The following is a 60,948-nucleotide window of genomic DNA, read 5'->3' on the forward strand; positions in this document are numbered from 1 at the left end:
CTGAACGATAATTCATCAAAATTAAACTTTTCCACTCCTCTTTCAACATTATCAAACATGATACCCATAATTTCATTAAATTCATCAAAAATAAATACTTCCACATTTCGTATTGAACCAACAATTTGTTATCTCATAACTTTATCTACGATTTCAACTACAAATTTCCATCTCCATGTTTCACACATTTCATGCAATACATCATTTCTATTGTGACATAACAACAAATTGATTAATTTTATCGACCCTCAACTCATTTCAAAAACAAAATCCATAAATTTGGGTTTTTGGCTAAGATTAGGTATCTTCTCACCTTTTTAAAAGAACACACACACCAAACATCATTTCTCACACAATGAGAGTGAAAACCTCAAGGATTAACTTAGAAAGATTTGAGATTTTGAAACCCACTTTTGAAAATCTCTACATTTTTTAGCCAAAAATCAAAACCTACATAATGACTTCAAGAAAACCCCGAAATCAACACCAACCTTGCAAAACATGTATATATAACTCAAAGAAGTCCCTACCTCAAGTTTTGAAAAAGAAAAAGAGATGAAACCCTTGAAATCAATGGTGCCAAAACCCAATCTCCACCGTACACAATGTAACTCTAGAGGAGCTCTTCAACTTTGATGAAGAAACTATGGGCAAATTTCTAATGGATGTAAAAAAATCAAGGATTTGATCTTGTTTTGATGTAGAAAATGTAGAGAGAAGTGGGAGAAAAGAGTTTTTAGAGAAAGAGGTACAACAAAAGTGATATACAAACAGCCCAAAGAAGAAGAAAAAGCAGATTTTCGAACTGCCCAGAGGCCTGCACGTGCGGCGCCCTCTCCCGTACGTGCGGATCATTTTCTCGCACGTGCAGCCTTCACCCCCGCACGTGCAGTGGTCCCCTCCCGCACCTCACTCCACTACTGCATATAATGCAATGTGCAAGTTGAAAAACCTTACTTCCCTGCACGTACGGCTTCATCTCCTGCACGTGCAGCCCTGGTCTTCCATCCCAGAATTTTTTCGATTCGATTCCAGACACTGCGGACTCGACCGTGTACCCTACCCTCCAAAACAAGTGACACACAAACCCGAAATAAACAAGGACAGGAGTTTGAGAAAAAAAATTTCCGAACACAACAAACCCAATGAAGACAATAAGTGAAATGATGTATAATGAAGCCGGTCATCACAACTCAATCAAATATAAATACATATTTTTTTCTTCAAAATATTAAAAATAAAAAAAAATGATATATAAGTCCACTTTCTAAACCTATTTTCTAAATCCAATGATATGTAAGTGATATGATTGATTGATAATTATAGAAAATATAAGAAAATATTGTTTTTAATATCCTAATTGATTTCCACATCACTGAATTTAAAAATTGGATAAATTACAAACACACCTCCTAAGGTTTACTTAAATTACAAATTACTCCTTATGGTTCTAGAAATTACGTTATGCTCCCAAGGTTTCTAATTTTATAACAAATAGGTCCTTTTATTAATAAATCATCAAGTTAATTAACAGTTTTTAATAATATTAAAATTTTGTTTCAATTAATGATTCAGATAATTTTATTATTGTATAGGTGAACAGTTAGAAATTTCACTTTTTCAATTAATTCTGTTAAATAAAAAATTCTGACAGGGAGGTATTTGTAATTTTCCAAACCACAAAGAACAATTCATATTTTAAGCAAATCTCAAGAGATGTATCTATAATTTATCCTTAAAAATTAGATTTAATTCTTAATCTTGAATAACAATACTCTTAAAAATATTGGGCCTTGATTGAACGGATGATGTGGAATTGGGCTTTAGCTATGCAGCGGAACCTCTTTGATTTTTCACAAATCTCAAGTCCAAGCCCAGCCTTTTTTGTTGAACAAATCTATAAGTCGAGCCCATCTTTGAAAATCAATCTAACAAAAAATAGAGATAATTTTTGCTAATGGGTAAGAAACTGATTTTATAAATATGAGAAGGATTACATCAAGTCCATAAATTGTAAAATTGAAGATAAAAATAAAAATAATTTATGCTAGGAGTTTGAAGAGAAACATAACTCAGAAAGGCCCGACATTTGTTAGCCCTAGTTACATGATAATCAATTAGTATATAAGCTAGTGAAAGATGCAAGTGTATGACCAAGAAACATGGACTAAAATCACATTATAAATGATGCCAAATCATTCAAAAAGTCCAAGCAATGCATGCTAGTGGACTTGGTGCACAAAGCTAACAAGCGAGATTGAACCATGGCTATACAAAGCATGGCATACATGGCCAAAACAACCAAAATCAGAGCTAGAGTATGCTAAAACATGGACAAAAGCTTCTTGAAGTTAAGCCAAAAGCATGCTAGAATAACATGTTAAAGCATGAGACACACTAGGCTAATTCATGGGATTACACTACAAGTGTATGGAGCATGCAAGGGGCCATCAAACCCACTTTAGACAGAGTCATTGTATGCTAAAACAACACCAAAAACCTACTAAAATGGAGAAAACAAGCTAGAATGACATGCTACTTCATGAAGCATACAAAACTAGTTTGTGTAATTTACACTACAAGTGTATTATGCATGCATGGACCAACCAAACCAACCCAAAACAGTGGTATGACGCAGCAAAATAACCACAAATACATGCTAAGATATGGCCAACATAAACTTAACAAACATGCTCACACATGAGGCATTCAAAGCAAGTAAACGCAGCACAAGGAGAGGCGATGACCCTCTCCTATTTAAGACCCCAAAACCACCTTTCCACCACTGAAAATCCTCTGGATTTCAGTGGTAGAAAGTTCATGCAAAGGTTACAACAAGAGCCTAAAGGGGATGGCTCAAAACAAGACCTAACAAGGCCTAAGATGGGGTAGATCACCCTAAACGAAAAAGTGACCCTAAACAAACTTTTTAAGCATGCAAAAACAGAACTTTTTTCAGTTAAAAGTTAAGCTTAAAACAATATGCAAGAAGGGCTAAAAGCTTAAGCAAAAATGGGGGATTTAAGGGATAGAAACTCACCCTTCAAGACCACCTTTACAACTGCAATTCCAGCAAGTTTTTCAAGTTCAAACTAACCCAAGAACACCAAAACCAACTCCTAAGCACCTCAGTAGCCAAAGGATGGTGTTTGAGTGTGTGTTTGTGTGTTAAAGTAAGACAAAACTACACTTTAAGGGCACACAACAAGAACAAAAGAGAGGTATAGATACAAAACTATATGTATATCTTAAACCTCAAATTTATGAACCTCTCAAATGGAGGAGGAGCCTCTCCTTATATAGAAGAGAGGCAAAGCAAAGCTTGTTAAGCAAGCTTGAAAAGGGCTTCATCCCTCCATACACGTGTATGGAGGAGGGATGAGTGAAAACCTGCTGGCTCAAAAGATCTAGAGTGAAATCTGCTGAGATAAAGGGTTCTGCCGGCCATTAGTTGTGGCCGGTAGTGCCTCATTGATGGCCGGCAGGCTTCATCAATAGTAGGCAGGGACAAAACCAAGGCCGGCAGGGCCAAAAGGTGGTCGGCATTGCCTCACAAGAAGCAAGCAGAAAAGACCAACACATGGTCCAAAAATGGGGCAGAAAGGATATAAGGTTCGGAAAGCTCAAACCTGTGACGTTTTGCCGCGAAAGTTGAGCACTCGACGAGCAATCGAACTTGTGGCTAGATGTACCGGCAAGCACAACCAAGTCTTGAGGACGGTCAAAAATGGGGTGTCTACAGGCGTCAACACCTCGAATTCAAATTTTTTAATGAACTAGTTTGCCTAGATCGAAATCCAGCTCTGACTCCCAAACCGGGAACCCGATTAGAGTCTCGTCTTTTCCCAGAGGTCTCTCGTGCCTAGGCAGTCGTGTGTACCAAGTTTCGTGCTAATCCGACCCTGTTTGGTGATTTTGGGGCGTCAACACCTCGAATTTAAGTTTCTTAAAGAATTAGTTTGCCTAGAGTGAAATCTGGCTCTAACTCCCAAACTGGGAACCCGATTCGAGCCCCGTCTTCTCCCAAAAGTCTCTCGTGCCTAGGCAGTCGTGTGTACCAACTTTCGTACTAATCTAACCCCGTTTGGTGATTTTGCGGCGTCAACACCTCAAATTCAAATTTCTTAATGAACTAGTTTGCCTAGACCAAAATCCGACTCTAACTCCCAAACCGGGAACCCGATTGGAGTCCCTTCTTCTCCCACAAGTCTCTCGTGCCTAGGCGGTCGTGTGTGCCAAGTTTCGTGCTAAACCGACGCCGTTTGGTGATTTAGGGGCGTCAACACCTCAAATTCAAGTTTCTTAAGGAACTAGTTTGCCTAGAGTAGAATCCGGCTCTAACTCCCAAACCGAGAATCCAATTCGAGCCCCGTCTTCTCGCACAAGTCAATTGTGCCTAGGCAGTCATGTGTGCCAAGTTTCATGCTAATCCGACCCCGTTTGGTGATTTTGGGCCATCAACACCTCGAATTCAAATTTCCTAATGAACTAGTTTCCCTAGAGTGAAATCCAGCTCTAACTCCCAAACCGGGAACCCGATTGCAGTCCCGTCTTCTCTCACAATTCTCTCATGCCTAGGTGGTCGTGTGTGCCAAGTTTCATGCTAATCCGACCCCGTTTGGTGATTTTGGGGCGTCAACACCTCGAATTCAAGTTTCTTAAGCAACTAGTGTGCCTAAAGTGAAATCCGGCTCTAGCTCCCAAACCGGGAACCCGATTTGAGTCCCCTCTTCTCCCACATATCACTCGTGCCTAGGCAGTCATGTGTGTCAAGTTTCATGCTAATCTGACCCCGTTTAGTGATTTTGGGGCGTTAACAACTCGAATTCATGTTTCTTAAGGAACTAGTTTGCCTAGAGTGAAATCCGGCTCTAACTTCCAAACCGGGAACCTGATTCGAGCCCCGTCTTCTCCCACAAGTCTCTCGTTCCTAAGCGGTCGTGTGTGCCATGTTTCATGCTAATCCGACCCCGTTTGTTGATTTTGGGGTGATAACACCTCGAATTAAAGTTTCTTAGTGAATTAGTTTGCCTAGAGTGAAATCCAACTCTAACTCCCAAATCGGGAACCCGATTCGAGCCCTGTGTTCTCCCACAAGTCTCTCACGCCTAGGTGGTTGTGTGTGCCAAGTTTCGTACTAATCTGACCCCGTTTGGTGATTTTGGGGCGTCAACACCTCGAATTCAAATTTCTTAATGAACTAATTTGCCTAGACCAAAATCTGGCTCTAACTCCCAAACTGGGAACCTAATTGGAGTCTCGTCTTCTCCCAGAAGTCTCTCGTGCCTAGGTGGTCTTGTGTACCAAGTTTCGTGATAATCCGACCCCATTTGGTGATTTTGGGACATCAACACCTCGAATTCAAGTTTCTTAAGGAACTAGTTTGCCTAGAGTGAAATCCGGCTCTAACTCCTAAACCGGGAACCCGATTCGAGCCCCGTCTTCTCCCACAAGTCTCTCGTGCCTAGGTTGTTGTGTGTGCCAAGTTTCGTTCTAATCCGACCCCGTTTGGTGATTTTGGGGCGTCAACACCTCGAATTCAAATTTTTTAATGAACTAGCTTGCCTAGACCGAAATCCGGCTCTAACTCTCAAACCAAGAACCCGATTGTAGTCCCGTCTTCTCCCATAAGTCTCTCGTGCCTAGGTGGTCGTGTGTGCTAAGTTTCATGCTAAACTGACACCGTTTGGTGATTTTGGGGCGTTAACACCTAGAATTCAAGTTTCTTAAGGAACTAGTTTGCCTAGAGTGAAATCCGGCTCTAACTCCCAAACCGGGAACCCGATTCAAGCACGTCTTCTCGCACAAGTCTCTCGTGCCTAGGCGGTCGTGTGTGCCAAGTTATGTGCTCATCTGACCCCGTTTAGTGTTTTTGTGGCGTCAACACCTCGAATTAAAATTTCTTAATGAACTAGTTTACCTAGACCGAAATTCAGCTCTAACTCCCAAACCGGGAATCAAAACGGGAATTCGATTCGAGTGCTGTCTTCTCCAACAAGTCCCTTGTGCCTAGGTGGTCGTCTGTGCCTAGTTTCATGCTAATCCGTTCTCGTTTGGTAATTTTGGGGTGTTAACACCTCGAATTCGTGTTTCTTAAGGAACTAGTTTCCCTAGAGTGAAATCCAACTCTAACTCCCAAATCGGGAAACCGATTGGAGTCCCATCTTCTCCCACAAGTTTCTCGTGCCTAGGCGGTCGTGTGTGCCAAGTTTCATGCTAATCCGACGCCGTTTGGTGATTTTGGCGCATCAACACCTTGAATTCAAGTTTCTTAAGGAACTAGTTTGCCTAGAGTGAAATCCAGCTCTAACTCCCAAACCGGGAACCCGATTCGAGCCCCGTCTTCTCCCACAAGTCTCTCATGCCTAGACGGTCGTGTGTACAAAGTTTTGTGCTAATCCAACCCCGTTTGGTGATTTTGGGGCGTCAACACCTTGAATTCAAGTTTCGTAAGGAAGTAGTTTTCGTAGAGTGAAATTCGGCTTTAACTCCCAAATCGGGAACTCGATTTGAGCCCCGTCTTTTCCCACGAGTCTCTCGTGCCTAGGCGGTCGTGTGTGCCAAGTTTCGTGCTAATCTGACCCCATTTGGTGATTTTAGGGCGTCAACACCTCGAATTTAAGTTTCTTAAAGAACTAGTTTACCTAGAGTGAAATCCGGCTCTAACTCCCAAATCGAGTACCCGATTCGAGTCTCGTCTTCTCCCACAAGTCTCTTATGCCTAGGCGGTCGTGTGTGCGAAGTTTCGTGCTAATCCGACCCCATTTGGTAATTTTGGGGCGTCAACACCTCAAATTCAAGTTTTTTAAGGAACTAGTTTGCCTAGAGTGAAATCGGGCTCTAACTCCCAAACCGAGAACCCAATTCGAGCCCTGTCTTCCCCCACAAGTCTCTCATGCCTATGCGGTCGTGTGTGACAAGTTTCATGTTAATCCGACCCCGTTTGGTGATTTTTGGGCATCAATACCTCGAATTCAAGTTTATTAAGGAACTAGTTTGCCTAGAGTGAAATCCAGCTCTAACTCCCAAATCGGGAACCCGATTCGAGCCCCACCTTCTCTCACAAGTCTCTCGTGCCTAGGTGGTCGTGTGTATCGAGTTTCGTGCTAATCCGATCCCGTTTGGTGATTTTGGGGTGTCAACACCTCGAATTCAAGTTTCTTAAGGAACTAGTTTGCCTATAGTGAAATCCGGCTCCAACTCCCAAACCGAGAACCCGATTCAATCCCCGTCTTCTCCCACAAGTCTCTCGTGCCTAGGCGGTCGTGTGTGCCAAGTTTCGTGCTAATCTTTTGGTGATTTTGGGGCGTCAACACCTCGAATTCAAGTTTCTTAAAGAACTAGTTTGCCTAGACTAAAATTCGGCTCTAACTCTAAAACCGGGAACCCGATTCAAGCGTCCGTCTTCTCCCACAAGTCTCTCGTGCCTAGGCGGTCGTGTGTGCCATGTTTAGTGCTAATCTGACCCCATTTGGTGATTTTGGGACGTCAACACCTCGAATTCAAGTTTCTTCATGAACTAGTTTGCCTAGAGTGAAATTCAGCTCTAACTCCCAAACCAGGAACGCGATTGGAGTCTTGTCTTCTCCCACAAGTCTCTCGTGCCTAGGCGGTCGTGTGTGCCAAGTTTCGTGCTAAACCGACACTGTTTGGTGATAAACCAACACTGTTTGGTGATTTTGGGGTGTTAACACCTCAAATTCAAGTTTCGCGTACCTAGCCTCTATTCTTTTAGGCTGTGTACAGTTAATTTATTGTTATTCTTAGCTTAGAATGCAAAGATACATTTTATACTTAATCTTCTGGTGGTGGTGTATATGGATTCTCATCTCCTGTAGATTCCCTAAATGCTCGGTGGCCAGTCGATGCATCAGGAACCTATGATAGTCAATACATAATGTGTTAATCATATTCAATTTTATTATATATATGTACATATATGTTGTGTGAAAATTTAACTATCAAACAATTTAATTTATATCGAACCTATCTGTTGGGATCCACACTCGCCCCTTGTGACACAAAGGCCATCATCTCAGCTCTCATCTGCTGTAAATGTGTAGAGAACTCTGCTCGTATCTCCTCCCTCAGCTCCTCCCTCAACTCATCCCTTAGCTCTACATGAACCTGCTGGCTGATCTGAACAATAGTCGATGGCTGGGGTGTTGATTGTGATGGTCCAGCCCCATCTTTATACACCGCTCTCTGAGGCACAGGTCTCCCATATGTACGACAATATCCATGTCCGTCATGACTTATCAACTCATGGAAAATGGCATTCCTAGCCTCCAAAGTCCGACAATCCTCAGGTAGCGTGGAGAGTTGACGATTAAACTCATCCTTTATTGAATAAGACATACAAGTATATGTCAAATTAAGATGGTTGACACACAAAAAATAAAAAATAAACTTTAAATACAATGTTAGGTGTTTGGAAACTACCAAGGTCTGGATAACCTTAGGGTCATCTGCTCTACATGTCATAAGCCAAACATTCATCTTATCAGTAGACTCCCCCTTATTGGTCATCTAGATTTTTTTAGAAATATGAAAATTAGAATCCAAATAACTTGCAAATATACAATTTTTATTTATATACAAAAATACAACAATAAAATATAAACCTCATGCTGTATCTGAGCGAAAGTAGTACGCCCCGTGGTATGAGCTATGTCATGAGCTCGCTGATTTTTAGCTTTCCTAGTTGCAATTTTCTATAACAGATTCGACAAATGTAAGTATATAAATATGATTTGTATGTTTACATATTATACATATGACTTATTTGTATACCTCAGCATCGGAAGTACACCAATACTCTAAAAGTTCTTCCCACTGGCTTGGCACAATGTACAAAGGAACATCATCCTTCAGATTAGGATCAGAACTTCTAGGCTTGAAATACTTAGTCTTAATCTTATTCTTGTGATCCTTCCATATGTTGTTGTAGGTTTTCATGCAGATTGGCTTATACTCCTCTGAACATATATTCAAATTGTCCTACAAAACACAATTTCAAAGTTTAAATAATAATAACACAATTTTGGAATTTGAATTTTTGGACAAAAATATACTTTTACCCTCACATCCTTCCAGATAGCATCAAGAATATCATCAGACACAGTGTTCCAGTCAAGAAAAGTAAGAGGAACAATGTTACCATTCCGTACAATAATGCCAAGTTGAGTAGTTAACTTAGACACATTATCCCCTATTGGACAATAATTTTCATCAAATTGTATGTCCAACTTTTTTCCAGTACCCCACTCCCTAATGCCCTTGGCACATCCTCTACCATGCCTAGTCGAGGTTGATGAAGAACTAACATGACCTGTGAGATATAATAAGAATAAACCATATGCAATGATAATAAACAAATGCAAATTAAAATAATGTCAATACAAATCAAATTCTTATACTTGAGGTGGGCTGTGAAAAAGTGGAAGGGTCTGGAAAATACAATGAGAATAAACAAGTTATATATAATGAGAATAAATAAATGCATATTTAAATAATTTTCATACAAATCAAAGCAAATTTATATACCTGCGGATGGCTCATAAGATAATGACTCTAGTCGGGATGATAGCTGTTATGGTGACACTGATAGTGGACGCACCGATGGTAGGCATGGAGACTGAGTAGATGATAGCTGCTGTGGTGCCACTGATGGTGGTCGATGCAATGGCACTAATGGCCCCTCTGATGGTGCTCGCTATGATGTCTCCTCTAATGGTGGTGCCACTAATGGTCGTCGCTGCAGTGGCTAGTCAAATAGTGGTGGCACTAATGGCCCCTCTGATGGTGGTCAATGTAATGCCTCCTATGATGGTGGTGCCACTGATGTCCTCTTACGTATCACATCGGACATCATGCATAGGGGATGATCAGGCTTCCACTTCCTTGCCATAATAATCTGCAAGTGCCGTGACATTAATTGACATTAGAAACGTAGAGAATGGTTTTGAATCAACTATAATATGACATTAATTGAACTAATACAATTATAAAGACAAAATAAATTAAGAAACTGATGATTACCTATAACCTTGGCCTTAATTCAATTACTGATATTTATTAAATATCAGTCTATTTCCATATCAAGTGTTTCTCCTTCTACAGCTTCCCTCACCCAACCAACTTCTTCATCACGGAGCATTATGTTTTCTTCTAATTGTTGGCTCATATATGGCTCGATTTCTAGATCAGTCAAATTCATATCAAATAAACCTCTTTGAGACATCTTCACCACTACTTGCCAGTCTGGTTCTAACGGGTCTGCAACATCCCAAACTTGCTCTGCTTGGGATGCCAAGATGAAAGGTTCATTGTTAATTCGATCATCTCGGCATAACAAATGATTGAAGTTGACTAACGTGAAATTGAAGACATCGTGTATCTTCCCGTGACTGTTGTCAATCCAATCACACTTAAACAACAAATTCTTTTTCTCATTGGAATATTGAATCTCAACAATATCTGTCAATTGTCCATAATAGTACACAGACCCCACACGAGGATTCTTGTCTTTCTGACTAGCATAACTTATGGTATCTGCCTTCAAAGCTACAGCACAATTTTATGTGGCTCGACGGTCATCCATGGCCTTTACTCGATACCGAAACCCATTCATTATATACCCGTTGAACCTCCTTTCCAGGTTATAAGGACCATTTGCCAATACAATAATCTCTTCAGAAAATGTGACATCACTAGTCCTTCACAAAGTTTGAACCTATTTTTAAAAAAAAAAAAATTGTAAAATTTAAAATGTAGTTCGACTTAGGTAAATAGAATCTGTAGATTTAAATACATACATGTTCCTTGAACCAAATGTGAAAAGTTTCAAAATGTTCATGCTGAAGCTGATGATCGTCAACACGAGGCATTTTGACCTTAAGTACTTCAAGGTATTTGCTGTGTATATCGAAAATTTATCAATAAAAAAATTTTGGTTCAAAATTCAATGAAACATAATAAAATATTGAGTGAGTGACATAACTTACTTTATGAATGGTTGAACCGCGCTTGTATTGAATAAGACATACCGATGAGCTTGTACCCAAGAAGTATTATCAAGACAAAAGATTGTGCTTTCACCAACAACACGACCCAGATTATCATCACCATTGTAGTTCCTCACGGGTCGACTAGATTTGGTTTCCACATCATTGAGATATTGTGCACAAAAATTCATGCATTATTCCATAAGATATCCTTTAGCAATTGAACCTTCTAGATGAGCTCTATTACGCACATATTGCTTCAAAGTAAGAAGATACCTCGCAATTGGATACATCCATCGAACCTGAATTGCTCCACCCAATAATGCTTCGTCAGCTAGATGTATAGGCAAGTGCTCCATTATATTAAAAAAAGTCGGAGGAAATATTTTCTCTAGATGACAAAGTGTTATGGCGATATGATCTTGAATATATTGCAAATCCGTCGCATGATGCACTTTGGAACACAATTGTCTAAAGAAATTGCTCAATTCAATCAAATGTTCAATTACATTATTTGGTAACGATCTTCAAATGGCCAATGGAATTAGTTGTTGCATCAGAATATGACTATCATGGCTCTTAAGGCCCCCAATACTTCTATCATGTAAGCGCACGTGACGTGATATATTGGATGAATACCCGTCGGGAACTCTAACTTCCTCCAATACTTTCAAGAACAAATCTTTCTCATCCTTGGTCATCGCGAATTGTGCTGGTGGTAAATAAGCTTTATTCGACCCTCTTAACTGTAAATGTAGGGGTTTTCTAATATTCATTTCTTGTAAATCACGCCGAGCATTAACACCATCCTTCGATTTTCCTGCAACCCCTAATATTGTCCACAACACATTGTCACAAACATTCTTCTCTATATGCATCATATTGAGGTTGTGTCTTATTAGATTGTGCTCCCAATATGGCAGTTCATAAAAGATACTCTTTTTCTTCCAGCTATGGGTGCGATGTCCAGTTTTCTCCTTCTCAACTTGTCTCCTATGCCTCTCCTTAAGGTCATCCCTCTTGTATTGGGTTAAAATACCGTCACATTCTAATTGTAGCAACATCTCAGTTCCAAACAATAATTTTGGTTTGAGTCTAAATTCTCGACTACCATCAAATGATACTTTATCCTTTCGAAATTTATGGCCACTAGGTAAAAATTTGTGATGACCCAAGTATGATTGTTTCCTATTATGCTTCAACCAACACGATGTAGTTTCTTTATTGTAACAAGGACATGCATATTCACCTTTAGTGCTCCATCCTGACAAGTTTGCATATACAAGAGAATCACTAATTGTCCACAGTAAAGCTGCATACAATTGAAACATTTGATTTGCTGATGCATCAAATATGGAGACACCGTCATTCCATAGTTCTTTCAACTCCTCAATCAACGGTTGCATATACACATCAATCTTGTCACCAGGTCCTTTCAGGCCATCAATAAGCACAGATAAAATTAGAAATGGTTGCTTCATGCACATCTATGGCGGCAAGTTGTATGAAATGAGCACAACAGGCCAAGTGCTATAAACTATGTTCATCGTCCTAAATGGGTTAAACCCATCAGATGCTAAGCCAAGCCTTACACTGCGGCAATCATTACTAAAGTCAATATTTCGACGGTCAAAATCTTTCCATGCAAGGGAGTCAGTAGGATGCCTAAAGACACCGTCATCAATTTGTTCCTCTGCATGCCATCTCATTAACTTGGCCATCTTGGATGACATAAACAACCTCTGCAACCTTAGCTTTAAAGGAAAATACCTCATCTGTTTTGCAGCTATTCGTTTTCCACCTTTGTTAGAACCATTTGAACCACCACCACTATTTGATTTCCATCTAGAATTGTTGCATATGACAAATTTATCAAGATTGGCGTCCTCGTTTCGAAACAACATGCAACTGTTGGGACATGTATCCCACGTCTCATACGTAAAGCCCAAATCTGTTGTGACCTTTTGAGCTTTATAATGTGAGTTCGGGAACGCCTCATTCAATAACTCAAGCAACATGTCAACTCTGTCCACTTATTAAACACCTTCAGATGTAGAAGTCGAACAATGAATGACAAAGATGTGACAACCCGTATACCGTTCACTTTATGCATCTTCAAGAAGTTTGAAATACTTTGCAGTCTCTACATTTGGACCGAGCTGGGGTTCAGATGCATGGGGATCAGGCACCTGTGTCACGACCCAAACCCGTCCCTATGGATTTAGCACCGTAACCGGCTAGTAATTCGAGATTACCAAAGGCCTGCTTAACAGTCAAACAATAATACAGAGTACAGGGGCATGGCGGAAGCCAAAACAGTAAATAAACAATGCCCAATGAGCTGTGAGTCTGTATGCAGAAAGATTTTTCATACATATATACATGAACAATACAGAACAGTTTGTACAACATTTACAGTCGATCAGAACAGGGACCTAATCCCTGTTAGACAGTGCAGTACAGTGCTATCAGTCTACACAGTTATTACAAAACAGATACAGAGACAGACGGGGGAAATTAAAACACCCCTAAGCCATAGCTTGGCAGGCTCGGAACCTTGCAGTGAGGCACAGTGGTTGGCTTGACAAAACTGGAGTCTAACCCACGCTCCTAGCTCCGGTCTGGTGCCTGAACACCTACATATATATATGAATAGTGAGCTAAAGCCCAGTGAATAACATAATACGTAAAGAGGTTAAGAATAAATGTCCTTACGGCAATGAAAATAGTTCATTAAATCAGTATGTCAGTCATTCAGTCATAACAGTCATATGTGGTACATCCATTAGCATAGTAGTACAGTAAACAGTAGGTCTTAATAGACCGAGCAATCAATGATGGCCATCAGTAATGGTTCCAAACATGGGAACCGACAGAGATCTCTGTAACAGTAGCAGTAACAGTAACAGTAATTGCTAAGGATGCCACAACACAGTTCAGAATAGAGGACATACATTCATTCAGTTAACAGTATCAATTCAGAAACAGTACAGTTTAACCATTCAGAAGATATTCATATTTGAACATATCTTTACACAGTTGTTACTCACAGAGTTCTGGGCTACGGTTAAGCTAGAGCGCGTCCCCAAATGACAGTTTACAAGATGAACACACACTAAGTTCACATTCGGGAAACAAAGACTTAGTCCCTACTTAGACTCGGCGTGGTTCTACATCTATATCCTCATTAAAATGCTTTAAATTAGGCCTAAGAATGCCTAGGATGGGATGAGGATGCAAAGATACACTTTAAAAACATTTTCGAAAAATAGGGGTCCCGCTCGAGCGTCGATTACTCCGCTCGAGCGTACATGCAGACAAAGGTTTCCGCTCGAGCTCAGACTTAGCCACTCGAGCGTACTGAAAAACAGTCAAAAGTGCTGGATGGGTGAAATTCACGCTCGATTGGGCGCTCGACACCCGCTCGAGCGTAACATACAATGTCCCGCTCGAGCGTAACACACAATGTCCCGCTCGAGCGTAAATTACCCCGCTCGAGCTGACCTAAAAACAGAACAAAATGCTGGGAGCACGATTTACACACTCGAGCGCCAGTCACCCCGCTCGAGCATGAGTTCAAAATCTGAAATTCCCAGATTTGAACCTCAAGCTCAAATTCAACTTTTAAAACATAAACTTCGATCCTCTTGGGCTAATTTGCTGGAAAACACATCAAAACTCATAATTTAACATGATTCAAAGCTCAATTATAAAATCAATGCCCCAAAGGAAGATCAATTAAACTCAATTTCAAACCAATTTTCATGAACATGATGAATGTGTAACATGCATGAATTCAACAACTTCAAAGTTTCAAATGCTAGCTCAATTGAGCCAATTCTTCCCAAAACATGATGAATCATGGACTATACCAATAATATGAACATGCATGTACCAAATTCCATGTAATCAACCTCAAAATGCTAGGATATAAGCATGCATGCAAAGATTAAGCTCTCAACTCAACACCATTGAACCAATTCATGCCTTAGATCACTAAAGACTCATGAATCGTGCAAGAACAAACTTGAATACACAATTAAAAGGATAAATTCCTTACCTAGGTTCTCAAATACAAGTCTAGAAGCTCAATTGATCACAAACTCCTCCAATCTCCTCAATTTTCAAGCAATACAAGATGAAGCAAATTGAAATCACTCTTTTCCTCTCACTCTCTCTCTCTAGTCAGCAATAACAAGGAACTTGGCTGATGAAATATTTTGTTTACATGTATAACAAGGCTCAAGTATGTATTGGCTAAGTGGCCCACTCAATGGCACCATGGTAAATAAGTCTAGCTATGCAATTTAGCTTAATTCAATCTAATTTCATCATACCAAAACACTTTTCAATTAAATATGCCATAATATCATATAAATTCTAATGATCATAAAACGTCAATCAATTTCAGATTCGGCCACCGATAAGGCCTTCAATTTGTAGTTTAAACATAAAACCTGAACAGATAATTTACCAAACGAACAGATAAAAATATATTTAAACGCATATACTCAATCAATCAGTCAGTTCAGAATATTCAATCAGTTCCAGATTTCAGTCAGTCAGTCAATTAACATGCTTAATCTAAATTTAGCAGTAATGAGTGGTCAATCAGTGATGAGGGTTGTTACAACCTGTGGTTCATTACTCTCAACACTTGTATCGACATGTGGATTTCCTATAGCCCCTTGTATTATTCCAACCATATCATCCCCAATGTCTAAATTAGCTAATGTTTCATTCTCTTGATTACCATGCAGAGATATGTAAGACTCCCCATGATTAATCCAATGTTTGTACTTTTTAAAAAAACCATTCAAAATCAGATGCTCCCGCACACCCTCTCGTACAAGATGTTATCGATTCTCACATTTTCTACACGGACAACTAATCATCGAACCTTCAGTCCTATTGGTGTAGGCAAACACAAGGAATTAATCAATCCCATTAATGTATTCCCTCGACATCTTATTTGGAAAGTCAACCCAACTCTTATCTATCCTTTGTTCTTCCCTTAAATATCTCTTCTGCACACATCCACAAAAATTAAACATCAAATAACTACAAAACATGATTAATTTGAAAAAAAAACAAACAAACAAACAAACAAACAAATTGTCTTAAAACATCAGTCTAGAATCGGGTTCACAATTTGAGAGTTAGAGCCGGATTTCACTCTAGATAAACTAGTTTCTTAAGAAACTTAGAATTCGAGACGTTGACGCCCCAAAATCACCAATCGGCGTCGAATTAGCACGAAACTTGACACACAAGACCGCCTTGGCACGAGAGACTTGTAGGAGAAGACGGGACTCGAATCGGGTTCCCGATTTGGGAGTTAGAGTCAGATTTTGGTCTAGGCAAACTAGTTTCTTAACAAACTTAGAATTTGAGGTGTTGACGCCCCAAAGTCACCAAATGGCGTCGGATTAGCATGAAACTTGGCACACACGACCGCCTTGGTACGAGAGACTTGTGGGAGAAGATAAGACTCGAATCGGGTTCCCGATTTGGGAGTTAGAGCCGGATTTCGGTCTAGACAAACTAGTTCCTTAAGAAACTTAGAATTCGAGGTGTTGACGCCCCAAAGTTACCAAACGACGTTGGATTAGCACGAAACTTGGTACACACGACCGCCTAGGCATGAGAGACTTGTGGGACAAGACCAGACTCGAATCGGATTCCTGGTTTGGGAGTTAGAGTCAGATTTCGGTCTAGACAAACTAATATCTCCTCGGTACTTAGAATTTGAGGTGTTAATGCTCCAAAGTCACTAATTTCTCCTGAAAATGTTTTAATTGGAAGATATAACAAGTGTATTCACAATGTCAAATGTTTTTTATCCCAACAATGAACCGTAGTGGTTGGTGAACTATTTCATTTGTATGCTATCGCTTTTATGTATGTGTGTGTATGTGTGAGAGAGAGAGAGGGGGAGTTGTCTTCAGTAATGTAATCCAACAGCAACCAATGTTATAATTGTGGATTGTTCACGTAACTTCCATTCATCTATTTATTGTTTTTATTTAATTTGTCCTTTCAAGAAGCATGAAATAACACAATGTTGGAAACCTAGGGGAATTTATAATCTATAGCTACATGCTTTTCTTCCTTCTAAGAACTTATTTGGCAGTACAATGATGAAAAATGACCATACATTGTTTGTGGCGCGGTGGAGGCGGCTTTCCAATATTTTGTGATACCAATCCAAAAGAAAAAAAATCACAGTGAAATAAATATCTATTCCTTGTTAAAGACCCAACATGTAGTGATACAGAACGTGCATGCACCAATTTTGGCTTTTTGCCATGGAGATTTTATTTACAATTTTATAATATAAGTCTTTAGTATTTTATTTATTTTCTTTTTAATTATAGTTTAATTTGGAGTTTTATTAACATTTGGTTTCTTATTTTATTAGGGATTCCAATTTTCAAATATTATTAGGGTTTTACTTTCCGATTTTAATAGACTATAAAGAACTTTAAAAATGAAACAACCCTTTTTCTTAATAGGTTCAAACAAAGCAAAGGCATGTAAAGATCCAACTTTTAGTAAACCTCAGATTAACCTCATTTTAGTAAAAGATGGGAATGTGATCTCCTTCCATGCTCTCTAATGCAACTTTTTCAACTCCATGGAAAAGGATAAACCTAAGGAAATAAATAGGGGGGAAATTTCTGGATCCCTAAATCGGGAGTGTTAGAATTAGAATAAGAATAGATTCAACAGAAATGTATCATGTTCAGAACATGCATTTCAAAACATAAATTTCCCGAGTATTTTTAGCCTTTTATGATATATTTTTAAGTTTCAAAGCATACTGCAGGAACAAAAACAGAAAAAACAAAAACAAACTGGATATGATGAGAAAAACCATTGATATCTATCTAACAAACTAGAAAAACTTCATATCTGACATAAGGTTTGCATCTACATCTAAGGCTCATCACAGGCATTTCTATCTTTCAGATAAGTCTAGATTCATAACAGACTAATTAATGTTAAGAAATAAAGAAAAACTTTTTCATTAAATGACCATAGACAGACCTAAATTAATCCTAAACTTATGTATCTCTCTCTTGAAATCCATATAGTATTTTTTAAAAATATTTTTTCAAAATTAATATATATATATATATATATATATCATTTTCATAAGCCCAATTGACAGATTCATAAGCCTGCATCAATAAGAACAAGTAATGCTTTTTGTATTTTTATAAATAAAGATATTTATATAAGTTAAAGAGAACCAAAGCAACAAGTAATACTTTCCAGTTTAATTTGAATAAACCAATTCATCAAAATAGTTATAGTTAGTGATCCAAAAGGCCATTAAAATTCATAATTTCACCGCAAAACTTATAGCTACGTGAAAAAAGAATACAACCAAAATTGATCCGAGAAAAAAAAGACTTACATAATCTTGATCCAACAATCTGAGCTGTCTATAGTCCTAGAGCAGCTCAAAACTCCATTCTCCACATCCTGATGTTGAAGAAAACAACAAAATTCAGTAAATTCAAAACATAAAAACCAAGAAATCCCAAATCTATAACTCACAACAATTTATTTAACAAATTACAAAGTTTGAGAATCAGATTCAACAGATCTAACCCTTACCCATATTTTATTTTATTATTATTTTTGCACAGACCTTACCCAGATGTCTTATTATCTTCTTTTATGTTAACAGTAAAACTAGTACCCAAAAAAACCCACAAATCTGTTAACCCCAAAACCACTCTTCCACTACGAGTAAAATGATCTATCAAGAACATCAACCGACAAAGTGGTCAAGAAACCCTAAATTGGAAACCAAAATTGGGACAAAGTTTTATAAAAAAACAAAAACCCAATTCACATGAGCATTTATAAAAACTAAATCCGTGACAAAATTACTGGATTTTAACCCAAAAAAAAAATTACTGGAACCTTAAATCTGTGACAATTCACATTTATAAAAAAAAAAAAAAAAAAATAGAAACCTTAAATCTGTGACAAAATTACTGGATTTTAACAAAAATTAATCATGTAAATTAGGAATTTGGGAAGAGAAATTGGAGGGAAAAAACGCAATATAAGTATAGAGTGTTTGGAACAATTTTTTTCTTTCTTACCTTTAGTCCCGTGGAGGTGTCCCTTCAAGCTTCCAACTTGGGCATTTTATATCGAGATTCAAGTCAAGGGAGTTGAGAGTGGAGTAAGATCTGGAGCACGAAACTCACTGCTACTCGTCACTCCGGCGAAGGCCATCGTTCACCCTTGTCATGTGTCGTTCATAGTCGTTGCTGCTCGTCACTCTGGCGAAGGCCGTCGTTCACCTTCGGCACTCTGGCGAAGGCCGTCGTTCACCCTCGTTCACTCTGGCAATGCTGAATGCGAGTAGGGATTTTGAGGATTTTGGTTCGGTGATTTTAGGGATTTTGGCTTCAGATGTTGAGGACCTTGATTTTGAGGATTTTGGGGATTTTAGGGATTTTGGGACACATGACCGCGAATGGGATACAAATGAGTGGGACACCAAATATTTATTTGTTTTGCAACAGCATATTTCAACTGTCACAAATGATACATATTAACCAATCAAAACGACGCCGTTTTACCAATATTTGTTTGAGATGGGGTTTTGCCGTCACAAATGGTCCACTATTTGCAACAGTAACTTCTTATCGTCACAAAATAATATTTTTTGCGACGGTATACCAGGCGTCGCAAATGTTCCTCCATTTTTGTTTTACAATCATTAGCGACGGAGGTTAGTACCGTCGCAAAAGGTCATTTTTTTTACGGTAGATACACGCTGTCGCAAAAGATTTTTTTTTGCGACGGCAGTTACCCCGTCACAAAAACCTCCGTGTTATTTGCCCTAATTTCTTGTAGTGATCATAATGGTTACATTATGAATAGTGTGATGAAAATGTTACGAAACATTAGTAATTAAAAATATTATGAACCATATGATGTTTATCGATCTTGAGAAAACATATGATAGAGTGCTTCAGAATATAATATGGTGGGTGTTAGAGAAGAAAATGGTGACAAAAGGTTACATTGATGTGATTAGGGACATGTATGAAAGGGTGGTGACCACTATTAGATCGCCTACTGGAGAGACAAATGAATTTCTTATCACTGTAGGGTTACACTAAAGATCTACCTTAAGCCCTTATCTTTTTGCTTTAGTTATGGATGAGTTGACGAGAAATATTCAGGATGATGTGCTATAGTGTATGCTTTTTGCAAACGATATCGTGCTAGTGGATAAGACTAGAGAAGGAGTTAATACAAAATTGGAGATTTGGAGAAAAACTCTTGAATCTAAAGGATTTCAGATAAGCAGAACTAAGACAGAATACATGGAATGTAAATTTAGTAACAGTAACAATGAAAGCAGAGGAGAATTGAAGATTGAAAACCAAGAACTGCCTAAGAGTGAACATTTTCATTATTTAGGGTTGATTATCACAACAGCGGGGGAGATTGATGTGGATGTGGCCCATAGAATTAAGCCGGGATGGTGTAAGTGGAGAAATACATTTGGGGTACTATGCAATAAACAAATACCCACTGGACCAAAGGTAAGTTCTATAGAACAGCTATTAGACCAGCGATGTTGTATGGGACGGAGTGTTGGGCAACCAAGAAACCACATGTAGATAAGATGAGTATGGCTAAGATGGGGATGTTAAGGTGGATGTGTGGCAAGACTAGATCAGATATAATTAGAAATGAGTGTATTCGGGAATGGATAGGAGTAGCACCGATAGAAGATAAGTTGAGAGATAATCGATTGAGATGGTTTGGTCATATTCAACGAAGACCAACAGAGGTAGTATTAATGAGATGTGATACTATAACAGTAGATGGAAGTGTTAGGGAATGGGGTAGGCCTAGATTAACATTGGCTAGCGTTGTAAATAGAGATATGGATCTACTTAATTTGACTAATGAAATGGCCTTTGATAGAGCCGCTAAGAGAAGAATGATTCATGTAGCCAACCCCATTTGATGAGACTTAAAGCTTGGTTTGGTTTGGTTTGGTTTATTTTGCTAATAATATTACATGTTATGATATTTATTACAAAATATTATGATAAAAAAAAAAGAGCACAAAAAAAAATAGAGGTAAAAAAATTACATATATAATATAAAAATTACATATGGTAAAAAAAAGTTACATACAAAATTACATATGGTATCCTTTTAAAAATGTATAAAAAAAATTTAAATTAATCTAATTTTTAAAATAGTTGATTATGTATAGGTCTCCTAATTTTAACATACACACACGCGCACACACACAAAAAGGGCACGGGTACGAGTACATAAAAAATAACTAGGGTAAATTGAGAGTAAAGTGAAAGAAAATGTTTTGTCTTATTAAAAGAAATTATTCATAACAAAATTAATAATTATAAATTGATTTGATAATCGTAGAGATATAATTTTACCTGTACCAAAAAGGAAACTCTTATAATTTATACTATTATTTAAAGTCAACAGCTACTTTGGAGTCCTGAAGCTATGCTCTCATAATTTTTTAATAATTTTTCTAAAACAACCTTAACTCTTTCAATAATTACACTATTTTTAAACTAATATTAATTTATAATTAAGGATAAAATCATAAATTACTAACTCATAAAATATAACTTCCCATGTTGAAGAACTCTCACATTTCACCATCATGGACTTCTTTCCATAAGGTAACTTCCATCTTCTTTGTTTTCGCATGCATGTTTCTATCTATCAATCATATATATTATTATATATACTAAATTACTGATTTGTGGTGGGAGTTTGTACCCAAGGGAATCAGATTATGCAAGGTTTAGGCTGATTACAAATAAATGTGGGGCGATTTTGATGTGTGATATGGTTCACATCATTTGTGTTTTGATGCAATTGTTTACGAGAAATGTACTTTAAATCTCTTTTTATCATGTATGTACGGATTATATATATATAGATCATATTGTAGCTTGAAAATTCACAATTTTGTTTATCTTTTAATCAGCAAAAAAAGAAACTTTAAATAGGTGATAATCAACATGAATACATATAATCATACATTAATAAAGGAAGAGATAAGAGCAAAAGCAAAAATGTGCACCTACCTAATCCCAACTAGGTGGGCACCAAGTAAGATACACAAACAAAACCAAGCACAAGCAAGTTGGTGAGAAACCAAAACGGAAGAGAGACAGAAGAAAACAACAACCATCAAAAAGAAAATAAAATAAAAACAGTAGCCTTACTTCAAGCCTTTCCCTGTAACACCTTTGTTACTTAACCTCCTTAGCAATCCAAACATTAGCCCCCACCAATGCAGATCCGTACTTGTTGAAGGTTGTGAACCAAATTATTCACAGAATAGGCCAAAGTAGAGGATAAGTACTTAACCCACAAAGCAATTCTCACCTTAATAACTTCACAAAGTTCATAAAGAGCAAGTTGCCTCCCATTAAATACAACTCATTCCTTAGATTCCAAATGGACCAAAAAATAGCTAATGGGATGACACTTCATATCTTTCTTTCCATCTTGTTCATTCCATACCCAGACCACCAATTAAACAAACTCTAGACTGAACCTGGTGATACCAATTGTAATCCCCACCAGTTAACAAAATAAGACTAAGTCTGCCAAGCAAAGGGGCAATAAAGTAGCACATGGCTTATAGTTTCCTCCTCATCTTTACAGAAAATACAACAAACATCAACATTACCATTTAGGATCCTAATTCTTCTTACAAAAACTAGCAATCTTTATTCTACCCCTCCAAACCAACCACCCAAAGAATTGGGCTCTAGGTGGTGCAGTAGCCTTCCACAATGAATTTGAGACCATGTAAGTGGGACCAAAACCCAATTCAAACCAGTGGTAAGCAGATGAGACACTAAAGACTCCTAATGGATCTGCATTCCGCCTCAAACAATCAACCACATTTTCTCTTAGTGTAATAACCCCGACCTGTGATTAACTGTTAAACCATGATTAAGAATGCCTAATAAGTAATTAAGAGGAAATTTTGCGTTAATTGCATGTGTTATATGTTATTTGCATTTATAACTGTCTGCCGTAGAAATATCTATTTGTGTTTCTGTTGTGTTTCGCGAATTGATGCGGATATATCTGCTTTCGCAGCCCCTTATTGTGTGTCAATTTGTTCAGAGGCTTTGGGTAATCCCAAAATTATTGGCCGGTTATGATGCTAAACCTATAGGGGCGAGTTTGGGTCGTGACACTTAGCAATGGGGAACTACTAAGATGCACCTTCAATCTACTCAACTCCTCTTCCTCCCAAGCGAAAAGGGACCTTCTAAAATTAAAGACCCAATTCCCAACAACATCTCTTCTGTTATGAAACAACTTCACAGGCCCATCTTTTTCCTCTGATAATGAATAGAGCCTAAGAAACTCCTCTCTTAGGCAAACACCATTTGACCAACTGTTAGACCAAAAATTTGCTCTTCTACCATCACCAATCAAAACAATTACATTACTCCTAAAGAAATGAAGAAGTTCAGCCCTAGTAACAACAACATTGATTATGTCACCCCAGATCTTGGACATTCCATTATTCTTCTCAATTGATGGAAGCCATTCACTACCTTGCTCAATGTACTTCCCACAGATGACCTCATTCCATAAAGATTTTCCTTCAAATCCAAACCTCCACCACCACTTCAATAATAGACACACATTCATAATTCTGATTCTCCTAATACCCAAACCCTCCTTTGGTTTTACTTTTAGCCATAACCCCCCATTTAACCAGATGCACTTTCCTCCTAAGATCTGAACCCCTCCATAAGAAAGCATATTAAATTCTTTCAATCTCTTTAGGTACCTTCTCAGGCATCTTGAAGAGTAAGAGATTAAAAAAAATAGGCAAGCTAGCAAGAATATACTTAATCAAAGTCAACCTACCTGCAAAAGACAGGAATCTTCTTTTCCAAGAGGTAAGTCTTTTTTTACATCTATAAAGCACTAGCTGCCAAGTACTTCTTTCACTTGGACTGGCACCTAATGGCAAACCAAGTATTTTTGAGGCAACTTTTGATGGTTGCAATTCAAACTTGCTGCAAATTCCATGCCAAGCTCATTAGAAATCCCCACTCTACATACCACACTTTTATGGTAATTAATCCTAAGGCCTGACATGATTTCAAAGCATCTCAGTATTCTCTTTATATTAATTAACTCCTCCAACTCAGCTTTACAAAACAGGATGGTGTCATCTGCAAATTGTAGGTGTGTGATTTTCAGGCCACTAGAACCTACAGAGGCTCCTCTAATCAAACTTAGCCCTATCCAACAAAATGCTAAGCGCTTCAGACATAATGTTGAACAGAAATGGTGACAATGCGTCACCCTGTCTAAGACCCCTCTGAGAGGAAAACTCTAGGGTTGGTGACCCATTTACCAACACTGAAATTCTGGAAGTTGTAACACATTCCTTCATCCAACTCACCCACTTGGTCCTAAAACCAAAGTTTGATAGCATAGAAAATTGAAATTCCCAGTTAACTGAGTCATAAGCTTTCTCAAAATCAAGTTTAAGCACAATCCCTCTACCCCTAGCTTTCTTCCAACCATCTACTATCTCATTAGCAACAAATATTCCATCTAAGATGTTCCTGCCCCTTATGAAAGCTGATTGAGCTTCACTTATAATCCTTGGCATCACTTGTTTCAATCTGTTTGATAATACCTTAGCCAATATCTTATACAAGGAACCAACTAAGCTAATTGGCCTGTAATCATTCAGGCTGGATGGGTTCTCTAACTTTGGATTCAAGTTAATGTATATAGAAATTTTATATACAATGTTATGTACATCATTTGTGTTTTGATGCAATTGTTTGGGTTTGATTTATTTGTTTGTTGTCTTAATAGTGTTCAGCTTCTTTGGGAAAGAAAAAAAAAATGCAGCATAAAAAAAAAAAAAAACAAACAAACAAACAAACAAACAAACAGTATTCATAAAATTTATTTTTTTTAAATTTGTTTTCATTTATTTTTTTATTTACTATAAGTGTATATCAAATCTTTTTATCACTAAGTGTTTTGTGTAATATGGTTCATTATAATTTTTGTTCTCTTCATTAACAGTGTTCAGGTTCTTTGGGGAAAATAGTATAAAAAATAATAAATGTTCATAAATTTTTTTTAAAAAATTTGTTTTAATTTTTTTAAACTATAAGTGTATATCAAATCTCTTTTTCTGCAAGTGTTTTAAGAGTCATTGGTTTCATTTGTTTGCTACCAAAAAAAAAACCATTTTAAAATTTTCTGGGTGTGTTTAAAAAATTTAGTGTTCTTCAGTGTTCTTAAATTTTACATAATTGTAAGTGTGATGAGAGTCTTGAATTTTTATTTTTGTATTTTCTGTGTATTACTGTTAATTGTACTTTTCATAGAAAATAAAATGATCCATTATGTTACCAAGTTTATTTGGGGGAGAACAAAAAAACGTATAGACTTAAAATTTGCGAAACATAAAATATGTGCAATTGTTTAAACTTAGATTAGACTTGAAAAGTTTGGGGTTTTTTTTTTCAATTTCACTTCTTTAAGCTTTTGTTTGGTTTTTCATTTTATTTTATTTTATTTTTTTCTGTATATAAATTCAGTTTTTAAAAATTTGATTTGTTTGTTCACTTAATTTTGTGTGTATCTTATTTAAAATAAAATCCAGTGCTCTTAAAAAAATCATATAAAATGAGTGTCTTGAGTTTTTTTTTTTTTTTTTTTTGTGTGTAATATTGTTAGTTATACTTTCTATGGCCTCGTTTGGGAAGTGGCTATTTTAGTAGGCTATTTGGCTTTTTGGCTATTTTAGTGGCTATTTTAGTTTTTGTGTTTGGGAAGATGAGATGATTTTTTAGTTGAGTTATTGTATTGAAAAATGTGTTGAAATGATGTTTAAATTTAAAATGACAGATTTATCCCTAACTTTTTATTTTTTAAAATTGATATAAAGGGGCAAAATGGTAATTTTGCCCTTGATGTTGATCTGTCCGGCTGTGACAGTGTAGGCTGTGCCTACACTGTCCCGGCAGCAGCCAAATTTTTTTTTTTTTTTTTTTTTTTTTTTGAAAATCAGAAAAACAGATGCTACAGTGAGCTTTTAGGCTATTTTCAAAAATAAGGCTACAATAGCCTCTTCTTCCGGTTCCCAAACAGCGCCTATATAAAAAATTTTACAAAATGAAATGTGTCATTGTGTTATTAGGTTAAAAAAAATTATTATTATTTTTCTTGATTTATATCAACATTTGTGTTTGTGTGTTTATAATTTATGTTTTTAAAAAATTGGTTTGTTTATTTGTGTAAGTTTGTGTGTGTTTTTTTAAAAAGCAATTCAATATTCATAAAATTTGTTTTATTTTAAAAAAAAAATAATAGTCTTAATTTAAAAAAAAAATTGGGTTTTTTATTATTTATATTAATGGTTAATTATTATTATTATTATTTTTTGTGTATATCAAATCTCTGTAAGTGTTCTAAGAACATGGGTTTGTGTTTTGGTATTTTGTATGTACCATTATTAATTACATTTTTTTATTTTCTTCATTAAAAAGTAAAAGAAAAAAACTATGTTATTAGATTTCTTGGAGAAAAAACTGACTTTCCTAGTTTATATTTTTTGCTAGTTGCTTTATGACTTCGTATTGTTCAGAATAAACAACTTCTTGGTTGATTCTCTATCGACACCTATTTGCTTTGACTATAAATATTCTATATGAGTGTTGGGTTTGTAATGCTTGAAACTTGAATAATTGTAAAATAATTCTATTTGGGCTTAAACAAATATGTAATTTCTTTTTCTAAGCTTAAAAAAAAATCAAATTTGTAATTTTTTTTTTTTTTTATGTTTACTTAATGAGTTTGTGATGGTCAAAACAAATAATTCTATAGTTGTGTTTTAAATTTTGTGGATGCGTTTAAAAAATTTAGTGTTCTTCAATGTTCTTAAATTTTACATAACTGTAAATGTTTTGAGAGTCTTGAATTTGTATTTTTGTATTTTTTGGCGTATTACTGTTAATTATATTTTTCATAGAAAATAAAAAGATCTATTATGTTATATCAGGTTCCTTCGAAAAAAAAAAAAAAACTTATATTGTAAGTTTATATTCAATTTTTTATTATTATTATATATAAAAAACTATGAAGCATAAAATATATGCAATTATTTAGACTTAGACTTAAAAAGTTTGAGGTTTTTTTCCCATTTGATTTGGACTATGTTAATCTATATCAAAATGTAAGTTTTTAATTTTTTTAGTTTCGTTTATAAAAAACTTCAATAATATTTACATTTTGTGTCTTTATATATAATATACCAATTAGAAAACCAAAGTTATTATGTGTACAATTCTGACTTACTTTAACAACATAAAATTCTAATTTAATCAATGTACTTTGTTTGCAAATTAATTTTTACATGTATCTTATATATTTTTTTGCAGGATTTGTAGGATCTTCAATCTTATGTTATCAAATTGAGATTTTATATGAATTTTTGTTATAGAGTTTTTTTTAGTTAAGATCAGTACATATTATATTATTTAAAAAAAATTGAACAAATTTTAATATACATATATTTTATTTATCAAATACATTAATATCAAATGTTACATTACATACAGTTATAGATATGATTTATATGTGCATTATTAGAAAATTTAATGTAAATTTCACATTATAACTCCAAACGAGTTTGTACACACATCGCGTATAACAGACCGCTAATATATAAGACAACAATATTAAAAACATATAAATACAAATTTTTCACAAAGAGTGAGTGTCATATGTAAGTCCCAGATCATGTGAGCCTCACTCATTATGTAAATGTAATATATGATATACCTATGATGCAAATTTCAACAACAAAAAAAAAAAAAAAGAAACATTCATGCCTACAATAAATATAATGATGGCCTATTTGACAACACAGTTAAAGCTTTTTGATTTTTTATTTTTTAGACTCACGTCACTTTCTTATTTTTTTATATATTTTTTCAAAAAAAATCAAAAAATCAAAAAAATTAATTTTTAGCATACTTTCCAAAGTAGGCTGATATCAATAGTAAAAAAGCCATTAAATTGTAATAAATTTTTGAAAGAGAATTTCAATTCCTAGCATTCTATAAAAGTGGAATTACACGTGTTAATATATTTTTCATAAAATTTGTCATAAAATAAAATTATTCAGTAGGACTTCTCACTAATTTCCCTAATTGAAAATTTGGCACCTTTACTCGTATTAAAATAGAAAATTTTTGGGCAAATTACAAACACCCCCTCAAGGTTGTTGGAAAATTTATAAATTTATAAAAAAGGTAGTTGTGAATTGAAATAGACTCCATTTTGAATGAAAGGGTGTAACCTTTCATGGTGTCTTTTTGTTTTAAAAGAAGGGTCTCCATTTTGAATGAAAGGGTGCAAACCTTTCATGGTGCCTCTTTATTTTAAAGGAAGGGGTATGTCCCTTCTTCATACCTTTTCTATTCAATTTGAATAGGTGCCAACAAAGCCTATATATAGGCAGCCCCATTCCATTTTTGAGGATCCCGAAATTCAATCTGCGTTCGTTATATTGCTGTCCAACTTTTATTTAGTGCATTTTCCTTCATTCTAGTTTTAGGAAAAATAACAAAGAGAGTATAGAACACAGGTTCTAGTTCGCCGAACAAATTGTTTGGAGTGCTACTACAATTTGTGAAGATCATTGTATCCTGGGAGATAGACGCCACTCAACCGTAAGCACCGTAGCGGGGCGAATCTGTCTTAAGGACAGAGTGTCACACACTCGACTTGGTCTTAATTTTAATTCGGTTCGATAAATAAATCCGGTATGTTATTTATTTATTTTGTTTGAATTTATTTTCAAGTTATTTTATTTTACACAGAAGATTGTTCCAACAATCTTAAGACAGATTCGAATTATTCTGTTTACAGAATTTTTCGTTTGTTTTCCTTTTTCTTTCTTCGTAAATAATTTCGGAAGAAAAATTATTTTCTGTGAATTTACAAAATAATATTCTGGTTGGAAAAACAAATAGTGATTATATGCTATTTGACAGATAGTAGTAATATACTGTCTCTTTTCTTTGACAACAACTAGTAGTACGATACTGGTGTCATTAACAATTCAGAATATATTTTTGTGAAATTTTGTCAGAAAACTAATTTTGGGTTTTAGAAATTATTTTCTGAGTTTTTCATTAATTAAAATTCTGTTTTCAGTATTTTAATTATTGGAGTGTTACAAGAGATTTAAATTCTTGTGTGGAATTAATTTGGTTAAATAAAGTTTTATTTTATTTCCAAATTAATTAGAAAAATAAAAGTTATAGTTTTTATTTCTTTTATTTTTACAGAATTTAATTTCTTGTGTGGAATTATTTTGGTTAAATAAATTTTTATTTTATTTCCAAATTAATTGAAAAATAAAAGTTATAATTTTTTATTTCTTTTATTTTTACAGAATTTAATTTTCTGTGTGGAATTAATTTGTTTAAATAAAATTTTATTTTATTTTCAAATTAATTGGAAAATAAAAGTTACATTCTTGTTTCTTTTATTTTTACAGAATTTAATTCTGTGAATTTGGTTTAATTTTCTATGTAGTGTAAATATGAATCACCTTTTGGTGAGTTTTGTAATGAACATGGAATAATTCATCAAACCACCGCTCCTTACTCACCTCAGCAAAATGGAATTGCTGAAAGGAAAAATAGGACTTTAAAAGAAATGATGAATGCCATGTTAATCAGTTCTGGATTACCTCAGAACTTGTGGGGGGAAGCAATACTTTCTGCTAATTATATACTTAATAAAGTACCCCTAAAGAAAGTGAATCAAACACCTTATGAATTGTGGCATGGAAGAGTACCATCCTACAAATACTTAAAAGTGTGGGGGTGTTTGGCTAAAGTGGCTATTCCTAGTCCTAAAAAGACTAAGATAGGTCCTAAGACCATTGATTGCACTTTCATTGGTTATGCCAAGAATAGTAGTGCATATCGGTTTTTGATTTATAAATCAGAACATTTCGAAATGCATGTAAATACTATTATTGAATCTCGGAATGCGTCTTTCTTTGAACATGTATTTTCAAAGAAGACTGGACAAGAGACTAGTACTCATAAAAGATCTTTTGATGCTATTACTAGTCAGGATCAAGAACATGATCAAGAACAAGAGTTAGATCAAAATGAGGAAGAGGAACTTAGGCGTAGTAAACGTGCTAGAACCTCAAAATCTTTTGGTCCAGATTTTCTAACATATTTGTTAGAAAATGAGCCTTTAACTTTTAAAGAGGCTATATCCAGATATAGCTTATGCAGTAAGTAAATTAAGTAGATATACGAGTAATCCGGGAGTAGAACACTGGAAAGCAATGATAAGGGTTCTAAGATATCTCCGATTTACTCGTAACATTGGGCTTAACTATACTAGATATCCAGCAGTACTTGAAGGATACTGTGATGCAAATTGGATATCGGATACTAGAGACTCGAAGTCCACCAGTGGGTATGTCTTTACTCTTGGTGGGGCGGCTGTATCTTAGAAATCTTCTAAACAGACTTGTATTGCTAGATCTACTATGGAATCTGAATTCATAGCTTTAGACAAAGCAGGGGAAGAGGCAGAATGGCTTCGCCACTTCCTTGAAGATATTCCAATATGGCCAAAACCGGTGCCTGCTATATGCATACATTGTGATAGTCAATCAGCAATTGGTAGAGCACAGAGTCATATGTATAACGGTAAGTCACGACACATTCGTCGTCGACATAACACCGTAAGACAACTACTCTCTAATGGAATTATTTCCATAGAATATGTTAAGTCTCAAGACAACATAGCGGATCCACTAACCAAAGAGTTAGCAAGAGAGTTAGTTGAGAATTCATCGAGGGGAATGGGACTAAAGCCTATTAAATAAGAGTTACCACAACGGCAACCCAACCTAGTTGACTGGAGATCCCAAGATCTAGGTTCAAAGGGACAACCGAGTTGTGATTGACTCAGAAGGATCACTGTGGAGTCCAACTCCTACCCATTTCTATGATGAAATAAGTGATGTCTGCAGCGATTTAGGATAAGTAATACTTTTAATAATTCTTATATCTAGGTAAACCTAGTGGAGTATGGCAGGATACTTTTCATAAGAATCACCTATGTGAGTGTGAACTAGGCCGGTTCTATAAGATTTGTGAAGGGCTACAAGTCTTTAGAACACTCATGAAAGACCAGGTTGTTCAGGGCCAAAATGAACACAATAGTGAGAATTAAACTGTGTCTGGGAATATACTGTGTGAGTTCTATTGTCTTGGTTTACACAAACGGCTGAACAGTTCAAGACATCATGTTCACTGGTTAGCTAGTAAATCCGATAGTGTCTCACAAGGGAAGGTTCAAAGCCAAAAGCTACCTATCCTTTGCAGAATATTTCTAACTTCTGTACTCTCTGTATTTACATCATGTTGTTGCATTTTCTCTCTGTCAATTTCATTCATGTGGGGGATTGTTGGAAAATTTATAAATTTATAAAAAAGGTAGTTGTGAATTGAAATAGACTCCATTTTGAATGAAAGGGTGTAACCTTTCATGGTGTCTTTTTGTTTTAAAAGAAGGGTCTCCATTTTGAATGAAAGGGTGCAAACCTTTCATGGTGCCTCTTTATTTTAAAGGAAGGGGTATGTCCCTTCTTCATACCTTTTCTATTCAATTTGAATAGGTGCCAACAAAGCCTATATATAGGCAGCCCCATTCCATTTTTGAGGATCCCGAAATTCAGTCTGCATTCGTTATATTGCTGTCCAACTTTTATTTAGTGCATTTTCCTTCATTCTAGTTTTAGGAAAAATAACAAAGAGAGTATAGAACACAGGTTCTAGTTCGCCGAACAAATTGTTTGGAGTGCTACTACAATTTGTGAAGATCATTGTATCCTGGGAGATAGACGCCACTCAACCGTAAGCACCGTAGCGGGGCGAATCTGTCTTAAGGACAGAGTGTCACACACTCGACTTGGTCTTAATTTTAATTCGGTTCGATAAATAAATCCGGTATGTTATTTATTTATTTTGTTTGAATTTATTTTCAAGTTATTGTATTTTACACAGAAGATTGTTCCAACAAAGGTTTGGTGAAAATACATATTCCCTCCTAAGGTTTGAGAAATTACATCCCGCCCCCTGAGGTTTATATTTCCATAACAAATTGCTCTCTGAGGTTTTTATTTTCATACAGATTCCCCCTAATTTTTCCTAATTTGTTATGAAAATTTGATCCTCATGGGGCAATTTGTAATTTCTCAAACCTCAGGGAGAAATATGTAATTTTACCAAACCTCGAGGGGGGTGTTTGTAATTTGCCCAAAAATTTTTTTCATGCCCCTAAATCTAATTTGTATTATAAGAAGAAGAAAAATAACGGCAGGAGGATTTGTCTTTGAGTAATGTTATGAAACTAAAGTAATAAAAAAAAATTAAATAAATTATATGTAACTAATAAATTTACAAACTTTTATCACATTATTTTAGTAATGTTGTCTTAGATTCCCAAGTTCATTATTGCACATCACACCTGTAACTAAGGAAAAAATTATAAAATTTTCAAATGCAGAAGTCTGTCGCAACATTATTTAAAAAATTAATGAAAATCAGACCCATTCGTTTTGTTGGTCCATGTGCATAGATCAAATTGATTTAATAATGTTAGCTATATAATTTTGTCATGTTTATCTTTTAAAAACTAAATTAGCCTCATTTCAAAATTATATTTATTGTTATTTTTTGAAAAAAACTTGAATTATTTCATTAAAATTATTAAATTAATCTAATTGTTTGCATGCCCAGGGAGAGAATCCATTTTCTATTTACAATATGCTTAAAATGGTTTATTAATGATAAATAAAATTTGGATGATCAGTATGAATGAAAATGTCCTGAAATTTATTTCATTGCAACTATTTTATTTTTTATTTTTTATTTTTTATTTTTTTTGTTGCAAATCTCCTTTTTATCTTCCAAATTATTTTGTCGCAAAAAAAAAAAAAACTTCACAATAATTGCAGGAAGGCGTTCATGCACATACAAATTAGTACAGCGAGTGCTATAACATTTCAATAACAGGACAGATTTATCAAATTATAAGCTCTCTTTAACAAAGGAAAAATCGAACAATTAAAGAGAACAAAGCACAGAGCCAAAATTACACTTATTTTAACTCAAAACCATGACATAGGAACATACCTCCCTATCTTAGTTTTATTTTTGTGCTAATCATTTGTAGGCTTATTTATAAATGTATGCTAGTAATATATATAAATAGCATGCATACAATTATTAAGTACACCGATCTCTAGTAAGGGCGCTGTCCAATGTAGTTGCCTGGGGGATCATAGCTGCAGATCACAAACCACCAACCGTTATTTGTACACTGAACCCTAGCACACCCAAGGCGGACCGAGTTTCTCCATACCACCTGGGTATAATGCAAGCATTGTTGTCCCCCAACACATGAGTTGGAGTTGTAGTCATAGTAAGGCTTTTCTCCCACCCAAAGGTTCACTCCGTCGGTACCTGTAAATGAACCGCTGCCCTCAGCAAGGTTCTCCCCATAAGGCCCACCGGAGTGGATGAGATTGCAATCACCCCTCCTCGAATTAGCATAGTTTTGTGCATAGGTGGCAAGGTTGTTGTCCCATGTCATAGGTCCAACACCCACTTGGGCACGAGCTGCGTTGTGCGCATTGAGGTAGTCTTGTGGTGAGTTTTGGGCATAGGAATGATGAACCAAGGCTAAGCTCATGAGACATACAAAAGCTAATGAAAGCTTACACAGCACCATCTTGGCTTTTGGTCTAGAATACAAAGACTTCACAAGTAATTGATGGGAAATGAGGCTTGTTTGAGGGGATATTTATAGGAAAATTTAACTTTGAATAGTGTGTGGAAAAGAGACACCATTAGCTATAGTCATCTACACTTCCCCCCTGGACAGAAACCTTCTATTTTGAGATTGTGTGTGTATATGGTGATTTTAATTTTTATTCAGATTTCATGTAAAATTTCAAAAGTAGCCCTACTGATTTTGAATGACATTGACATCAAATAATTAAAAAATTTAAGATTGAATACTAGGAACACATGTTGTGGGAAAATTATTCATTGCTTCTGAGGCATGCTAATATGGTACTCCAACTTGATTTTTATTGGTTGAAACAGTGAAACCCACCATTTTTTTGGGTCTCTTTATGCTTGTCATTCAATGAATAGTGTGGAGTAATATTTTAAGATCAACCAATAATCTAGTCTTGCAAATTAGGAGGGTCGTGGACAAAAATTGGGAATGAAGACTTAGCAATATTGCTTGGGAGATAAATGGATGTGCAAATCAAATAGTTAGGGAGGCGATTCAAGGGGATGCATAGTTGATAATAGTGGAGGTGCCGTCATGAAGTCTGAAACAGCTTCTTGTTTAGGAGACGCCTGTTTGGACAGTTTCTTAGTTTGTTCCTTGGCTTAGGCCTTCATCTTACCCCCCCTCCCCCACCAAAAAAAAAAAAAACTTCTCCATGGTGTGGGGTCCACATGATGTGTGTACATGTAGGACTCGTCCCATATGAGACATATGTGTCTCATTTTGTGATTGGTGTATGTACACCTAAACTCATTGTTTAACATATTGTATATTTTGAAAACCTGTCAAGTGACAACATGATAAGTTTAAGAATATGTCAATCGTCACTTTTCTCGTTAAATTGTGATTTGAGTCGTATTAATTAGTTGATTGCTTGCAGAGCTGCAAAGATTATAAAAAATTTAAATTCAAAATGAATTTGTTCTCGATGCTAAACTCTACTTTTGATTTTTAATTTTATTTTCATATTGAGTATATCAAAAGAGATAAAGAAACTCCATAATAAATTTCCAATGTGACATATTACTAATTTCAACAGATTAATTAATGGTGGGAATTTTCTCTAAATGAGATCACCATTTTGTGTTAGGAAATGGTCACGTATAGCCACCACTGGGTCATGGTCAATTGCGTGAACCATTGGAAGTTAATGGAAAAAGATAACGTAAAAAGGATTGAAAGAAAAATATTATTATTATTATTATTATTATTATTATTATTATTATTATTATTATTATTATTAGTTTGGGTGATGTGTTTTTGTTTGAATAATCAAAACAAGGAATATATATAGTGCAAAAGACTTGTTTAAGAATATCAACCTTATCGGTGTCCAAAGGGATAACAATGTACTTGATATTCTATCGAATGAGTCAGGACTGGATCTCAATCTTTGGTTATATTTTTTGTTGATTATTTTTATGATTCATTAAAATTACTTTAGACAAAAATAAATGTCAATAAATAATAGTTATCTCTTCTAAATATAGGGAGTGATTTACGCAAGTGAGATCATCACTAAGATAAATACGTACTGAAATAACTATGTAAATAAAATCATCAATTATGTAAATAAATAAAGTTGTAAATTTCAAAATATAATTTTGAAATCCACCTCCTCTTATATAAATAGGCAATCTTGCCTTCAGTAGTAATAGACAAATAAATTCTTACCCTGAGAGGCCTCATTTTGGAATTTGGCTATTTTAATAAGTTATTTTAATTTTTGACTATTTTAATAAGTTAAAATATTTGTATTTGGAAAAAAAATTAAATTTTTTTGTAATCAAATATGATATTTATAAAAGAAAAAATAAAATAATTATAAATTTAATATGACATTTTATTTTATTAATTATTTTAACTTATTTTATATTTTTGTGAATGTTAACTAAAAAACCAATTTTTGACTTCTCAGAAGTCTTCATACTACCTTTAACTAACTTCTCTAACTTTGCCTAACCCTATAAATATCATAAATATTAGTCTTGTATATGGCGGTGTTGGGAAGATTTGTTTTTTGGGTTTTTTATTTTATTTTTTTCGTTAAAAGACAAAGTTTTTGTAAAATCAAAAAAAATAAATCCAAACAAAATATTACATTCAATCCCATAATCATTTCACTTTTTCTCTCACAAACATCACGTCCAACCACAAAAAAACCCAACTATCTTTCCAAACACCAAAAAAAATTTATCTAATAATATCCTACAACTAGAAAAACTTACATAAAAATCCATTTCCCAAACACCCATTATGTCCATTAACATACAATAAGCATATACATTTTTTAGAATAACGGGAAATGAAACAAATAATTACAAAGATTAATGAGTAAAAATTAACAATCAAACGTTTAAAATATTAAGATAAATTATGATAGCAGTTATGTATTATTTATTGTGTCATTTTAGTCGATGTACTTTTAATTAGTCCGATTTTAACCTTAAATTTATGATTTTGTCTCAATTTGGTCTAATTAATTACAACTCTTAATATTTTTCTAATAGAAAATACGCACATAAGTGTCACGTGTCATATTTTTAAGAGTAAAATTATAAATTTACTAAACTCAGTAATAAATTTTCTTAAAAAACACTAACAATATTATTAATTGGAACAAATTGAAACAAAAATTAAAATTAAGATTTAAAATTGAGCCAATTAAAAAGGGATGGACCAAAATAACATAAGAAATAAAATATAAGAACCGCCGATATGTAATTTGCCCAAATATTAAACATATGTTAAAACACAAAACATAGAAAATGATACTTACAAACACACTGTGTATACTAAACTTGGTCTTGCTATTCAAGCTCTTCACCAAGCTCTGATCTCAATGATTTTTTTTTCATTTCTTTCGATATGATATTTAATTTTTATATGGGTATAAGTCTAAAATTGGTTTTAATCTTAGCCTTTCATTACATTTTTATTGACTATTCTGTGACTCATTCTAATTCTCCAACGTTATCTGATTATTTTTGTTTTCTTAATTTTTTAAATATTATATTCAACTTTTTTAGTTGGGTATGAGAGTCTAAAATTGAATATGCAACGCAATGCACGCATCTTCCCGATCCAAAGAAAAAAAAAAAAAAAACGCAGAGTTTGGTTCTTATTGTGAATTTTTTAAAATAAAATAAAATATATATATATATATATATATGCTAGAAAAAATAAAATGCGAGGTTCACAAGATGATAATTTTTTTTTGTTTTTGTTTTTGATACAACGGAAATAAAAATGATAAAATTTTGGAGCTTTCAAATTTGACTCTTAATTGCCATGTATTCAAAAAAAAAAAATTGAAAAAAATAGTGAATAATGAACGGCATTAAAAATTAAGATAGCATCAACTATGGCTATGATGAACAACCATGAAGTTGATTTGCAATTAAAGAAAGATTTATTTTTTTATTTTTTTATTTTTTTTTACTTACCCAAAAAGAAAGACTTTTTTTCATTTGATTCACAATCAGAGGAAGACCTAGAAAGTGATTATAATGTGTCCCAGTGACTAGAAAATAACAAAGGTGTTCACATGTCTTTTGGGAAGTGAAAAAAAAAAGAAGTCAGCTTTTAATTTTTTATTTATTTTTGGTCATATTGTCTTCCGCATTTTTTATTTATAAAAAGACAAAATAAATTAAAAAGATCAAAAAAAAATCAACTTTCTACCGACTACTAAAATTTTCTCTGGGTGGAGATTAACGGTGCTGATGATTATGGCGTATGCTGCAAAAGCAAAGCATATTACCATTAGCGAGAGTGACTGGCATTGACTTGCATCACCTTATCTATCTCACCATTATTCATAGGTGATGCAAATATGATTAAAATATATAATTTTATATATTTAATTTAATTTATTAGACTATTTCAGTTGGTCGCCCATATATACGTTTTAGCTAAGAGGTTAACGAGTTGATCCTTATCAAAAGTAAAGATTAATTATTTATATCTCATTATAAAGTTTTATTATATTGAATTTGTTTCTTCTCATAGTGGGCTCTTTCCTCTTTCTTGGGTTGGTGGTTGATATTGGTCATTGGGCTGATAGACTTGTGTTGGTGGTAGGGATGGTCACGGGTTGAGTTTGTAATAACTTATCCCTATCTCGTATCATATCGGTAGTCGGGCAAATTGGAGGATATTAGGGGCAGACGGGATGAGAGACGGGATAATTTTGTAAGTTGATGAATGATAATATTAACAAAATTTTAGGTAATATGGTATATTATGAATAATAATTTATACTTTATGGGAATTATAAGATATAAGATTAAAAAAAAATTAATAATAATTAATATTAAGTATAATATTTTAATTTTATTATAATAAAAAAAATTAAATTATATATGTAAATATATTTAATAAATATAATTAGAATCGAAGTTGAATAGATCAAGGTAGGTGAAGCAAAACTTAGAGGAAAATGACCCTCTCAGTTAGTGAATTATTATTGTCTAGTTTAATTAAAATTTTCTCATAGATATAGATTATGTCTTACCGATTAAAAATAATAATAAGAATTTTTTTGGGGCACATTTGATTAATCACATGCCATTGGCGGCTGGTTTTTAGCAATGTAGCTACACCGCATTTTAAGAATAATCAAAACAAGGAATTACATAGCGTAATAGAATATCAACCTTATTATACTGTTCAAAGGAATAACAATGTACTTGACCTTCTATTGAACAAGTCCCATTTTAATATCAGTTTTTTATTTTTTTTTTATATATATATATATACTTTTGTTGATTATTCTATGATTCATTCTAATCTTCTAACATTATTGATCTTTTTTCCTTAATAATATGTTTAATTGGGTATGAGAGAATCAACCCCGTGACATCCAAAACATAAATTACATCAATAATATTAAGTATCATAAAAAAAATATTGTGAAAAGTCTTCATGAAAATTCTCTATAATTAAATTAATTTATAGTATTTTATTATATGTTATACAATTATCTTTAAATTAATTTTATAAAAATTTTCTTAATATTTATTTTATAATACATAGCATTACTCAAATCACATATCAAAATAATATTCAAATTTTTACATTTTAGAGTCTAAATATTTGGGATGACCTAAATAAATACATTTTTTATCTTTTTACGAAAAGATGTACAAAAAAGTAAAGAGGTGATGTTATGAAAAAAAAATAAAAAGATAAAAAGATAATTATTTTGTGTATGCCAAACTTAACCTAAACATGGCCCCATTTGGTGTAGCTGTTAAAACAGCTTATAGATTATAGCTTAACAAATTATAGATTATGACTTTAATCAGAAATTGTTAATTTGTTTGGTATAGCTGTTGGATTATAGATTTAAGTTGCTGAGTAGTGTTTGTTAAATAAACTGTGAAATAACTTTTTCAATTAATTTTTATTTTTTGTTTGTCTACATTTCTCATAAAAAATAATAATAATAATCTATAGTCCATTTGAGTCTTTTTCTATTTTTAAAAAAATAAAAAATAAAAAAAATTAAGCGTATAACCATAAATTAACATGTCCACAGCAGAAACTGATAATTAAAAGAAATGGGTGAGCAGCTTCTCAGAATCAATTTTTTTGAGTTAAAATAAACTGTTAGAATCAGAAGCTGTTTGAAATAAGTTTAATCAAACAATTCAAAATAACTTTTTCAAAACTAAAAATCATAAGATGACTCTAAAAAATTGAAACAAACACCCCCCGCAGCGCAATGCACGTGCTACGAACTTTTTTTTTTTTTTTTTGGTAATAAAGATGGAAATTAGATTGATAATAGTTAAGCGGTTACAGATCTAGGGTAAAAAGAACCCCTAGCGTCTTCAAAAATTTGAAGCGAGATACAATTAGGAGTAGTAGAAAAAACAAGTAGACCCTCATGATTGAATCCTTCGTTGGCAAGCAAATCTGCACATTTGTTTCCTTCGCGGTAGGTATGGCTAATAGTCGAGGTGCCGAGCTGGTCCAGGAGGTACCTGCAGTCATGAATGAGATTACTAAGTTGATGACAATGGTTGGAGGTACCAAGAATGAGATTTTGCATGATGGTTGCATCTGTTTCCACTTCTATTCCTGTGAGATTAAGATCAAGAGCAAGTTTTAGACCATCTCGCATGGCCCAAAGTTCAGCTTCGATACTGGACGAGTGACCAATGTTGCGGCAGAAACCAGAAATCCATTTACCCGTCCAGTCCCTTATGATGCCACCAGCAGCAGCAGGCCCAGGGTTGTTTTTTGAGGCACCATCGGTATTGAGTTTGAAGAGGCCAGGTTTAGGAGGGAGCCAAGAGATAGTGGATGGTGTGGAGGGGCGTGGTTGCCTAGATGGAGAGAGATGTTGCCATTCCATGGCAGAAGCAATGGCTAGGGGAGGGTTGAGCAAGTGAGGGTTGGGGGTGGAGAGACACCAAGAATTGCGATTTTTCCAAATGAACCAGCAAGAGATGGGAAAAAGGACTGACCAGTCGGCAGAAGAGTTGTGGGTTAGGTTGGAGGTACAATTGGATTTAATCCAGGCAGCGAGAGGGTGGGCGAAAGAGGGAGTGGCATCGGCTGGGACTTGGAGAGCATCCCAGAAAAGTTTGGCAAATTTGCAGTCCCTAAGGACATGAGTGGTGGTTTCAGGATGGGTAAGGCAGCGAGGGCAGATAGAGTCACTAGTGATATGGCGAAGAAGGAGGTTGTCTTTGGTACTAAGGCGTTGGTGAAGACTGAGCCAAAGGAAATGGGATATTCTAGGTGAAGTTCGACACTTCCAAAGCCAAGTCCAGTTATCAAAGGGAGGGGATGGGGGAAAGGGTTTGGAGTGTAAGTAAGCCGAGCTCGAGGTAAAGGACCCATCAGGGGAGAGTTTCCAAGTGAGGCAGTCATCGGTGGGGTTAAACCATTGGAGAGTGATGCTAGAGAGGAGGGTAGTGATAGAAGATGGGAGGGTAAAGGAGAGTCTGTCTAGGTTCCAAGAGTTTGCCGCCCAACAATCTCTAACCAAAAGGTGCTGGTCCGAGAGGGTGAGAGGCCCTTCGATGAGGGATCGGAGTGGGCCAGGGCCTAACCAGTTCTCAAACCAAAAGGAGGTATGGAGGCCATTTCGAACGAGGATTTTGGAGCCTAAGTGGAAGAGATCAACCCCTTTTTTAATTCCTTTCCAAGTGGGGGAGAGGGCTGAGGTCTTAGAACGGGGTTTGGAGTTCAGAACTTTAGCCCAAAGTTTATGTTTTTTAGCGAGAAGTCTCCAATTGAGCTTGGCCATGTTGACATTGTTTACTAGGCTAGCCTGTCTGATGCCTAACCCTCCAACTTTCTTTGGTTTGGCTACATTATCCCAACTGATGGAGTGTATTTTCTTTTTTTCGGAGGTGGTACCCCAAAGGAAGTCCCTATTGAGTTTGTCTATTTTTTTTGTAACAGACTTGGGGATGTGGTTGCATTGCATGACATGGTTAGGGATGGCTGAATTGACAGCTTTGATGAGGGTGACTCGGCCCGGGAGGGATAGTAATTTGGATTTCCAACCGGTCAGTTTATTTTGGATTTGTTCGAGGATGAAGGAAAAAGAATTGGCAGATGGACGGGTGTGGTGAATGGGGCAGCCAAGGTATTTTCCAAGGTTGGTGGTGATCGGGATTTGGAGTTTGTTGGCAAGGTGGGTCTTGGAATTATCATCCAAGTTGGCAGAAAAGAAGACTTTGGATTTGCTCAGATTGATTTTTTGGCCTGATTTGCAACAGAAGTTGTTAAGGACAGCGGCTATGGTTGAGCAATTTTTCTCAGTGGCTTTCCCAAAGAGGATTAGGTCATCAGCAAAGAATAAGTGGGATAAGGTGGGGCCGGATCTACTGATTTTAATGGGTGACCAAAGTTTCTGATCGCAAGCTTGGGTGATGGCAATGGACAAGTATTCCATGCAAAGGATAAAGAGATAGGGGGAGAGAGGATCACCCTGACGAATACCGCGGGAGGGGGAGAAGGTGTCTGTTGTGCCACCATTGAACAGGATTGACATGGTGGATGAGGAAATGCAAGAGAGAATGATGTCAATCCAAGTCTTTGGAAAATTGAAGAACATGAGAATGTGACGAATGAACCCCCACTCAAGTCTGTCGAAGGCCTTTTCTAAATCAAGCTTAATGATCATTTTCCCGCTGGTGCCTTTTGTAGCACGAAAGTTGTGGACAACCTCCTGAAGAATAACAACATTATCAGTTCCTTTTCTTCCCGGTATGAAACTGGTTTGGTGGGGACTAATAAGGTTGTCGAGCAGGGGTCTGAGGCGAGCAACAATGGTTTTGGTGATGAGTTTATAAATGGTGTTACAAAGGCTGATGGGGCGGTATTGGGTGACGAGTTCTGGATTAGTGGTTTTGGGAATGAGACAGATGTAGGTGTGGTTGATATTGGGGTCAACCGAACCAGTGGAGAAGACATCAGAGATGACTCTCATGACGGAGGGGGCTAGGATGGTCCAACATTTTTGGAAAAAGACGGGATGGAGGCCGTCAGGGCCGGGGGCTTTCCAAGGTTTAAAAGACCCAAGGACAGCTTTTATTTCAAGGGCAGTGGGAGTTAAGCAGAGGGAGGGATGGTGGCTGTCATCGATTTGGGGAAAAGGGAAAGGAGGAGGGAAGGTGAGGGTGGTGGAGGTGGTGGCGGTGGAGAAAAGTGAGGAGTAGTGGGAGATGAAGGAGGTTTTGATACTAGGTTCATCAAAAATCCAATTGTTGTTGGAGTCACGGATGGCTAGAATTTTGTTCCTGCGGCGACGAGTGAGCGTAGATTGGTGGAAAAATTTAGTGTTTTTGTCGCCATCCAGAACAAAGTTGATACGGGATTTGAGGGCCCAAAATTCCTCTTCAAGCTTGAGGATGTCATTGAAATCTTTGACAAGAGTTTTTTCCAGGTTGAAGAGGAAGGGGGAGGGGTGAGTTTCAAGGCTTTTTTGGACTCCCAAAATGCGGGAGGAGATATGTTTTTTCCTGTGGAAGATGTTACCGAAGGAAAGTTTGTTCCAAAGCTTGACGTTGGCTACAAAGAGGTTGACACAAGTTGAGAATGGGAGGGTGTTGTCACGCCAACTGTTTTTGATGACGGAGAAGATGCTAGGGTCAGAGAACCAGATTGTTTCGAAGCAAAATGGACGGGTCGGTCTGAGTGTGGGAGAAGGGTCTGTGTCAAGGAGGATGGGGCAGTGGTCAGAGTGAACTCTGGGGAGGTGGAGGACTTTGGTTTCGGGGTAGAGGAGCTGCCAAGAGTTGTTGCACCAGCATCTGTCAAGCCTTTCACGGATTAAGGCTCCAGTGGAGCGAAGGTTGGTCCAGGTGAAGCGAGGGCCAGCAAAGCCCAAGTCAATCATACCACATTCATCTATACATTCTTGGAATCTTCTAGCACGGTGGGGTTGGAGTGCTCGGCCACCAAATTTATCTGCACTGGTTAGTATTTCATTGAAGTCGCCAAGCATGAGCCATGGAGAAGAGTGTGTAGCAGAAAGCAACGTAAGGTTATCCCATAAAATGCATCTGTGATTATAGTGAGGACTAGCATAAATAGCTGAAAGAAGCCAAGGAGAAGGGTTAGAAGGGACCTTAATCCAGGCGTGGATCTCCTGCTCGGTGGTCAAGAGGACTTCACAGTCAATCTCCAGGTCATTCCATAGCAACCAGATGCCCCCGGCAAAACCGATAGGATCAGAAATATGGACATTAGAAAAGCCCAGGTTTTCACTGAGGGTTTTACCTCTAGTTCCTCCCACTCTAGTTTCAGTGAGGATGACAAGGTGGGGGTGGTATTCATTCACAAGAGTGAAGAAGTGGCGGCGAAAATGTGGGCTAGCAGCGCCACGGCAGTTCCATAGCAAGACCTTCATTGGAGGATTAAAGAGGGGGGGAGTGGGGACGGGGTTGCCTCCCTGTTGATTACTTCCACGTTGTTGGTGATCCATCCCGGACCCAGGAGATTGTCCTCCAGTGGCATTGGATCGAATGCCAACGTTGGTATGAGAGCTATGTTGTGAGTTAGACTTGAGTTTCCTTGCATCATGAAGGACTCGACGGAGACGCGAAGGAGGTGCAGGTTTGGCTCTGCTATGATCCTCTCTGCTTGGTAACAGCGCCACGTGCTACGAACTTTAGTTATCTTTCAGTGAGAGACGAAGGGCCCCGCATTCACGGTCACAAATTTTGAAGGCTCTTTGACCGTTAAATTCAATGGAAGCATATTTCCACACTTCACAGAACTATTTGGCATGTGTAGTCCGTGACGAGTTCATTTATTTTAAAATTCTCTATGTATAGATTAGTCATAACAAAAATAATAATAATAATAAACTGATTTAATTGTCTAGTCGTATCATTTTATTAAATTGATCTTAAAAAGTTTATAAGTATGATTATGAAATAGACTATCTAATTTTTTGAAAATAAATTTGAAAAATTTATGTGCTTATGAATATTTGATGAATTTGATTTTAGTTTTGGCTTTGATTTTTTTCTTCTTCTTTTTTGAATGTTATAGACAGAAAATTATAAAATAAGTTATTTTGATTATTAAAGTGGAGCTCGTGATGGGTCCTACGGACCCAATCAGGTAAATTCCAATTAAACAGAAACTCTATCAACCCACTAAAACGGTCAGGAAAATTACCATGAAAGGTAATTGAGATTTAATTAATGTATTGTAAAGTCTAAGTATAAAATGAATTTAGACCATATATTATTATTTCTGGGTAAAATTATGAGTAAATTTTGTAAGTTTGTAGTTTTAATCCTAATTGAAATAGCCAATGGAGCAACAATTCTAGAAAGTTGGCCATGTGAGGGTTTCATTTCCGTTTCTTTGAAATACAGAAAATGTGAAAACTCAAAGGAACACTTGTTTTGAAAACTGTTTTTTTTTTTTTTTTTTTTTTTACTGATAAAAAGGAAAGGGGAAAAAAAAAAAAAAAAAAACTGTTTTCAAGAAAAATTTCTGAAACACTCCTCTTCTAGAAACGCTTTTAAGTTATTTTTTTGAATTTTTAAAATCTGTCTTTGTGTAAAAATGAAAACAAGTGTTTTCAAGATTTTCATTATTTTTTTTTAAATAAAAAGAACGAAAACACCGAAAATAATAATAACTTTTCACCTCGCTTCAGAAGCTTTTATATTTTTCAAAATAATAAATTTAAAATGATAAAATATATATATGTTTTATTTTTCACCCAAAGTTTGATGAAATTATATATATATATATAACAACATTTTTCTGTAACTAAATGATACTATAGAGAAATAATCTTATTTAATGCCACTAGAGAGAGAGAGAAGAAAAAAAAAAGAAAAAAGATTTAAAGTAATAATAATGATGATAATAAAATAACACTACTTTGTTGCTATAGATTGAAGACGAAAATATAAGAAGTACAAATAGGAATGTTGTGTTTTTTTTTTTTTTTTTTTTTTTGACATTGACTTTGATACTCTCCATTTTATAGATAAAATCAAAATCTCCATTTCATATGAATATTTTTAAAAAAAAAATTAAATTGATTAATGGAGGTTTAAAAATATAAGGATGTGGTAGTTATAAACATTGATGTTGAATTTTTATGATAAATAATACTTGGGACCTTCAAATTTGTGACCCCATAATCCGCAATTTATTGATGACCACTTATTATTTATTTATTTATCTTTTTTTTTCCTCTCTCTCCTCCCTCTCTCTCACAAATGTGTATAGGGTGTGGGGTCCTGGGATCCCTATCACCTCTGTTTTACCATTTGTTATAACTTTATGTATTAAAATGGGGTCTCTAATTTGCAACTTTAATTTGCACTCTTGCCAATAAATATTGCGTCATTGTCCTACAACTTATTCTAAGTTAGAAAAAATAAATAAATAAAATAAAATAAAATTCTAAAAACACATCTTCTCCATATAATCAATTTTATTCAGTTCATTTTAATTATTTTTTAGTCATAAATTGCAAACAAAAAATTACAACAAAAAACTATGAAGACTCCCAAAAAACATACAAACATACTTTAAAAATTACAACAAACATACTAACTACAACAGACAAACTACTCTTGAATATTCTTCCTAATACAGGCATGCAAAGCCATGTAACAACATATTTATTTCCATAATTTTGGGGATTACGAGTTATATATTTCCTCTCCATATTCATTACTTACTACATAACCACGAAACACACGCGCGCACACATATATATAAGATCTCCAGTAATTGACCTTAGAACATAATCAAAAACCACCCTAGTAAGGCCGTTCGACCACATAATTTCCTGGAGGATAATAGTTGCAAGTGACAAACCAACCCTCATTCTAGCACTGAACCCTAGCACACCCTATTTGTGCAGTGTTGCTCCAAACAACTTGAGTATAATGCAGGCACTCACCACCCACACATACATGAATTAGAATTGTAGTCATAGTTTGCCTTCTCATCCACCCACATCTTCACTGCGTCCGACACTGTGAACTCACCAGAGCCCTCAGCGAGGTTCTCACCATGTGGTCCCTGAGAATGTTGCATGTTGCAATCAGCACTTCTTTGATTAAGCATAGTTTTGTTGGAAAAATGGTTAATATAGGCATATTTTGGGCCGATTTTGAGCCCAAAATTGAGTGAGCCCCGAACGTCTTTTGGGGCGGGTCCGAAGAGGTGAAGTGTTTCTTGCCGCGTGGCAAGTCACACGGTGAAGACGGTTCGTCAAAATCATTTATGAGTAAATGGGAACATGACGTCATTTTCGGGTTCGTGGAATTGCACATTTAAGTTTTAAATGTGGGTTTTCTTATTAGGCTTGTCCCATATTGAAACTTTAAGAGAGTTTTGTTGAGTTTATAAGTTCTAACCTACAACACTTGGGTTGGGCCCTAAGGGACACCCCAAGGTTGTAGAAGGAAGGAGTTATGGACAAAGTGATCCTTTGCCCTTGTAGAAGGAAGGAGTTATGGACAAAGTGATCCTTTGCCAAAACCACCACGCGCCCTATCGGGCGTGGGTGTGGGTCGAGTCGGTTCTTGTATTAATTTTTTGGACAAAATTTATTTGAATTTTTTCAAAAAAATATTGTGGGTTCGGTTTTAACTACCCAACAGTTACAAATCTGTTATTTCTGAACAGATTCAAAACCTGGCAGCATATCTGTTTGAATTCAAAACTGTACCTATTCATTTTGAAAGTGCACCTGTTGGATTCAAAACAGCACCTGTTTGGGGCTGTTTATGCTGCCTATAAATACCAACATTCCAGCAGTGTTTTTACATCCGAAAATCAGTCTGCAAATTGTCTCTTTGCTATCCAGTATTTATTTTGTGCATTATTCTTCATTTTAGTTTTAGAATAAAATTCAAAGAGTAAGAACACAAGGTTCTAGCTCGCCGTATAAATTTGTGTGGAAGGCTACTACAAGTTTGTGAAGATCATTGTATCTTGAGAGATAGACGTCACTCAACCGTAACCACCGCAACGGGACGAATCTGTCTTAGGGACAGAGTGTCACACACTCTACTTGGTCTTTAATTATTTATTTGGTTCAACAAAATAAATTCTGTAAGTTTTATTTTATTTTGTTTGAATTTGTATCCATTTTTTATTTACACAGAAGATTGTTCCAACAAGTTTAGGACATATGCCGCGACGGTGTCGTTCCACGTCACAGGCCGGACCCCAACTTCCGCACGAGCTGCATTATGGGGTGCAAGGAAGTCTTGTGGGGAATTTTGCGCTAAGGCGAGATGAGTCATGATCAAGGCCATGAAGGAAACAATTACTAGTGAAATTTTTGAAAACTCCATTTTGATTTCCTCTTGTGCAATTGGGAGGTTTGGTTTAAGGGTATATTTATAGGCTTAGTGTTGGAAAAGTTAACCATGGAAAATAGTCTAGGAAAATTTATCCATGCTCCCGAGGAAACCTATTAATGTGACATAACAATTGTCCAAGTTCACAAAAGGGCAAAAAATAATAATATTATTATAAATTATGTGGTTTATTAGCAATGGCTATGAGTAATCATGGAACTTTATGAGCAATCAAAGGAACACTTTTTTATTTGATTCACAATCAAAGGAAGACCTAGAAAGTGATTTATGTGTCTCAATGACTTGAAAATGATGAAGGTGTTCACATGTCTAAGTTCTACAATTTTCTATGAGCTGAGATTGACGGTGATGATTGTTATGATATATACTGCAAAAGCAAAGCATACTACTATTAGTGAGAGAGACTGGCAATGATTTGAATATTACCTTATCTATGTTACTATGATTCATGAGTGATGTAAATATGATTTAAAGAGGATCTAGTCTTACACATTTAATCTACTGGAATTGTTAGGTTGATCACTTATGTATACTCTTTAACTAAGAAGTTAAGGAGTTGATCATTATAAAGGTCATTACAAAACTTTATTGTACTTATTGAGTTTGTTTCCTTTCATCATGGATTCTTTCCTCCTTCTGGCTTGTGTTGGTGGTTGGAATTGGTTATTGAGCAAATAAATTTGTGTTAGTGTATAATAATTATCTAATTTAATGTAATTTTTTTGTCTTTTGTCTATTGAAAGGATATCATATATATATATATATATATATATATAATTTTTGGGGGGTACATTTGATTAATCTCACGCCATTGGCGGCCGGTTTTTAGCAATGCAGATAGACCACATTTTTAGCAATAATTGAAGGATGAACATGAATTGTTTTGGGAATTGTAAATAAGATTTTTTAAAAAAATTAAAAACAATGGCAAAAAAAGTCTTGTTAATGTACACTCTTAGCATACATGTTAAAATGAATTTAAAATGTTATATATTTTTTATTACACTCACTATAAATTTCTTAATACGTGCCTTAAGGGTATATAATAACAAAATCCTTATAAAAAGTTACTAGAGTAAAATGCTTCCAGAGGTATAAGGTGGAGTCTGTGCTTTACTGCAAGTGAAAATTATAACCACCTTACACTAGAACATAAATTCCATTTGCACTTCCATATTTTTATTTATTTTCATTGATTTGTATTTTCCTCAAATATTTTTTTAAAGAAAAGTGAATCCCATTTTCTATTCTCCGTGTCCCAAATTTGAACTTTTTCTATATATTTTTAATGCTGAAATGAGACCTAGAGAATACGAGTTTGGCTATGAATATGTGAAATTTAAATTTTGATGCAGTTTGTTGAATAAGTTGTTGAATTTTTTATTTGACAATAAAATTTGATTATGAGAAAAACTATGTGACAATTGACAACTAACACCCAAATGAGGAAAAAAATAAAACAGGAAAAAAATTCCAACCCACAATTTTAAGATGACATTTTTAAAAACATCAACAAAAAATCTAAGCCGACCTTTATGAATCGTTGCTAAAACTTAATTGTGTGAAAAGTTCTGTTTGGTGACAAAATAACTGTTCCTAGTAAAAATCAATAAATGAATAAATATCTCAAAAACAAATAAATTCCTTAAAAAATAAAATCAACATGTAATAAACAAAGACTTCAAGAAAAGATCACCAGGTACTTGCTCTAATCCCAGCGCTTGAAATCAGGTTACAAGAAAGTGGAAGACATGGAAACAGAATATCATTACAAATATCATTAAATGAATAGTGATTAGTTCTCCATACTAATTGAAATAGAAGAATCGATCCGAACATGCTAAACAGAACTATCATTGCAGCTACAAGACGCTCCGGCATTGGGGAGCAAGAACATTAAACATTACATCTTCGCAAAATACACAATCTTCCCCCAAAAAAAATTTCAATCAACAGCTATCTACCTAACATAAACACCAAAAAAGAAAAAGAAAAACAAAAAGAAAGAGTAACATGGTTTCTACCAAATATTAATAAGCTGTATGGGAACAGAAGACATATCTCGGCACTGTTTTCGCCAAGAAGCCATGTTATCTGGAGATTTTCAGTGGCGTGATTTGAGATGGAAAACTTGGCAAGCTCGCTTGTACAATATCTTGGTTGCGGCCTGCTCAAACTTCTTAGTAGCAGCTTCATTTTCTTCTATGCTGGTCTGTACAAAAAACCTTATCCACCAAGTTGAGCTTCTCAATTTGGCCTACACAAGAAAAAACATACTAGCATGTCAAGTTTTTAAAGTCAAACCGTCCAACCAATGGTTTTTTTCCCAAAAGGGAAGAAAATGGATTGCTGCTGTTGAAGTGGGAGCAAAGCAACCACGCAACAAAAATCAATGCTCACAAATGAGATAGCACAGTTCTCCCGACACCGTCCTAAACAAATCAAACATCGTATGGGTAGAATCACTTGGGCTTTCATAACTCTCAAAATATCAGTTCGAGTAAATTTCTGCTTAATATTCTCTCTCCTATGTAGTCTGTTCAATTTTCTCAAGAAAGAATGAGCTTTAGAATTTTTGGTACCTAATTTTAGTAAATATTAACACCATATTATTATTTCTTGAAACTAATAGGGGTACCTAATTTTAGTAAATATTAACACCATATTATTATTTCTTGAAAATAATAGGGATCTACATATTTTTAGTGGATACGCTATTCATTGTTGAACTTACACGCTTCTGACATTTTCGATGTAATTGAGTGGGTTTTCAAGTTGATTAGTGTTAGTTTTACATTACTTTTGGTTGTTTTTAGATAAAAAATATAAAATATGTATATAAATAATATATTCTGTCCTATCCCCGCTTTGTCCGTATCATAATTTTTTTAATTCACCGCGTCCCATATTTGTGTTAATGTTTCTCAGCTTCTAGTAGTGGTAGCCACCCAATATGAGATCAGTAGGAGTTTAGAATCTTAAACATGCACTGCTTCCATCAGGAGTTTTCTAGAATCATTCCACACATCTACTTCACAGAGACACCAGGTGCAGGTCTATAAACTGTATTAGATAACATATGAAGCTCCTCAATCAATGAGTTCTATCATTTAAGATGCCAATCCAAACAATCTAAAAGTCAATACAATCCATAATATAATTATACCATCACAGACATATTGACAAATATATAATCCCTTCAATGAATAAGGAATAGATTGCAATCCAACAAAGAATAGTGACTTACTGGGCGACCAAATTTGGTTAGCTCTGTCGCTTTAGCTCTATGCTGACCTGGATAACCTACATATGACAACAACAAAGTAGCAAAAATTAAGATTGAAAAAGTTGATTATCTCAACACTGAGAGAAGGTTGTTTTTAGCTTTTGTTTTTTGATTATCAGCTTTTAACTAGAGAAAAGTTGCACAACACAAACCCATTATCAATTGAAATATGGTCCCCATTGGTCAGAACAAGTAGGCAAACCAAACTTTACGGCCTAGTGTGATATCAAAATGTTCAAAAATATATAAACTGTAGGCCTGTTTAAGGGATTTTCTAGTAAAAACGACAAAACCTTCAGACGATACCCTTGCCAACTCCGGCAGAGTCTTGTTAAGGTACCTTGGCGACAGATAGTCTAATGTATCTGACACTACAACAACAGAAAATGATTTTGACCGGTAGGGTAGAGGGAACTTGATGTCAGCCACACGCACAACGCCTTTGTGTACCAGACTCTTGCAGTTGCTATCAGCATCATCTAATTCGTATGGTTGAACACCCCAGGCTTCAGTATCCTCTTCTTTTAGTAATTTAGAGACAACCGTACAAGTTTCAGGGCCTATATGAAGCACTTTACGCATGCTGTCACCGTATGCTTTCTTCAGAATAGGCAATGCTTTCTGAACTTCTAATGTGCAAGAAACACCACCTGCATATACATATTTTGTGTCTTTAAATTCGGAAATGCTGGTCCCTATCTGCAGCTGCTACCAATACAGCAGTTAATATAAAAAGGGGAAAAGAAAAATAAAAAAGGGACCACTTCAAATACCCTGACAAGACGAGATTTTTTGTGGTTTACATATGTAAGAGCATCAATGATCAATCATATTTTTTTGGTCCATATTTTGAAAGTTAGATTGTAAAAACTCTAAAAGCAACTAGATAATCTGTATAGCAGAGCATGCCTAATCTTTTCCCTTAAACATCTTTAGGCTACATAATCAATATTAGGTACCTAAATCAAGTCCTTTGTAGGTAAGCTATCTAAGCCATCCATAAAACATCAGCAACTATGTAAATGAACTATTGCAGTCAAACAACATTCAACCATCAAGAGGGAAGTCACATCTAACTTACTGCCTTTTTAACTAAAATATACATACATGTAAATACATATATATCAAAAGAATCAATTTGGTCAGGAGTTCACCCTAAATGCACGATAAAGGATAAAGTTAAAAAGTAAAATCATAGGAACGGAATAAGTGATGATATGAGAAAACCATATTAGAAGTTCCAAAATGTTGACCAATAGGGTGATGGCTAACTATGTCAATATTTTACTAGGTGTGCATCCTCATGCATAGAAATTTCCACAAAATTACTTATTCCATTTGATATAAGGATGCTATCATAAATAAATATTTCCAATGAAACTCTACAAGCCTCCGATAATAAAGGATCAAATGATAAAGCTTTAGGTTATGCATCCACATAAAAAACTTTACTTAGTAGTCATGTCCAATTCACTAAATTGTATTAGTCCTATTAGAAACAAGAGAGCAAGGGCTTCAACAAGAGATCACAGATATTTACCTTCAAGTTTACTTACAGCCTCTATAGCACTGCTAGATCCACCTACCACACAAAAGCCAAAAGGTTAGAATGCAGATGTTTGAGCTCATTTCTAGTAATCAGTATTCAAGTTGACAAACAAAATGCAGACCTGAGCCACTGTACAGATACCAGATTATGAGAAATGCACCCTGAAAATTCGAAAAGAAAAAAGGCAATATTAATCAGAACTTAAACAACAAAACTTAGTACAATATAAGAAACTATGTGCAGGGCCTGGGTTGTAATACTAATAGAGGCATCAATTGAGAGATTTTACCGAGCATATTTGCTCACCCAAGAGAAATTCCAGTTGTTAATGTACTGATTTGGTAATATAGCGATGGAACTGAGATTTACCACAACCACAAGTCCAATTGATAATAAAGGTGAGGAGTGAGTTTTGGGATGGAAGGAGCCCATAATGGAATATTCCCAACATCTGTAAAACGTCAAGAGGGCCTTCTTGACATGGTTATGTTAGTAGTAATGAGCCTGCAAGACCTGCCATTAGTTGAAAGAGAGAATAAAATTTTAGAAGGAAACAATGTGCATTAAATCCTATTTACCTGGTAAATAGCCAAAAATACCATAAAATTGTGATCATACATAGTGCATGATGCCAGTAAGGAAAAAATAAACTAATGCTCATTTTATGTTAATATAAAACATTTTATACTGAAAATTATTTTACATGAAAAAATAATAATAATTTTCCTTCACAACTTCTAGTGTTTGGTTGAGGCTTTCAAAAATAATTTAGCAATCATAAGAAAATGCTCAATGGGGACTAACATAAACATTCTATTTAAGTATTTTTGAGGAGCTATGAAAGAGTGAGAAAACTGAGGAATAGAGAGTCTGTTACAAAGAAAAAGAGTGGTGATGTTTTTTTGCAGAATAGAGAGAGAAATCATGACTGATTATTTGAAGGACTAGTTGATTCACATTGCGTGTGACACCTTTCTAGTATAATCATATAATATGTTTGTTTGAAAATGTAATGTTTGTATGAAAATGTAGTGTTTGTGGAGTGGGAGTGGCTGAAAATGTAGTGTCTGAATTCGCAGATTTGCTTAATTGCAAGAGCCAGAAACTTCCCTTTACCTACCTTGGGTTGCCATTAGGGGCAAGCCCCAGAAGACTAGCCACTTGGAAACCTGGAATTGACAAGTTTAAGCTCAAGTTAGCCTCTTGGAAAAGGAAGTTTCTATCCTTTGGGGAACGACTTACTTTGATTAAATCTGTGCTATCAAATTTACCTGTCTATTACCTTTCGTTGTTCAAGGTGCCAAAGGGTGTGGCAAAAATAATTGATAAAGTGCAAGCTTCATTTTTGAGGAGGTGCAGATCTAAAGAAGAAAATTCACAGGGTTAAGTGGGGGGATATTACAAAAGGCAAGAATAAAGGATGTTTGGGAATCAAGAGGACCAGAGGCTTCAATGATTGCTTGCTTTCAAAGCGGTGGTGGAGATATGGTAATGAAGGTAAGGCATTATGGAAAAAGTCATTTGTTCCAAGTATGCTTCTATTGGTTGGAGTTGGCTGCCATTCTTGGAAGATACTAGCAGAGTCTCAAGATTATGGCTTGACATCTTTTCGGTAGCCAGTGGTAGTGTCCAAATGGGAAACTTTTATCCGTCAAAAAATAGGATTGTTGCTGGAAATGGATCGAGAATTAGATTTTGGACTGATAATTGGGTTGGAGATCAATGTCTGAAAGCTTTATTTCCAAGATTGTTCAAGCTATCAATGGAGAAAGAGGACTCGCTTGGGATGCTGTTGGAAAAGAAAGGCGATTCAGAAGTTTGGGTGTTGACATTCAGAAGACCGCTAAGCTTGGGAGATGGCTGAGGTTAGAAGTCTCAACATTATGCTAAATGCTGCTATGTCCCTAGTGACAGACCTTAATGATTGCCTAAGATGATTAGCATCTCCTTCAGATGAGTTCAGTGTTGCCTCTACGTACAATAGAAATGAGCTGATGTCATTTCTATTGTCCCCTCCCTGATCTGGAATAATTTGTCTCCCCCTAAATCACAATTCTTTGGGTGGTTGGCTTGGAAGGGGAGGGTTAAAAACCATGGATTATCTGCAGCATATTGGTGTAGTAACATCTGCATTTTTTGCAACTCCGATGTTGAATCTGTTAACCATGTGGTTTTTGTTGTGCCCATCAATTTGGAAAGTGTGGTCTAATCTGGTGGATGGTGGGGTTTACGGTGGGTAGTAACTGGATCAATTGAGGGGCTTCTTAATTGGGGGGCTGGGTTTAAGTTTAAAAAGTTTGATTGGATGGTTTGGAAAACAATTCCTATGGCTTTATTGTGGTCCGTATGGAAATGCATAAATGATTGTCTTTAGAGGAACTCAGCCCCAGGTGGAGGAACTTTGTGAGTTGGTAAAAATCAGGATTGCACTGTGGGTGAAGTATAATAATCCCAGATGTGTGTTTTCAGTGCATGATCTGGTGCATTGTATGAAGCAGATTAGATCTACCGCAGGTTAGTATGTGTTGTGTGGATGTTGGTTCTGCTGATGCATTGGATTGGTGATGATTTGAGTTCGGCGTTTTGGAGGCAGGGGAAATGCAGGGTCTCCTAGTGGTGTTTGGCCGTTGCTGCTGCTGTTATTGCTACTGTTTTTCTGCTGCTGCTGCTTTGCTTTTGCCACCGCTACAGGTTAGCAGCTTGGGATGAAGGGATGTGGAAGTGAATTTTAGTTGCTGCTGCTGATTGGTGTAGTGTTTCCATTAGTTGTGGCTGTCTGTTGTGGTTGTGAACTCATCTTGTGATTTGTTGTTTGTTTAGCTAGTTTGTTCTTTGATGGTGTTTGTTTAGCTAGTTTGTTCTTTGATGGTATCTCACCAATTTTTGGCTTGAGCTAGCATATGATTGGGTGTTCTACTTGGTGCCAACCTAGTGATGAGGGAGTAATGCTATGATGCTCCTTGCTCTCGCCTCTTCTTTATTGATGTAGTGTCATATGCAATGTACGTTCATTTCATCAATAAAATTTCTCTTTTTGCTGATAAAAAAAAAAATTGTTTGTATGGGTGTGTGCATGTGGGTGTTTACTGTTAAGCCTAAGCTTTCGGGAAATGAGGTCATGAGAGTGTTATGAAATTGGCCCTAAACATGGTTAAAATTTATCCTTCAAACAAATATGTAGAAATTATTCACCAGTATTAATTATTATATCACTAGGAAGAAATCAACTAAATATGGTGTTCTAATCTTATATAGTTCTATAACCTTTGACATTAACCCAAATTAAAAATTCTTCAATGATAAGCAAAAGCGTAACCCCAAGGCAAAAAAACTAGCTACCTCACCCCACAATAACATAAATTGGGGATAATTAACACTCTAGTACTTCCATTTCTAAACAGGCAAGCCACTTAATTTACTTTTTGTTTCCTTGATTTCTTAGCAAAGGCACAAGGGTGTTGCACAATGTCAACTTGTTGGTACCATAAATTTGCAATTTTTATTATTTATTATTTATATAATTGCAAGACATGTGGCACCGTTCTACTCATTTGAAGGTTATGAGAAGTTATGAAATGTGGAAAGATGATGGAGAACAAAGTGGAGAACATGGAGCATGAAGTGGAGGTTGAAAGAAATTATGGAAGATTATGGAATATGAAATGAAAAAGGTGGAAGAGTGGGTAGTTTTAGGTAATTTTTTCCTACAAATGTTTGCCTATAAATAGTCATTCATGGCTACATTGTAAAAGGAGATCCAGAATTCAAATCAAACACAATTGATTTTTATTTTTCTTGTCATTTATATTGCCTATACTTAATTTCTATACTTTATGTTATGGACTTCATTTTCGAAGCATAGGAGTAGAGATAAGTTCTCTCCACTTTATTTTATGTACTTCCTTTTCAAAGCATAGGAGTAGAGATAAATTAATGGTCAGTTTAATTGTTCACTCAATTATCTTTCTCCGTCTCCCTCTTTCTTCTTTTAATTTTTCTTTTTTCTACACTTGGCAATTTTGAAGTCATCTTCCTTGAGGCAAAAGAACCGTCAACACAATCGTTTGATAATTGGCTTGAATTTAATCTGTAAAGACTTTTCAATCCTTGCTAGCACGCTCGTATTTATGATATTTTCCTTCTTAGGAAAAATAAGCCAACAATTTTTGGCACGCCCAATGGGACTTCAAGTGTAAGAAATGAAAAATAAATTAGATTCGTCCATTCTAAATAGCCTAGATGAAATCTTTTGGCGTAAATAAAAAATTTTGGATCTTCAAGAAGAGATCCATTTTCTTGATGAAACAAACTTCCATCCATTACAATATTGTTTGATAGAAGAAAAAATACACCATTTAATTAGAGTAATTCATCAACCTGATATGGAAATTTGCCAATGGAGACATGAGTTCTCAACCCTTCTTGTCAAGTCTTCAATGACTGAATTTTGTGGAATTTTACAAAATGTTTTCAAGTCATTTGTGACTGAAATTAGTGAAAATATAATTTCATCAATGGCTCGGGAGGTTCAAGAGCCCATTTTTAAAGAGCCAAATTATGAAATTAATATAACAAAAGAGCATGTTATTGAGTCAAATTTGGCTAAGAATGATATTCCATGCATGGCTCGGGGGGTCCAAAAACCAATTTTTAGAGAGTCAAGTCTTGCAATACCTATGGGGGATTTTCATAAGCCATTAATGGCTAACATGGAAAAACAGCCTACCTTGCCAAATAATTATGAAAATCAATTTGACGAAAGTCATGGTTTTAGACCAAACATGGTCAAGAATAACGAACAAACCACTGTTCATAAATTCAAAATTTTTGACATTTTTCAAAGTGTCAAAAAGTACAAATTTTCGTGGTCATACTATACCATGACTTTTGTTATTCAAAATCCATTTTGGATTTGTAGATCACATCAAACGTTGACTTTGATGGAATGGCTAACAAATAATATTTCGTTATTGCAATATATTGGGCCAAAAATATTTAGTTGATCTATAAAACCATCACCATTTGATTTTGTAGTTACCTTCAAAGCATGTCCCAAGACACTTTGAAGCATGTCATTAAGAACATGTGAGGGTTGTTCAACCCTTTTCAAAGGATAAATGGTTGTGTTGTTATATGTATTCATTGAAATATCATTTTATAGCCACTAATAGCTAGTTAAAATGCCAAACTAATTTCATTGTAATCCAACTCTTTGGATTTGGTTTGAAGAGATGTCGTGAGCACTTTCGAAGGAAGACTTTAATCCTTTAATAACATATGTGACTTTCGAAGGGTGGTTTTGTCATCAATAAACACCTTCGAAATGTAACATGGGATGAGAAAGCTTTCGAAATTTGTACCTCCCTTCAAATATATGTAAAATGACAATTAATTAATTGTCAAATAATGCCTATTTTTGGAATGATAATTGGTAACTTTACTGATAAACATTTTTATAGACATTTGTTACATGAAAATGTAACTAGTATTCTACAAAAGTTGGTTCGAAGAACAACGATTTTGGTGTCTCCGGAGAATTAATAATTGATTCGAAGCACAAAATTAATATTTTCATTAATTATGTGTGAACCAGAACATATAAAATTTGAATAATCACAATGTTGGCCAAACCTTGTTTCGAATGCCCTTTTGCCATAATTTTGTAAGCTTCGAAGTACTCCATCTTGCATCAACAACAGCTTCGAAGAAACAATAATGGTAGTTGTGAACTTTCGAAGCTTTGCCGAGTATTTCCAAGGATGTAATTCGTCCTTTGTCAGCACCTTCGACCTTTGAAGGATGATTTTGGTCCTCTATACCACTTTCGAAGCTTGTTACTAGTCCATAATAGCTAGCATGTATAACAACTTGTTAAGGTAAATCATGTTTGGATATTGGCTTTGCCCTGAAAATATGAGGTTCTGAATGATTCTAAGTGCAAGCAACATCAACCTACTTCAAAAGGTTCCAAGTTTTCTAAGTGTTTGAAGTACGAGTAAAACAAAATTGTTTAATTTCCTTTAAGAGATTGATGCTGATTTGAAGCACATATATAATATCCTTTCAAGGCATATATATAATTCGAGACATCTAAGTCATAATTTCATGCTCATTTGAAGCACTTTATTGGTGCTATTATATCATTTGAAGCACTTTGTTAATATTATTCGAAGCACTTTGTTGCTTAGATTAGTCATGTGCTTGGTTCGACCCTTCAAAAATTCAAGTAAACATCATTTTTAATAGCCGCGAGGGATAATGTTGGCACCATAAATTTGTAATTTTTATTATTTATTATTTATATAATTACAAGATATGTGGCACCCTCCTACTCATTTGGAGGTTATGAGAAGTTATAAGATGTGGAAAGATGATGGAAAACAATGTGGAGAACATGAAACATGAAGTGGAGGTTGAAGGAAGTTATGGAAGATTATGGAGTATGAAATGAAGGAGGTGGAAGAGTGGGTAGTTTTAGGTGATTTTTTCCTACAAATGTTTGCCTATAAATAGCCATTCATGGCTACATTGTAAAAGGAGATCTAGAACTCAAATCAAAGACAATTAATTTTTATTTTTCTTGTCATTTATATTTTCTGTACTTAATTTTCTGCACTTCATTTTCGAAACATAAGAGTAGAGGTAAGTTCTCAGCACTTTATTTTATATACTTCCTTTTCGAAGCATAAAAGTAGAGATAAATTAATGGCTAGTTTAATTGTTGACTCAATCACCTTTCTCCGTCTCCCTCTTTCTTCTTTTAATTTTTCTTTTCTTTGAAATCCTCTTCATTGAGGCAAAAGAACCGTCAACACAATCGCTTGATAATTGACTTGAATTTAATCTGTAAGGATTTTTCAATCCTTGCTGTCATGCTCGCATTTATAATATTTTCTTTCGTAGGAAAAATAAGCTAATACAACTAAAGCTCTAACTTCGCAAAATTTGTTGCCAATCAGAAAAGGAGAACTCAAACATTCAATTACATTTATGCACACAAATTTAATAGTCAGACAGCTAGGATGAAATATTAAACCATAAACATACATTGCTTACATTACATCACAACTAATAACTGCTTGGCTTCTGCTTCTGTGCACAGGTTCCCAAACACCCAGAACCATTTTAATTAACAGCAACCATAAAATGTGGACAAAAAAATAAAAGTACTATGTAAGGAATTGTAATATATTTTTAGGAGATACCTCCAGACCTGTGGGCTTACCACGGGCTCACAACAATGATATGATTGTTCATTTTGTAAGTCTGGGCGTAGTTCATTTATTAAAAATATAAAATATAAAAAACCAAATTTAACTAATAAAACATGCCTTATAAAACAAACAATTCTCATCCAAATTTTTCTGAAAAACTATTTCTTTTTTAAAAAGTAATATTATAAAATTATGTGGTTATAATTATCAAATTATTTTTTAAATTTTTTTACTTTATTTTTATGAATGATCTAATCTAACTCAGAAACATAAAAAAATAAACAATTCAAATCATCACACACAACGGAGTGGATGGAGAGAAGCTTAGACCATTTTTTCACATTTTTATTGCAATTTAATACACAATGCACAGACAAAATAACATGAATATCAATCTCAAAAGCTTCAGAACACTAGGAAAATGAAGTGCATAACAAGAATCAGTGCAACAATGAAAAGAAGGATAAACTGAACGAAGCAGAGCCATTAATCGTGAACACAAAAGTCATAAATGAGCAAAAAAATTAAAATGACTGTAAAATGCCAGAAACAAATCAACGAATTCAAATGCGATTGTCGAAACATATTTATATATATATATATACGTAAATTTTATTTGGAGATAAAGATACCAGAGACGAACGATCCGAGGATTTGAGGCTGGGATCTAGATCTGCTGGTTCATCTGCAACTCAGCTCCCACTACTGAGAGAGAGAGAGAGAGAGAGCGTGTCATATTGCAATTTTATATACATTTGCCGTTGTAGCTGTATGCATAATAATTAAAAATCAATATATACATTCCATAGTCTGGCGCATTTTGCCCACAAAAAACAGAAAAGAAAATCACCTCCTTTGTTGAATTTTTTTTTATTTTTAATGATTTTTTAAAATAATTATACAAAAAATATTTATCTTTCTGATCCATTGAGACTAATCTAAAAAGTATATTTTTTTGAAAAAAATTTAGAAAAAAATCACTAAGGCCTCGTTTGGGAACAGGTTAATTTAGTAATTTTTTGACTATTTAACTAAAATATGAGGAAAAAAAACTAGTATGTTTGGGATGACTTTTTGACTTTTTACGAAAAGA

The 60,948-nt window shown here is 35.2% G+C and overlaps 3 protein-coding genes across 16 annotated transcripts; all 3 read right to left on the reverse strand.

Annotated features, from left to right (window-relative positions):
- Positions 1–33,187: 33,187 nt before the first annotated feature.
- Positions 33,188–33,946, reverse strand: LOC114271430 (pathogenesis-related leaf protein 6-like). Its single transcript, XM_082914199.1, has one exon. It carries the CDS (start codon positions 33,891–33,893, stop codon positions 33,405–33,407), a length of 489 nt encoding a protein of 162 aa, XP_082770325.1. The 5' UTR covers positions 33,894–33,946; the 3' UTR covers positions 33,188–33,404.
- Positions 33,947–46,014: 12,068 nt separating this feature from the next.
- Positions 46,015–47,826, reverse strand: LOC114271432 (pathogenesis-related protein 1A). Its single transcript, XM_082914200.1, is given in 3 exon segments — positions 46,015–46,384; positions 46,386–46,524; positions 47,583–47,826. Coding segments are annotated over 3 exon segments (489 nt in total). The 5' UTR covers positions 47,780–47,826; the 3' UTR covers positions 46,015–46,231.
- A 1,734-nt stretch (positions 47,827–49,560) lies between these two features.
- Positions 49,561–60,667, reverse strand: LOC114307249 (putative pectin methylesterase CGR3). 14 transcript variants are annotated; one of them, XM_082914196.1, is made up of 8 exons: positions 60,488–60,604; positions 58,273–58,546; positions 53,011–53,154; positions 52,763–52,802; positions 52,633–52,674; positions 51,433–51,742; positions 51,054–51,109; positions 49,561–50,063 (listed from the first exon to the last, which is right to left on the reverse strand). In XM_082914196.1, the coding sequence occupies exons 3-7, from the start codon at positions 53,071–53,073 to the stop codon at positions 51,091–51,093; spliced, it is 474 nt and encodes a 157-aa protein (XP_082770322.1). In that variant the 5' UTR covers positions 53,074–53,154; positions 58,273–58,546; positions 60,488–60,604; the 3' UTR covers positions 49,561–50,063; positions 51,054–51,090. The 14 variants fall into 14 exon arrangements, with proteins under 14 accessions (XP_082770322.1, XP_082770318.1, XP_082770317.1 ...); XM_082914192.1 differs by lacking the exon at positions 58,273–58,546 and having other exon boundaries at positions 52,948–53,154; positions 60,488–60,667; XM_082914191.1 differs by lacking the exon at positions 58,273–58,546 and having other exon boundaries at positions 51,399–51,742; positions 52,948–53,154; positions 60,488–60,667.
- Positions 60,668–60,948: the final 281 nt, after the last annotated feature.

The sequence above is a fragment of the Camellia sinensis genome, chromosome 2 (assembly GCF_055761805.1).
Source record: "Camellia sinensis isolate YWXY chromosome 2, ASM5576180v1, whole genome shotgun sequence".
Lineage (NCBI taxonomy): Eukaryota > Viridiplantae > Streptophyta > Magnoliopsida > Ericales > Theaceae > Camellia > Camellia sinensis.

Excerpts from the sequence above, each read along its gene's own strand:
- LOC114271430 (XM_082914199.1), bottom strand. The coding sequence starts at position 33,893 with ATGGTGCTGTGTAAGCTTTCATTAGCTTTTGTATGTCTCATGAGCTTA.
- LOC114307249 (XM_028252646.2), bottom strand. The coding sequence starts at position 53,073 with ATGGGCTCCTTCCATCCCAAAACTCACTCCTCACCTTTATTATCAATT. Across the intron at positions 52,675-52,762 it reads GTATCTGTACAGTGGCTCAG|GTGGATCTAGCAGTGCTATA; the intron begins GTCTGCATTTTG and ends TTTGTGTGGTAG. Across the intron at positions 51,743-52,632 it reads GGCTGTAAGTAAACTTGAAG|GTGGTGTTTCTTGCACATTA; the intron begins GTAAATATCTGT and ends ATGTATATGCAG.